This window comes from Sphaerodactylus townsendi, linkage group LG04 (genome assembly GCF_021028975.2).
Source record: "Sphaerodactylus townsendi isolate TG3544 linkage group LG04, MPM_Stown_v2.3, whole genome shotgun sequence".
NCBI lineage: Eukaryota > Metazoa > Chordata > Lepidosauria > Squamata > Sphaerodactylidae > Sphaerodactylus > Sphaerodactylus townsendi.
This window is the reverse complement of record NC_059428.1, coordinates 40,519,351-40,591,439: the sequence shown is the minus strand read 5'-3', so window position 1 is coordinate 40,591,439 and position 72,089 is coordinate 40,519,351. Positions and strand designations below refer to the sequence as shown.

The window sequence follows — 72,089 nt, the reverse complement described above, 5'->3', positions numbered from 1 at the left end:
AGTCAGGGCTGAAGAGCCTAAATTCATGATTGCAGAGATTCAATGGAAGCAATTATTTGTTAAACTGCAAATTTAACTTCGTATATAAAGTCCACAAGCCAACAGAAAAGTGGGTTTTAAAGACGGCACTTTAGCACCAAGCGTAGAGCTCGTTAGAATTTCAAAGTAATATTTCTGCTGCACAATAGCAATTCATTTGACTCACCAATGCTGGTGGATAAATAGTGGGTTTGCTGAAGTATTTTGACTGAATACTTTGTTTTCTGTTTCCTTTGTTGGAAAGAAATCGTAGGGCCTGCTGTATTAAACTTCAAAGTTATTAGCTTTCGTAAACAGAATTTCATAAATCATTTAATACTGCAGAGTCTTATACAGGTAATTAAAATCCTCATAAAAGTGGGCAGAACTACCTGGTCTTCTCAGGAAATATTTCAGGTCAAGTCCTAAGTATGGGAGGGTGACACTCTAAACCACAGTACCATACCTCTGCTGGGGTTTTGGAGTATTGGTTTTGCCCCAGGGCTGCTGAGAACCACCACAGGTGGGCCCCTGGACAAAGATTCCACACCCCAATACAATCCTGTTCTAAACCAAATAGCATAACAAAACAAATCAAATGGCTGGTTGCTATCAAAAATCTACAGCAGGGGTCTTTAAACTATGGCCCTCCAGATGTTCATGGACTACAATTCCCATCAGCCCTGCCACGTGGCCATGCTGGCAGGGGCTGATGGGATTTGTAGTCCATGAACATCTGGAGGGCCATAGTTTGAAGACCCCTGATCTACAGTAATAAGAGGATCTGCCTGTATGTCTAACTGTCATTGGAAATTATTTATTTATCTATATTTATTTATGTTGTTTTACAGGCTGCCCTTCCCCACATGGGCTCATGTGTAGTTTGGCCCCTCATCAACATCATAAATACCTTCCCTAACTCCACAGGGTCAGTGGAGCCAGCCAGCAGGATGGGAGGCTTTGAGTATTGCCTTAAATGGGTCTCATCACAGTGGTGACGTAAGATGGGGATTCTTTGTTTACAAACTATTCCTGTTGGCTGAAGCCTCATAAAGATGCAGACCTATTTAGAAATGCAAAAAGCAAACAGGAGGCACAAGAAGCTTGGCATCCGTGTTATTAGACTGCATAGGCATCAGAGAGGCTGGTATTGATTTACTGGCTCAAAATACACTGGCTGACAGTCAGCTTTGAAGAGCAGTTGCCGTGAATTTCTAATGCTGTTTTTTTATGTTAGCACTGCCTAAACATGCTAAAAATAGGCATCTGGCACAAATTTATATGGAGCTTCCTCAGCACAAGTATCTGACTATTTAGAGTAAAATAAATTCAAGATTTCAACCCACTGTAAACCCTATTAAGTGTGTCACACCTTAAAACACACTAAGCAAACTATCTCATCTCTGCTCTGAAAGAGGCTTTTTTATATGAGTGCTGAAATTCCTCTTTTGGGAAATACTTTGGCTAGTTTTGAAAGTAGTTGAGTGCTGTATAGTGTTAGACAAGGACCTGGGAGACAGGTCTGAATCCAATTTCAGAAGACATAAAAATTCTCTATAAAAATCACTGGAAGGATATCATAGCTCATCCAGCATATTGTCTGTTCCAATGCATAGCAGGTCCCTTCTTCATCTGTTGCTATAGCAGTGTTATGCTGTAGCCAAATATCCAAAGGTCCCCAGAATGTTTTTTCTTTTTCCCTTAATTGTCTTCTCTAGCTGCAGTGAGTTTCCACTCAGGCAGGTAGGCCTGGAAGAAAATGTCCTTCCCTTTAACAGAGGATTATGGGATGTCATTTATTATGGCCATGCCATGCCATGCCATGCTAAGCATCAATTATTTTAGGGTGCAGATACTTGGGGAAATGGCATTATATGTCAGCTTGATGTTGTGCTAGCTGTGATGTCATTGCCACCCTATGTTTTGTTCCATCTGTTCCACTGAGTAAGAGAAAGGGCAAGAGCCGTATGTGTGTTTTGTACCATGCAGACATACAGGAAGGGTGAGGGCAAAATTCTTAGATAAGTACAGAAGCCACACATAAGTTATTTGTTAAAATGGGAAAGAAATTAATCTGTAAAATTTTAAACCACTGAATCCTTCCTTTTCTCTCCAGTACATCTGTCCATTAATTCTTATTTTAATGCACCTTGGTTGTTTTCCTCATGTTCATTTTCTCCTCACAACAACCTTATGAGATAAGTTAGGCTGAGAATGTGTGGTCTGGTCTTACTCAAGGTCACCCAGCAAATATCCTTGGTAGAGTAGGGATTTCAGTCTGGAACTCCCAGATTCTGGTCTGACACTTGAATTTCTAAGCCGCACTGATTCTTCTTGATTTTGTGATTTGTGTTCACATTTCATGAACATACAGACTTGCTGTATGTTAAAAATATTTCCACTGAATTGACTGTGTTTTTCATATGTCTCTTGTGGTGACTAGTTAATGGCTTCCAAATTGTGGCTTTTGAATGTCAAATCAGTAATGGTTCTTCAAAGGGGAAATGATAACACCTTCTGCAGGCTCAGCTGCACAACAGTTGAGTATAATATGCATTGCACTGTTGGTTTCCTGGTCTTGTACCCATGCACGTATGACACCAACTCATAAGCAACTAGTGTGGGTTATTTTGTTCCATTATGACTCTTGCAACAGAGTATATAATTCTTATCTTTTCACTCAATTGACAAGGGACTTAATTCTATGTCAGATTCATAAACATTTATTTCATTTAAAAAGAACATCTCCTGGAGAAATACCCAGTAGTGATTTCCTATAAACAGCAGCTCAACAAAGCACAATCTTTTTACCATTACAGTCAAGACTGTGACTAAGAGAATTGTTTGATTCATACATGTGTGGTATACTTTTGTAGGGTGGATGGTTTTGTGTTTATACTGTTCTAGATTATTAAGGCACCTTAATTACTTTTTCACCTCAATAAGTAAATGGTTTTTTTCAACACAGGTGTTGTTGTATGGGTATCGATTGTAGTAGCAGTAGGATTGGTGGTATTTATTTTCAAGGTCTCAGAATGGCAATCAGAAATCTCAAATGTGGGGACTCACTCTCAGGGTAGTGGTTGAAATCTCAGGACCATGAGCTAGCCCACACACTTCATGGCTTCTTCAAAAACCGCTTTGAATGACTACTTCTGTTTATGATTGCAGTCATAAATTGGAGATTGAAGGCAATAATCTGGCATTAAACTACATTTAGCACACAGTTAATTTTCAAGATGCGTTGTGTATGAAGTTAATAATACATACTGTGGCCACATACATTACAAGTACCATGTGGTATAGTACCCTGAGATTTTTTTGGAAATTGTGCTGCATAGATTACTAATCAATGTGACATCACCAGGTCATTCAGTTTATTGCAACTATTGACCAATATTAAAAATATGCAATCAGGAAATTTCAGGAGATTCATCAAAAGACAAGTTAAAGACAATTTCCATTGATAAAACATAGAGTATAGAAAAATTAAAATTAGATTTTTAAACCACATTTTCACCACATTTGGCATTTAAACCCTCTGTGTGCTTTATATACAAAGGCACTAAACTTTGCCTTGAAATTACAGGATTATCACCTGGAAGTAATTTCTCAAGGCATACTTTATCTGAATGACCTTGGAAATTAACCAATAATGGATAAATAATCTTCAGTCATAATCACTGTAAAAAAGGACAACAGAAAAAAGCATACACCAGAGATTCCATTTCTTCTAAGCCACATGGGCAAATTCTCTCTGGGTATGGTGTTCTATTGTGTCTCCCTTCAAGCCCTTCTGACAGCAAGGCATTACATTGGGCTAGACTCTAGAGTGAAATCTCTTTTAAGCTTATTGACTTACAGTGTGGAAAGGTAAGGGGCCAGGGTCAGTACACTCCTAATCTTTGAGGCAACATCTTCATGCCATTATTCAACCCTACCAATGACATAATTAGATCCTACACAATGAATCTCAGAGTTTGGAATGATGATGACCTGGCACCCCCCCCCCTCCTCAGTGTACTCCCTCACCATAATTTCTTTCCACCATGGGCCCAGTTTTATTTATTTGATGATAATGTGAGAAAGCCTTGGGAAATCCTTCTCTGTGTTGGTATACTCCCATGCATCAGTTATCATGCTCAGAAAGCCTTTTTCGGGTGGTACAATCATCTAGGATTACCCATTTGGCAACATATAGATCATAGACTTTTCCTGTGGTAGGTCCATCCTTTTAGAATGATCTACCAGACTGACTTCAGAGGGAGACTTCACTCGCTGCATTCAGGAACATGTATAACATGGTTTTATTGTAGAGGGCATGTGGTGGAGGTTAAATTTTTTGGTAAATTTGGCTCCATTTTTAACTGTGTAGGTTGGTTTTTAGCTGTGCACTCATTTTAATGTATTGCTTTTAACCTTTTGTATGCTTATTTTTTTGTCCCCTTTGCTGCTTTCTTGGTCACTTTGAGTCAAAAGACATAAATCAGGGTATAAATATCTTTAAAATATATATAAATAAACACATTCTTCATTGGGGTGTTGCATTTTTCAGAGGATCCTCTGAAGATGCCAGCCACAGATGCAGGCGAAACGTCTGTAGAAAATGCTACTAGAACACGGCCATACAGCCCAGAAACCATACAACACTCCAGTGATTCTGATCGTGAAAGCCTTTGACAATACATTCTTCATTATTTGATACTTTAGGGCTGAGCCTAAATAAAGGAAGCAGTAAGAAAAGAAATTACTAAATGGAATTATGTTATAGAGATGTAGGTTAATAAATAGATAAGCACTGGTTGCTCTTGGAATAACTGGGTGATCTTACCTAAAAATATTGCAGAGGGATAGTTGTGATAGTCTATTGTAGTCAAAACAACAGAGTTTTCACATATAAAGCCATTTGTATTTGTTAATCTTTAAAGCATTATAAGAGTTGTTCTTGCTCTATCTACAGCAAATTCTCTCATTTTGAGACTGCAAGCAAAATCTTAAAGAATAACACCACTACTTCAGATCTGCAGTCTTAATATAGGCCACAATCACATGGTGTTCCTGAAGGGACACCTGGTTAAGACTATGGGTGCTGGTGATCATGTGATTTGGTACATCAAAGGATACTTGCTCAACCAGCAGATAACAGACTTGTTACAACAATGAAAGAAAATATTCTCTACCCAAAGTGATTAAGAAAACTGTACCAAGGAGATTCACAAACAAGCAACAGTGGCATAGTGGCTAAGAGCAGTGGCTAAGAGCAGGTGCACTCTGATCTGGAGGGTTTGATTCCCAGCTCTGCCACTGGAGTTGTGGAGGCTTATCTGGGGAATTCAGATTAGCCTGTACACTCCCACACATGCCAGCTGGGTGACCTTGGGCTAGTCACAGCTTTTCGGAGTTCTATCAGCCCCACCTACCTCACAGGGTGTTTGTTGTGAGGGGGGAAGGGCAAGGAGATTGTAAGCCCTTTTGAGTCTCCTTCAGGAGAGAAAGGGGGAGATATAAATCCAAACTCCTCCTCCTCCTCCTCCTCTCCTTCTCCTTCTCCTTCTCCTTCTCCTCCTCCTCCTCCTCCTCCTCCTCCTCCTCCTCCTCCTCCTCCTCCTCTCCCTCTGCAGGAAAACAAGCTGATGGTTTAGTTAGATTGCTTATGGGAGAAGAAAGATACTGATTGTCAGTGTTTTGGAGCATACATCAGGTGAACGAACTCTGTAATTCAAAACATACTCAACGACATAAGTTTGTATTTAAGAGGGATGCTGATATTTAAAATGCCTACAATTTTGCTAATCAAGCACGAAGCACATTTCTGTAGCTACATGCAAGTATTTTTCTGTCAGAAAAAAAGAACCATTTAGACAGTACTATGGGATGCAAAATGAACAGAATGGTGTAGAATAAGGGGGCATGACTCAACTCAAAGATTAATTTCCTGCAGACAGAAATGAGCGGAGCAGTGATAACAGTGCGTATGATGTGCTCATAACCGAAACATTATTATGTGGCTACAGAGAGATGACAGAAAGGCTGTCCAGCATTCTGCTAAGAACATTTTCCATCTTGTGATGACATTTCTTAGTAACCCAACATGAACAAAGGAAAACGAAGGAACACACAGCAAACAGTTGAGTTGGGGTGGAGGAGCAACCTGGGTTTGAATCCTAGTCAGCCACAAAACACTCTGGGTGATGTTGAGAGAGTTGATGTTGGCATGGATATACTGCTGGGAGGGGCTTGGGAGGCATTGTTTTTCTCTAATGACTTTTGGGATTAGGTTTTGTCTGAATTTTGATTTGGATTTTAATGGCTTTTCGCAATAAACTTACCTTCCTCCCTTTATGTTTTTTTTTGGTCTGTAAAAACTTAATTTTGTTTTCACTGATTCGTGGCCTTTTGTTGATAGTTGATTATTGCCTTCCTTTTCTTTTTGGCAGTACTGTTTTCCTAGACTTCCTAGTGTGCATCAAATGTATTCATCTTCTCTGATGGCCGTGACACTATTGATTTCTCTGCCTCCATCACTGAGTGATGGAGTGTCTCTTTTATAACGTGTATAATGTGTAATAAATTTTACTAAATTTTTCAAGGTGAAAGCTGCTACATAGAAAGTATAACATTCTATAGTAAAATACTAGAAATAGGCCCTTTAAACTCTTTTCCTTGACACTGCAGGACTGTATGCTATAGACAAACCGTATTGTCCAGCTTCATTTTAAAATTCCAGAGCCATTGCATTTCTATCCTCTTCCCCTGACAATGCCCTTCTGAAAATTCCTTCTTCTTAATTTTGCATTTCTAACCCTGTGCTCCATAGTGGGCAATTATTCCTTGTTCTTGGCTTTTATCAGTCTGTTCATGAGACCTTATTTCATATTTTAAAAGTTTAGTTCTGTTTATTTGTAAGTGTGTAAACAAACACAGCATTACATTGGCCCATGAGGTAAATGTTTATAACTAAAATACATTTCTGTTAGCTGTTAAAATAATAGTACTAACTTTTAAAACCTACAAAACCTCCTCCACTCCCTTTATGTTTGGCTCTCATTATACACTTTATATCAATACTTGGAAAGTCAGTCTTTATCAATGCATATCTGTTCAGTTCAAGGGTTAACTGTCCCTTTTCAGTTCTTCCAGCTCTGAATTGAATCATGGAGCCAGATTATCTCAGAAGAAAGGAAGAAGGTGCTGGAGAGTAACCCCATTCCTTGTTTTCCAGGGAACCTGGAATTCCTGGTAAGCCTTCAACAGAGGCACCAGCTGGATTCTCAGCAACCCCCAAAGTATACTGGAATTTGAGCTGATCTATCAGCCTCCCAAGGCGAATCAATTTGCAATTTCTTTTAATCCATGAATATCTAAGATATGGAGCTGAGACAATGAGATGAGAGAATCTGAAAATGAGCAGCAGTGGCGCAGTGATTAAGAGTAGCTGCATTCTAATCTGGAGGAACCAGGTTTGATTCCTTGCTCTGCCACTTGAGCTGCGGAGGCTTATCTGGGGAATTCAGATTAGCCTGTGCACTCCCACACACGCCAGCTGGGTGACCTTGGGCTAGTCACAGCTTTTCGGAGCTAGCCCCTCCCATCTCACAGGGTGTTTGTTGTGAGGGGGGAAAGGAAAGGAGATTGCAAGCCCCTTTGAGTCTCCTATAGGAGAGAAAGGGGGAATACAAATCCAAACTCCTCTTCCTCTTCCTCTTCCTCTTCCTCCTCCTCTTCCTCCTCCTCTTCCTCCTCCTCCTCCTCCTCCTCTTCCTCTTCTTCTTCTTCTTCTTCTTCTTGAACTATTGGCAATACAGTCCTAAGCAGTTACATCATTCTGCTTCCATTAACTTAATGGACTAAGAATGGTCAAACCTAGTTTTAGGACGGTACTGTAGCTGATATGATTTATTTTTCCTTTGAGGGATATTTACAGTGGTTTTATTTATTTATTTATTTATTTATTTATTTATTTATTTCATAGGCTACCTTTCCCTACATGGGCTCAGGGCAGCATACAACATTGTTGACAATAAATCCTCAACTGTATCTCAATGCTATAAACTCCACTAAAGAATGATAGTGAAATTAAAACAATACCCCTTAAAACCACAATTCACACCAGCACCCAAATTGAACACGTTAAGTGCTGTAAATACCTTGGCCTCTCATTCTCCTTTAACCTTTTATGGGCAACCCAGAGAAAGGCCGCTTTCCTAGCTACACCTAACAGTATGTCAGCATTACTACGTTTCTTTTACAGCAGTGGCCACTCCTTCATCCCTCCTGCCCTCAAATTTTTCAATGCCAAAGTCGCCTCGAGATTGTTTTACGGAGTCCAAATTTGGATTCAAGCTATTAACCACTCCTTTAATTCTCTTCAATCCAAATTTTTTCATAAGATAACTGGACTCCCAAATTGCGTGCCCTATGCAGCCCTTTGTCTGGAGTTAGGTCAAAACTCCTTGGAATCAGCCGCTTGGCTGAGGGCTTTTAGATTCTGGCTGTGAATTCATTTTCTCTCGGACTGTAATTCCCTGGTCCACCATCTGCTCTCTGACACCCATTCCAACCTCTGGTTTTCCATAATTAAAGAAAAAATGGCCTCTATTGGACTGTCAGTGGATTCACTTTGCCCTTTGTCCTATTCAGAAGCTTATAGAAAATTAAAAGGTCAACTATTGGATAGAGAGTTCTCTACCCTAATCACCGCAGCCAAGAAAATGTGCTCCCCCCTGTATTTTTCTCTCCCATTTGAACGAGGCCACTTGGCACACTACCTGTATTGCTTAATAAACCCTGCTCAAAGGAGAGCCATAATGCTTGCCAGGTTTAATGTTATGCCTTCTGCCTTGTTACATGGCAGATTCAATAAGCAAGAAAAGGCTAAAAGATTGTGCCCATGTAATGATGGCTCAGATGAATCTCTGGCCCACCAATTGCTACACTGTCTCAGATTTAAGGAAATCAGATCCAAGTATGTGAATCTTACTCCTTTACATTTACCCGATCTCCCCGATTTAATTAAATTACACTACTTGTTGGACAATCCTGATCCTTCTCTCTGTATGGTAGTGGCAGTCTTTTTCCTGGAAATTACTAAACGCCTATAGATTTCCTTCGACCTAACATTTATAGATTTCCTTCGACCTAACATTTATTTCCTGTATTGTATATGCTTTTTAATCCATTTTTTATTATTGTTGTACTGTTGTCTATGCCAATAAAGGCTTGCTATAGATTAATTCACACCAGTATCAAATCAAAAAAGAAAGGAAGGAAGGAAAGGAGATGAAGGGGAGGCCACTAAATGGAATACTGTTATTATTCTCAATCATACGTCTAGAGGAACAGCCTTGTTTTACAGGCCCTGCGAAATTTATTAGACTTTTTTTTTATCTTTAAAGGAGCTCAAGGTAACATGCATTGTTTTTCCCATTTCCATTTTATTCTTCCAATCATCCTGTGTAGTAGGTTACAGTGAGAGAAACTAGTTCAAGGTGAGCTTCAGTGGCAGAGTGGGGATTTAAACCTGGCTGTCTTGATCCTATTCTGGCACATCAACCATTACACCATTCTGGCTCTCCTAAATGTGAAGGTTATTTTTTTCTCCAGCTGGTGAGGGAAGTGAAGTGATGAGTGTTTATTGTGCCAAGCCTCGTGATTCAGATATATTGTCCTGGTAATATCACATTTATCAAGATCCTTCAGGCTATTGTTTGGTGTTAGTTGAACGTGCCTGAAGTTCATAATTGCCATCTCTGTTGTCGTAGCTGGCTGTAGCTGAAGCTTCTAGACAGGCTGAAATCAGAGGAAGAGATGGCCCTTCTGATATTCTTCTAGGAATTATGATATTTCCACTGAAAATTTCAATAGACACATTGGGTTTCCCCAGTGGTGGGATTAAAATAATTTAACAACCGGTTCTGGTGGTGGGATTAAAATAATTTAACAACTGGTTGTTTACAAGCACCATTTTAACAACCGGTTCTATCAAAGTGGTGCAAACCTGCTGAATCCTACCACTGGGTATCTCCCTCCCTTCCTGGAGCAAGCAGCAGTGGAAGGCAAAAAAACAGAATAAGAACCTCATCACCACTGTGTACAAATGAACTGAGGAACATAAGCTGCATATGCCATAAAAATGCAGAAGTACCAGGGGAGTCGTGATTGTAAGATTCGCATTCAGGCTCTGCTGTTAGCAATTGCATCTATGTAATTCCTTTCAGTCAGAAAGATCCCAAAGCTCTTTACAGTCCATATGAACCATTCATTTGGCTCTCTAGGAAAAAAAAACCAAGAAAGAAACCCCAGCCAGTCCTAGGATGGAGGCATAGTTGCTAGTTAACCGTACAGAGAAACTGCCACTTTATCATTTCTACAGCAATGTTCACATTCTGTTTTAATATATAGTCCTGTTTTGGTATACAGTCCCTGGTATACAGGAGATGTCCTCAACCCATCTCAGGAAAAAAGATCACTTGTTTAATGATTTTGAAAATCCAAGTTGAGAGAAATAAAATGTCCTGAAGAGAGCCGTGTGAACTTCTTCCCCATAATGTTTTTTATAATTTCCTTAAGATGTTATATTTCTGCTGTGTGGAAAATACCAGAGTCCAACCTGCAAAACACCAGTTTTTTCCCCCAGGAAACTGATTTATGCAGTCTGGAGATGAGTTGTAATTCTGGGAGATTCTGAGGTTCTACCTGAAGGCTAGCATCTGTAGTAGTTCCAGAGAAAGACTCGAATAAAATTCATACAGGTCTGTATGAGGGGGGCATGAAAAATAAACACTAGTTTCAGATTTGGTTCTTCTAATGTTTAAAAAACCTGATCATAAACGTATGAGGAAATCAATCCAATAATTAAAGTCTTTCATGGTCAGAATCAACTGGGCTATGAGGCCGTCTGGTAGTTTTTGCTCTTAACATTTTGCCCACATCTATGGCTGGCGTCTTCAGAGGCCTGTCACAGTTTCTCTTCATTACCCAACTATCTTCCATGACACTCAGGGATTTGAACCTGTATCTCCTGCTCTAACTATTACATCAAACTGACCAGAAAATTATAGGCATCCCAGAAGCGAGGCAGGCATCTAAGAACAGGAAAAGGCAGAGGGAGCTTGTGACATGGAGCTGCAGGGGAAGAAAAGGTAGGAAAGATTGGCCCCCTTGGTGGGAACTATTAACCAACCAACAGTTTTCTAGAGCCCATTGTATTTGTTTGTACAATGGGCTTTACTACTTCTAAACAAAATAAATTGTGTAGTCTTTATACTATTACTGCGGTTCTGTTTTATTTAGTTACAATAAATTAAAATGGCTACCCTCTGTAATTATTATTAAGAGTGGTTAAGTAACCATCATTTAAACAGGATGAAAATGGGGAGGGAAGATCTGTGTAGTTGTATTTTGCAAATTCATCCCTTACAGGTATTGTTTATGAGAAGCCAAAGAAGGAATGGTCACTTTGGGAAGCAGACTTACATGACTTAGCTGTTCTTATCCATAATATTTCTTGGTAAATCTACTTCAGATTTTACCTAGGGATATTCTGTACAGTGCATTAAGTATAACATTAATTATAAGGGGAGATTTGGTCCAAGTCAAAAAAATTATCTATTGATCTATTGATTCAAACTGACTTGCTTATAAGGGTCACAAGGTTGTTATTAAGGAAAAATCCAAAACAGTAATTTTTGGAGGGAGCCTTATATAGTAGTTAAGAAATTGAGCAGCATACTCTTGGTGATAAAGGCTGCTCTTACCCCTATGCAGTACATAAAGACCTTGTACAACAATTAACTTGAAGAAAAGAAAGTGATCTGAAGAGAAGGATGAGCAACTCACTGATGAGGGTACAGTAGGGGAAGACATGACCCATATGTCACTACAAGTCTTTGTACCTTCTAAGGAGCATCCAGTATACATACCCATAGCAATTACTGTGAACCCAGCACAATGCCCTAAACACCAAGCCTTAGTTTTCAATGACACAGGCTTGGCTTAAGAATTTAAAACTTGAGTAGAAAGACACAACCAGAAACTTTTTTGCTTTACAGATTATGTGCCTTCCTCAAAATCACATTACTGGTTTTACAGAAGATCGGGAGTTGTAATGATTACATAACCATCCTTACCAGTGGGTGGTGCTGTTGCACATTTTAGTGTATCAGTTGGTTCTGTATTGGTTCTAGTTCTATGTCTGGATGAAGTTTACTGCTCAACAGCAGTAACTGTTTTTAAGGTCTGTGCTGGAGATTAGAAACCTTTTATTAAAGTTTGTCAATTAACAAGTGTGTCATAATATGAGTAGCTTGAACAGGGAGCTAGGGTTGCATAAACAAAAACTTTGTCCTTTCAAGTTTGCATGTTTTCTGATATGACATACCACAAAGCTTCTAGACATATTAGTGCAATTATTTTTATCTATTTCTGTTATCAGTGGCTCAACCAACGTGACTTCCTGAAGGTAACACCTGTGTGTTGCTCAGAATTCAGTTAAGAATAGCCTTGTCTCTTATCTGTTTCCAAGAAATTCTTCTTATAGAATTCTTTTTATAGCACTTAAGACACTGGAGCACGAAAAAAGAAACTTTGAAAAAAATCCATTTGCAACTTGCTACATTAAAAACTTTGCAGCAATAAAAATTAAACGCCTTGGAGTGCTTTTGATTTTTCTGATTAATTTCAAAAGGGGGTGAGTATTTGCCTAAAAACACATTTGAACTGTAATGAAGGGAGGGGAAACTGTGCCCAGGACATGAGCTGCCCACGAGCCCCCTCCCTGCTCCCAACACACCCCTGGCCCTGCCTCCAACACGTGACTGCAATGGTGGTGCCCAGGGCGAGCCACCCCAGATGTCCCCATTGCAGCTCTGCCTCTGCATTTGAACTTAATATTGATATGTGTATCTGACTTGTTGATAGGGTTGCAAGCTCCTGGTTGGAAAATACTTGTTTGCTTAGCCAAACCTGAAGCCTTCCTACAGCCCTCTATGACTTCCTCCAGTAGGAGAGACTCTTCTAAGCCCCCTCCATTGGAGGAGGGTTCCTCTGGGTTGCCAACTTTCAAGTGCAGCGGGCAGAACTGGGGATGTGATGTGAAATGGAATTGAGCAAGACTGAGTGGAAAGGCTGAGTGGAAAGGACACTCATTCACTGACTTTAGCTGAGTGCTTGCGCACTATTTCTCTCTATATCAAGATATTTATATCTTACCTCCATACAAGCTATGTTTGAAATGACGAGAAAGCAGTAAAATCATAATATGATAAAACAACACATATGTGAGAGCTTACATACCTAAATGCATCAAAACGCTGGAACAACATTGGGAGTCAGAATTCCTATTTAAAATGGCATCAGCAGATAAATCCATAACGTTACCTTGAACAAATAAAAACCAGCACCATAAAAGTTGAGTGCATCATAAAACCAATAGGGAAAGAGTCAGACAATATCAAATAAAAATTCACAAAATTTCCATTAAAACGTGACTGGGGGAGATTACAAGAAGGTCTGGGAAATAAGTCTTTATGGGTGCCAAAAAGATTGCAGGTTTGATGCCAGATGAGTCTATGGAAAGTCTGTCTTGCTACTTTGGTTCCACAACAGAAAAAGTTCTGCTTTGTCTCCTACTAATTTTTCCACTGATAAAAGAGAGGGTCTTTTTTTTTTTACTTTTGACACTATGTTGGGGACCCAAATGAACAAAAGCCATGCAGAACTAGGACTGCAATGTGAAATGGAATTGGGCAAGACTGAGTGGAAAGGCTAATAGGATACAACCTCCTCTCTCTGGAGCTCATCCACTTTGCTTCTGATAGCAAGAACGCATAGAGCAAAACTACCAGCAGCATCATTCAATGGCAAAACCAATCCATCCATGTTCCACATAACAGCCACCTGACTTCCTTTGCCAATGTTAAGTATGGCTGAAGTCAGTCCACACTTTCTGAAAACAATGGTCCTAGTTCGTGGTGTGATTATGAGTACCGCCTAATGAACTTTTCATGGTCTACAGTGCTATTCCTGTTGCTCTGAATCTTTCCCAAGATTATCATATTTGGAAATCAGACAGATTGTTGCTGTGATTTCACCCCTCATAAAAAGTGTAGCCAATCTTCCCAAATAGAAGGAAAGAGGCATACAGGAAGGTTCAAGTGCGAGGAGTATGTCTACCTTGGCCTCTTCAAACCCTCCCAACTTCAATCCTGAAAAACAAAGCTACCCCCTGCTAAACATTGTGATATTGACATTTTTGCTTCTCAGAGGATGCTGTCCAAACAGCAGAGGGAGCTCATGTAAATTTACTTGCCAGATTGACATTGAAAAGCAAGGAAGTAGACTAAACATAGATGTGTTGTTAACAAGCAGTTACCAAAATGCCTTGATGTGACACTTTTGAGGGGTCAAACTGGAGGTAATACAAAGCGGAGCCATGTTAATTAATTAGACACCTGCTCTATTTACATATAATACAGTGGTGGGGCATACTCCAAAAGGAGTGAATGGGCAACAAAAAGTGAATCATTTCCCTTGTTCAGCCTTAACCTTTGATAGTATCTCACTTCAGACACTTCCATTTGTAGTTGGATTTGCTTTTGATACCAGAGTTAGGCTGGGAGAAAAGAACCAAAACAATCGAATGAGGAGAGATGAAGCCAGTCTGGTTCGATAATGAAGTGACTTAAGGTTTCTTGCTTGCTTTCTACCACCCAACTTCTGTGCCAGTAACACAGGAGATAAATCTGCCTCAGGTGACTCACCCTGCCTCATGCAGAAGATCCCAGGTTCAAGCCCTGGCTTTTCCAATAGAAAGGATTAGGTAGCAGATGATGCAAAAAACCTCCATCTGAGATCTTGCAGAGTTGCTTCCAGCCTAAGTAGATCTTGTCAAATATAGGATAGGGTGACTCCATGTGTGATCATATATATTTTCAGATATTTCCCTTCTCATTTACAGGCCTGCCATGTATCTCATAAAAATGTCTGCAGTGAATTTTAGCCTTAGTTCACAAAAATGTATGAGTGTCATCCTAAAAAAAACTATACTCTTCTAAGCCTTTAGTTTCAGCCTTCTAAAAATGGCTATAATCCCATAACTGCACCATAAATTACTTATACCAGCAAGTATGATCTTGGCTTCATCCAATTTTAACTTTCAGCTGACACTCAATCCCCTCACTGTTGAAATGTGAGCATCCACCTGAAGTAACGGCTCTCCACAAATTCTGTGTGCTGAAACACTTTTGCTGTTTGTTTCCTTTAAAAAAAACCCTAATAAAAATGCTGAGAGAATAAATTGTATTTTCATATCACTACCACCTTTTGACACTGAAAGGATGGATTCTCTTCAGAAATTAGGCTGTTGTATACAGCAGCAAAAACCCTAGCTTGATAGCTTGATAGTTACTCTGTCAGAGGAGCAAAAGAAGGCACTCTGTGTTGCCAGTCACTTTTCACAGAGGAGCTAGTTAATTGTAAAGCCTGGCCGAGTGCAGGATGTGCTGAAGGATGCTGAGAATGTGACTGCCTGTCGAATTTGCTGTGATTGAAATTCTCATTTACACATGGGCCAAGCTACGTCACTGGATCATCTTGATGTCATTACTTGGAATTTAACTCAAGTGCTGAGGCAGACAGCTTTGCACTTGTTCAATATTTATTGAGGAAAATTTTTTGCTGCCTCTCTAGAGAACCTTTCTGAGGCAGCTTACAAAATCAAATAATAATAAAAACAAAACATTAAAAAGATTTAATGAAGCCCCAACTTAAAAACTCAGCCACGATATAAAAATGTGAGTGTAGAGTGCAATAAAGTCACAGTGAACTTATGGCAACCTAGCAGGGTTTTCAAGGTAAAAGACTAGCAGAGATAGTTTGCCATTGCTTTCCTCTGCATAGTGACCGTGGTATTCATTGGTGGTCTCCCATCCAAGTACTAGCCAGGACTGACCCACTTAACTTCTGAGATCTGATGAGATCAGGCTAGCCTGGGCTATCCAGATCAGGACATAAAAATATAGACCATCAAAACAGACCACTGAGTTGTTTAAAATAAGTTTCCTGACTAAAATCACAGTAAAGCTTTAATGCACTTATTTATTCATTTACCCCACCTGTCTTCCCAACGGGGATTCAAAGTTCCCTTCTCCATTTCATCCTCATACCACCCCTATGAGGTAGGTTTGGCTTGAAGTGGGAGACTGGTCCAAGGTCACCCAATAAAGTTCCACAGCAGAGTCAGGAATTGACCTTTGACCTAGATCCTGGTATGAAAATTTAACCACTGCACCACACAGGTGCTACAGGATCATCTGTTTTGCGCCTTATTAAATACGCTTATGTTTGTAACTTATTGTGGTATCTTTTACACTTACACAATTGGCATACAGAACCTTCTTGCTCAGAGGTGAAGAAGACACATAACCTGTTAAGATCATGGTTGGGTCACAAAATCATTTGCGGTTCTACCCGTTTTTACATTTTCCACTGGCTGTTATAATTCTGCTGTTATGTTATGTTGTTAGAGTTGTCAACTTCCTAGAGGGAAAAAAAGTTCCATCCCTTTAAAATAAACTCCATAGGATATTATTTATTAGGAGATGTTATTCTCCTCTGTACCATGAAAAGCTTCACCAGCCTATTCTGCACATTAAAGAGACATGACCCTTTAGGACAGTGGTTCCCAAACTTATTTGGCCTACCGCCCCCTTTCCAGAAAAAAAATATTACTTAGCGCCCCCTGGAAATTAATTTTTTAAAATTTTAATAGCAATTAAACAGAAAGATATATGTATTAATTTTTCTACCTGGGGCCATCACCGCCCCCCTGGATCGCTGCAGCACCCACCGGGGGCGATGGCGTCCACTTTGGGAATCACTGCTTTAGGACAACTCCAATGTATGAAGAAAAATGTGCCTACCTCCTATCAAAGACTCAAACAATTGATGAAAGCTATTGGTACATTATGTTTGGCTTATGAAACATTCACCCTCATGATCATTATATGAGAGCTGTAACAACACACAGTAGGAGAATATGAGGCATCATTTATTGGGCCACTAAATACCAGAAGGAACAAGTTTGTTTTATCTTAAAGTTTTAGTATTGGTGCAGCAATTATGTAGGTCATGTGGTCATTAACAATTAACTGATGACTGATAGTAGAGGTCAACTGGATGATAGTTTGCAATGGGACATTCACCTGAATATATTCTAGTCCCATGGTAACAATCCTTTACATGCAATCAGCAGAACAGTTGAGATTTGAGTGAGCCTCTAAGCAGACACCCTATCTTAGTGGCATTTGCTCTGGCTGACTGAACAGAACTCATTACCAGGCCTAAAAATACCCAGAAGACCATTATACTCAATGTGAAATAAAAGGCATTTGCCAGTAGCTGGCCTCTCAGTCAATTCGCAGTTGACCAGGAGTGGTAGATAGATTCTGCTTATTTGGTTAAGTGCTGAGATGGTTTAGAAAAGCTGTAATCCCACTGGTATTAACCACAAGTTACCCCACCCTTATAATATCTGTTCATTGATCCAGACTGAGCACAAGATATATAATTGATTGGGATTAAAATTTGCATTTAATATACAAGACTACTGTCAGAAACACGAGAAAGGGAAGAAAGAGTTGTATTGCTTAACCAATTCTTATTCTGCCTGTAACAGGGTTTTAAAAAACGTTTTGTCAATATTAAGCAATTTCAGGACTATACAAATATAAATGACCTTGGAAAGGGCTTGGCAGTGTTATAATTGTGTACGCTGTGTTGCCAGACCAACTTATGGTGGACCCAGGGGACCCAGTTTGGAAGACAGTGGCATCTCTACCCACTCAGTCAACTCTTGGGGTGCCTAGCAGTGCAGTGCCAAAATGGGGAGCCCATTCCTTGCATTGGCTTAGCGCATCCAAGAAGAACTATGTCTAGACTTGTCTCCCTCCAAAGCAACTTGCACAATGCTTCTCTCACACCCTCCTTGACAGGAGTAAGTCAAAACAAAGACCTTGCCCTGGCGAGAGATTCCATCTCCAATCCAAGACCATACATCCCAGTGAAGACAATGGATGTGCTAATATGCTTACCTGCCCATTTGATAGCGGAGCCAGGAGAGAATCCCGCTCCTGGACTATGTCTGAACTAAAAACGATTGGAAAATTTATTTCTGTCTTGTATTTGTTTAGGTAGGAACTGATTTGTATTAGGTAGAAATAGGATTTGTAAGTTTCCCTGTATTTGTGCTTGTATGGAACCTCTGGCCCAGGGCAGAGAGAGCCATCTCTCGCCCCACCGACTTATCCCATTCACGCAAAGTCCCCTGATGCACACGCGGACAAAGGGAAACCTCCAGCCGGGCTTGCCCTGCCTAACTTCGCCAGCAGGCAGATAAGTGGACCTACGCCACGCTTCTTGCTTCCCGCCCCGACACCTGGAGAAAACCTTTTGTGTGTCCCCCCAGTGTGGACACGCCATCGCCGCCTCTGCTCTGGGCGCCGAACTTGAGAAGAGGGATGCATATCGGATTAATTGATTGGTTCCTGCATGTTGCAAACAACGATTGGTTGTTTTGAATGGTGGTGGCTGTCTTTGGTTCTCCGGCTCCCACGGGAGAAAGTGTACTTAAGGGATTGTAGCTAGGCAGCGAAAGTGTTTTTATGAAGGGAGGTGCTGACACTAGGTCAGCATCTCAATAAATCTCTTTATATATATCCGAGCCTTGTCGGTCTTGCTTTGGGTTCCTGGCGCTGCCGAGCGGATACTCTAGGAGCAAGCGTTACTCCTGAGCAGCGAGTAACAGCTGGGGCTCGGCCCGGATTTCGAACTCTACGGAGAACCCGTATTGCTGAGGAACCGGACCGACTGGCGAGCGTGCAGTTCCGAGAACGGGCGCTGGTTGCAGCGTTCGGAGGTCGGCTGACCTGTTTATTGAGAGCCAGGACGCCTCTGCAGGACAGGTGAGACGGACCTGCAAAGGGAAAAGGGACGGAGATCCCAGAGAGAGAGAGAGAGAGAGAGAGAGAGACCTCGATAGCTACAAAGAAGGAACGGGGCCCCGGCGGCGGGGCTAGGGTCCGAAGGACAAGAAAGAACCCAGGCCAGGTTTAAAACCCAACGCGGTCCTAGGGCTCAGGAATTTGGCTTAACGGGTGTCTGGTCCGGGAAGGACGGGAAATGAAGCCCAAGTCAGAGATCAGCAGGCAGAGTTGGAGTTAGAAGATGGAGCCTGTGGGTCTAAGGATGGTAGCCCCAAGTCTCTCCCAGAATCCACCCCGCTGGCTTGCGTCCTGTACACCGGGATAAGCTCAGTCTAGCCCCCCGTGTCTAAGAAAAAGTTGGAATCGTGGTGCAGGGGCTTAATGGACCAATTACAGTTTGTCCGCCGCTCTTGGGCGACGGGTCTGCTAGCTGGCCAGTCCTCCAGAATTTGTATCAAGTTCTGAGGAGTACCAAGAAGAAGCAGGCGGCTATTTACTGGAGAGGACCTTATGGAGGTCTAGAAATCCCAAGAGTTATGCTCATGCTCAGGAACCAAAATCATGCTAGTGGTGGAGCCAGGCCCACCGGAGTCAGAAGTTTTAGGGCAGCCCCCATGGAGACCCCTGCCCTCCCCCCCCCCCCAGATGATCGCATTAGATTTCCCAGTAGCTAGCGCATGGCCTCAGCCCCCACCGAGTGTGCTAGAAACGGAAATCCTCCAGCATTTGGACAGCAGGCTGTCGCTTCAAGATGCGCTGATAGCGCCTCGAGGGTGGTGCCCTCCGCCTCAGATGGGGATGGCCCCTCCTTCATTCCACAGCTCACGCCGACTCAACCTTCAGAGGGGGGTCTGGCCCCTCATCCCCAAGTCGGAATTGTGCCCGGGACTTCCTCCCGACGGGACCCCCCCAGCACACCGCATTTGGCTCAGATGCTGGACGACGGGCCTCCTGTCATAGTATGCAGTCTGCCCTCAGGAGTTCCCCCCCGGGTTTGGCCCAACCTGGTCTTCCCCACGTCGGGTGCCCTCTCCACCGAGATGGTGTTGAGACCCTGTCTTTCCCGGCCCACGCCTACGAAGCCTCAGAGAATGGCAGCCGCCATCCGCTCGACGACGCCCCAATCGCTTCCAAGGTTGGAGCCAGCAGGCGGCGCCGGGCGGCATGTTTCCCATCCCATCAGATGGGAATGACTCCGACCGGCGAAATGCCTGCTTTTGCGTCCATGTTCCCTTTACTGCCTCGACCTGCATAATTGAGCGAGAGGTCGCTTCCGCATAACGCCAGATCCCTTTGGCCGGACCAACTGGTAGAATCCATTTTCGCTAATCTAATTTGCCCACTTTCGATATCCAGCAGCTGTTACTACCTCTTTGACCGGGAGTGGTGTTTTGGTCATGCAGGCTGCTAGAATCGGCTTTCACCCACGCGTAGACGCATCATCAGGAAGGAGCACTGGCCACATTGGCTGGAGGCCCTCGAGTTAGACCAGGGTGGGATGTGAACAAGGAGGCTGACCGGGATAAATTGGGAATTATCGGCGCTTTATGATTTCGGTTCCTAAATGGCGCCCACGCCGGGCCATGATCTGTCCAAACTTCACCAGCTAGCTCAGAACAAGGATGAGTCACTCCGGCCACTTTTTTATGGAACGCATTCGCTCGCAGCGTCGAATGACACGGGTGGATCCCACCGACCCAGTCTACCTCTAATCAATAGCGCTGCAGTTCATCGGTGGAGTGCCCTCGATATTAGGAAGAAGTTGGAATCGGATCCCGATAACACCCTGCTGATCCGCTGGATCTCCTAAAACGCCAATACTGTATATTTTGAGCGAGGAGATGGCACAGGATGCGAAGGAGAAGGCGAAGGAGAACCGCCACCCCGCCAGCTGCAGGGAGCCTTTACAAGCAGCTGTGAGCACTGGCCGGTGACCCTGGTTTCGAAGCCCTCCTATGGAATGTTCCCAGGACTTCTACATGCCCCAACAACCCCGCCTTAGAGCAGATTCAGAATTCATTGCAGGAGGTAGTGGGAGCCTACGGCCGCCGCTGGTGGGAACCGGGATTTTGTGGGAGCTCACCAGGGTCCTCCCGCAGGCCCACCACCGCTCCACGCGAATGCCCCTTTGGATAGAGATCAGTGCAGTTATTGCCGCCAACATGGCCACTGGCGCCGTAGAGTGTGCTGCCAAGCTGGCATCGAGGGTCGGGCCAACCCCAGCCACGTGGCAACAGTTACCGGCAACCTCAGCTCCGCTTTCAGGCCCCAGTTCCTCCTGCATTTCAACCTCGATGCAAGCTCCCAAACTCCTCCGCGGACAGCCCGGGTCCCTTTTTTTTCAGGCACGGAACCCCTATTTGGAGGGTGCCTGACCTGGAGACCCGGAGCAACAGGCAGGCTCTGGATCTTTGGGCTCAACGAACCGCCGCCTCTCCCCTTCGCTGACAGCGCCCCGCGACGCCTCGAGCCGCTCTCTACGAAAGATCAGCAGCGGCTGCCTGCTGAGTCTTGCCGCCACGCAAATCTTTCCGCCTACGCTGGGGTGATCGCCAGCCCGGCCCCTGAAGTCTCCTGTTCGCTCCTGAGCCACTGAGGTGGTCGTTGGGATCATTCAGCTCCTCACCAACCTCGAGGCCTTCCGCCTAACGCACCTCTCTCCCACCGGGTAAGCTTACCGGCCCATGGAATTAGCTCCCGCGTGTTTGGCCCAGCTGCCTGGCCCTCCCCCAATGCCTCTGAACATGTGCAAGATGTTCTTTCCGAGCCTGTTTCTCCCCTTGTCCCCGCGGAGGATTCATCCGGCCGGGTAGACCTGGCCGCAGACTCCATGCCTGTATCGAGTTGATGCTAGACTTCGCCCTTCTCTCGCCGAGGGCTACTGCCTTGTGGCTCTGATGGCCTCCTGCCTCCCCATCCCCCTCTGACCGATTTTCCCCTGTTTTGGTGGGGGCCCTCTATTCCCATGTTGGTTGACATCAGCCCTCCTGCTCTGTTCTCTGAATTCTGTCAAGTTCCGCTCCCACGCATCGGGAGGAGGTGCGGTCATGGGTGCTAGTGGCGAAGCTGCAGCTTGTTCCCGCCAAGCCCGACTCGCCTCACGGGTTCGTGGCGGTCGAAAGCATTCCTTCCTCAACATGAGGATTGCCCGGGTATCCCTCTTTGGGTCGCTGACCTACTCTAAATTGAACGCTCTCCCTCTCATTTTCCCACTCTGGCTGCTCGCTGACTTTGGGACCTGAATTGAGTGGGAAATTCGCCCCTCGGCCGCCCCCGCCTGATGGCCCCTATCACGAATCAGTCCGGGCTGCAGACCCGCTCCCAGCCCCGAGCAGTTCTGCTCGCTGTCCAAGTGCCTACTTAGCTGCACGGATCATGCCTCCCAACGGTAAGCGCTGGAGTTTGGCGTGCCCGACCCTCGCCACGCTCTTTGGGTTCGAATGATGTTGTATTCCTCCTTCTTGCTCATTCACTGCAAGGGGCTTATAGCTGCCCGCTGTGTGCTTTACAGCATGTAGAACGGTATGCTGTGTGCGCAGGGATTCACCCGCTTTGGACCACCAACTCTGTCCCTCTCGCCTTTTGGCCAGTTCCTGTCCCCGCTGTTACTGCTGGTCCCCTTTGACTCCACACCTGGGGCCGCCATGTCTCTGCTCTGCCCGGTGCCCTTCCGGCCCCATTCTTTCGTGGTGAGCTGGGCGGCAGCTGGCGGGGAATTTTAGAGCTGACACGGGCCCCTGTTGCCCCGCCCCCGCCAGTTCTCATTCTGACATGCACTCGAAGCCTCTGCCCCCCCCTGCCGCCCGGGCGGCAGTTTTCCTTTTCGCCTCATGGTTTGGGCCGATTTGCCTCCTCGGTTCATGGCAGGTGGCCTGGTTTTTCGCTTTGTGCCTCCTTCGTGCCCCCCTTCGGCCCCTAATTTTGTTGGGTCCCCTGGCTTTTGGGATTTTGCACGCCTTTGGTTCGTGGGTCTGGGTTTTGTGTTGTTTCTGAGACATTGCCTCCAAAGGGGGTGAGAGAATCCAGACCACGCTTAAAATGGATGCAATGTCTCAGATCCAACCAGCCGCTTTCAACCAGCCAGCTTTTTTCTCTTTCGCCTTTTAGAAAACGCTGCAGTCTCAGAGCACACGCAGAATTTCAGTCCTGAGGTCTCCAGCTTCAATTCTGTAGACAAGGGATTAGTGGCTAGGAGTCTTCCGCTGGGAAACAGATCGAACGGAGCTTTGCATGTCCACAAAGCGCCAGGAATAGTGCCACAACCGCCGCCAAAGTCGATAAGGGGAAGGCGGGCTGGTTTCAGGGTATCACCAGGATGAAAGGGGAGGGAGTTTCGTTTATGCTGTTTCTTTGCTTGGGTGCATTTTCCTGTTCGCAAGGGTTAGGAAACGTACCAGCACTGGACGATTTTGCCACATGGGCCCAGTTTTCTCCACTCTGTTTCTGGCTACCTGTTTTGGCCCAGTTCTACAAGCTCTTCAGATTGGCCCTTTTCCACCATGACGGCACCATCCACAAGAAGGAAGGACCACTGGCGGGTTGCTGGACCGCTGTGGTTCAGACCACTCGCCATGGGATTTTCCTCTGGGTTTCGGGCTTTTCATTTCACCAAAGGGCGGAGGACCTTTAGCTGGGTCACTCCCTAAAACTATGTACAGTTGGCCTATTTACATATCAACATATTTACAGTTAAAACCAGTCCTACTGTGCAATGTGCTGCAAGGGCAGCACGTGACAATGACGGTTCCCAAGAAGACTGCATATGTTCAGCTTGGGAACTCCGAAGCCTTTGCCCTCCCCTGGGCGAAAGCATATTCACAGACACGTGGACACCCATTAAAACCACAATTGGAAACCGTTACTTACATCGCCACTGGACACCCTCACGCTCCATGCCACCTCCGGGCGGAAACGGCCTGGGGATCCGGGAAACCCTGTTGTGAATTCATCTTTTCGCCTGTAATATTATGCATACCCATGATTCCTATAGCCCAGCCCTTGGTTGCAGGCGGATCCAGACACCATGGAGCCTGCTTTACACTACGCCATTGACGCTTGCTCGCTTCACAGCTAGGGGCTTGCTCTTGCTCCTAAGGGTTTCGAACAGCTCGCTCTGATACCCTCCTTTCTCGGCCATTTGCCGCTTACCCCTATACCGTGATGTTTCACCGTAATGTTTAAGTGTTTTTCCTATGCAACGGTTGTTTAGCAAGTTACATGGGAGGTCTCCAGGCACTTTTCATAAAATTATGGACTTTATGCCCGCCGCATTGGGACCCGTCTAGGCAATAGATCTGGATGCCGAAGTTCGCTGTCATGCCCCGCGCGCTGGATGTCCTCTCGGAAGAAGACGCGACTCTGGGATCGATGCCGCCGCCTTCTGGTGACGAGGGAGCCTGGCGGAAGATGCCATTGACCTACTTGCCGCTAAGATGTGAAGAGCGTGCCATGCCAGCTGACAGCCACCACGGCGCCAGAAGTACCAAAGGGGGGTGATCCTCGCACTTGCTGCCTCCCGGAGATGCCAAGGATTCTGCAGAGCGCAGTCGGATTCCCTGGACTGGAGCGCGTGTGTAGCGCTAGTTTCAATGCCAACTGTGATCACTAACTGTCTTTGCGCCGGCATCCGCTGTGTTCAAACGACCCTTGTTACTGGTCCTCACATCAAGACGCCCATCACAGGCCCAACGCTGCCTTCCGTGGTTGTCTCCAACTCGCCCTTTTGTCTCTCCTACTCGAATAACTCCAATGCCTCCGCTTCGCTAATTCGAACGCTTCAAAAGTGCCTGGACTACCCTTTGTTCCTTTCCCAGTTAGTTTATGTGTGGTTCCCCGATTTACTGGCTTGCTTTTGATGCTCTGTTTTGTATGTGTATGATGTGTTTTAAAGGTCCCAATGCTCTCGCTGTCTGCAGTAAAGAGCCTAACGCGGCTCCTCGCATCACTGATCACCCGCATCCAGGGCTCCTTTCCCGTACTCACAGGTTGCGAATAAATCTGGCATTCACGCCATGGATTGCCAATGGCGGAAAGCCCATGTTGGGAATGATAGCGAGCCAGGAGAGAATCTCACCCCGGGACTATTATGTCTCGAACTAAAACGACATTGAAAATTTATTTCTGTCTTGTATTTGTTTAGGTAGGAACTGATTTGTATTAGGTAGAAATAGGATTTGTAAGTTTCCCTGTATTTGTGCTTGTATGGAACCTCTTGGCCCAGGGCAGAGCCATCTCTGCCCCACTCCGACTTATCCCATTCACGCAGTAAAGTCCCCTGATGCACACGCGAAACCTCAGCCGGTTGCCTTGCCCCGCTCCACCTCGGCCAGCAGGCAGATAAGGGACTCACGCCATCGCTTTGCTTCCATGCCCAGACACCTGAGAAACCTTTTGTGTGTCCCCCGCCAGTGGATAATATCACACGCCGCCTGCTCTGGCCAAACTTGAGAAGAGGATACATCGACACTGATTGGTTCCTGCATGTTGCAAATGAATGATTGGTTGTTTTGAATGGTGGTTGTCTTTAATTCTCCGGTTCTAGACGGAGAAAGTGTACTTATGATTGTAGGCTGCTAGGCAGCGCAGTGTTTTTATGAAGGAGGTGCTGACACTTAGGTCAGCATCTCAATAAATCTTCTTTTTTATATATATCCAGCTCTGTCGTGGTCTTGCTTTGGGTTCCTAAGGCTGCCGAGAGCGGGATACTCTAGAGCAAGGAAAGTGTTACCCTGAGCAGCGCGGTAACACATTGATGTACTAAATAATTTTTCTTCCTCGAGTTAAATCGAGTTAGGACCAGGAGGAAACACATTTCTTTCGCAGGAACCTGGGACTTCTGTATTTACATTGTAAGTGTCCCGCATTCTGATTGGCTGTTGTTTTTGAGTGGCAGCTGCAAGCTGAAAACTGCAAGCCAAAAGCCTCTCATGCCTGGTGTACCGCGTCCTGATTGGCTGTTGTCTTTGAGTGGCAGCTTCAAGTGTATCTCACAAGATCATAAGCACATTGTAACCTCCTCTTGTATGTGAAACTGCAGCATTTTGTAGCCAAGTGATCAGTTAAGACCAATATTCAGGGGATTTGAGGAATCAGTGTTAATACTAACTGAAATACTGTATCAGCCACATTTTGTAAACATGCAGAAAGTACAGTAATGAGCATTCTCGGTGTCATACATTCTGATTGCCTTTTGTTTTTGAGTGGCAGCTGCAAGCATCTATTGTCATGCTCAGTGTTGCACATTCTGATTGGCTGTTGCTTTTGAGTGGCAGTTGCAAGCACCTACCTGAATGCTCAGTGTCCCACATTCTGACTGGCTGTTTTTTTTTTTGAGTGGCTGCTTGAATGAACATCAGGCGGGGATGTCAGGTGGCTGGACAGGAAAAATAAACTGGATCTGCTCCTGATTGGCTTTTGCAAAGTAGCAGGCTCTAGCAGGCTCACCTCAGAATTTTGAAGAAGAACCTCCAATTTGGCGATTTTTGAAAATCCCAGGATAAGGGAAACATCGTGGAGCAGCCCCAGAGCAGACCTGATTTAGGACCGGGAAACATGTGAAAATCTTGCACAAACTGGGATATTTCACTTGCCCTTCCCGGAATATTTGCACCACATGGAAAATGCCAGTGGGAATTTAGCAACAATGTTTTGAGGCTATTTGTTTTTCAGGAAGAACTCTCCCTATTATAAACATTGTTTTGCACTTCACACTTTCTGGTGTAGGAGAACATTGGAGATGCATAGTATGCCGTGTGTTATTCTGTTTAATAATGAGGCATACAAGTAAACAAGTATTAAGAATGTCTGGAAGCAAGGGTTCACCAAATAGTGTGGGATTCACTGCACCAACTCCACAGCTTCTGATAGCCAACTTCTTTGGCCTCTTTGCAAAGCTGGTGCTCACACATTTTGTGCGGTGAACGTTTGTGATAACTTTCTGAATATATTTTTTTCTCTGAGATCACAGGCAAAAGGGCTACAGGTGAAGTGAGTCTTTTAAATTTTTTCCACTTCAATGGTTTATGCACCCCAAATTTTAACCTCTTACATTGCTTTCATCCTTGCATGGGAAAACTGTATTAACACTTGTAATCTGTAACTGGTTAAACAAACAAACCCTTACATAACATGCAGTTCTGCTCCAAGACTGGGAAAACCAGTTTCATGCCCTCTTCCTACTCAATAGGTAGGTTGACACTGAGCATAGAAATGAATGATGTACTTCCTCGACTGACCATTGATAACATTCATCATTAGTTGGCCAGCCTTGCCAAAACTAACAAAACAGTCTCGTTTTAACAGTATGGAGATTTCCCACCACATCTCAAATATTTCCATGTATGATATGCTGTTTTGACTATATTCCCCTTTTCTTCCCAGAAAAAAACTGCAAACGGGGGGCGGAGTTCAGACATGTAATGGGGGGTTGAACCCAAGAAACCCCCCCTTACCTACGTCCTTTTGTATAGTCATTGTATGTAGCAGGGTCACAGTTTATGTTCATCTTTTTGGTTGAAACATTTGTGTAACCTTATTTTCACTTTCTGATTAAGTCTCCTATAACAAACATTTTGTGCTATCAAAAACAGATCACCAAGAAATGTATAATGGATAGCAGAACATATTGTTTACAGCTAAGTATTTACCTGAATTAAGTTAAATTGATTGACAAATGTTTTCCAAATGCTAACTAGTCTGCTCTTCTGTGACAATCCAGATAATGACTGCATTGTAAGAAACAGTTGCCTCTAACAATAATCAAAACATACTGGATGAGAATGCTTTTCTATTTTTAAAAAATAAATATGTAGAATTAACCATAATTTTTAGTAGGCCATAAACTGAGCAGAGAAATGTCTGACATCCTCCCATGCTTTTCTTGACTTAGTAGGTGGAATGGGAGATTGCACTATAGCTGGCACTTCCCTCTGTTTTCCATTTCCTTGCTTTCTTAGCCTTTCAGTTATTCTTTACCCTCACCTGGCTCAGGCTAGATCTCAGAAGCCAAGTAGGGACTCAGCCCTGATTAGTATTTGGATGTGAGACCACTAAGGAATTCCAGAGTTGCTATGCAGAGGAAGCCACTGGCAAACCAAATCTGTTAGTCTCCTATCTTAAAAACCCTATGAGCTCACCATGAATCCTCATTTTACACACACACAAGCTGTTCTGACTCTTGAAAATTCATGCACTGTGGTATCGACTTCCTTTCCCTGCTAGTACCAAAGGAAAGCAAGCAAGCAAACCTCCAGACTGACATTCAACATCATGTGAACAAAGTTCCAGCCACTGTTGCACTATGCAGGAAGTCAGGGGGTGGAGTATTAGCTGAAGGAAAGTACAGCGTGGTTTTAAATGGTGCTATTCGTGCTCATCCTCCTAAAGCCCAGAAATGACCCATAACTGTCCCAAGGCTTAAATTGGCACCACTCTCTTTTCTCTTACTCAGAGGGGAGGGTATCAGAATTGGGTATTCACTGCTGCCACTAGCAAAGCTGAGAGTGGCGTTTTCCGAATGGACATAATATCCCAGGGGAAAACCAGGATCATACATACCGGGATGTTTCTATCTCGGTTTTTCCCTCCACATGGCAGCCAGTCAGCGCGTTCAGACTGGGTGGAAGAACTCCAGGTGATTACACATGGCCCCCTGGTTTAGTTTCATTTTTCTTGCCGACGTTGTCATGTATAGGCGGACTGTCCCATTTTTCCGCCGTTCTGATTGGCTGCAGCCAGCAAGGCGGGAAAAATGAACCGGTCTGTTTCCCGTGGTGTTTGCATGGGAGCAGGATCGGCAGGGTTTTTTTAAAAAAAGAACCCCCAATTTCATCATTTTTTGAAAGGGGCAGGATAAGGGAAATCTTGTGGGGTGGGCCCAAGTTAGACCCAGAAGCCATGCAGAAATCACGGCCGAATCGGGATGATTCACCTTCTTATCCAAGGATATATTGGCCATGGGGAAAACGCCACTATCTCCTGCAGGACGGATTTGCACATCCAACATTCTGTAGCTGCATTGCAATTTAAAGGCTGTGCTGCCTAGTTGCCATGTCTCCCATGCTGCTGCTACAAGCTAGTCCAAGAAATGCAAAAATGATCAATTGAACTTTCAGACTTCTGAGCTATTGTTGTCAAAGGATGGCAAGTTTACCAGCTGCCTCTTCCGTTTATTGCTCTTCAAATAGCAAGACTAAATAGGCGTAATAGAGGAGCATAATATATTTGTTCATTGATCAGGCTCTCTCCCAGTATCTCGTTCTTGTTTGACCTCCTGGGCAAGATATCATAACCAATGAAAGACTGCCCAAAGTTAAAGAAATACACCCAAACCTTCATTACATCTTGCACACTATCCTTCACAATGTACTCTGTTTTGGTAAGTTAGCAGCAAGGGTCAAGGATCACAGGGAAACAGGTAGATAAGAAAACAGCAGGATCCAAGGCAATTGTTCAATGTGAATGTTAATGCTAATTTGGTTTATCAATTGTGTTTCTAATTGCTGTAGATTAATGAATATAAAAGGGGCACAAAACTTGTGAAATGTTTCAGTTAAATACTTTTAGGTTTCATTTTGTCATTGATGAGTTATTAGTTAACGTAGCCCCTTTCACTGTTAATGAAGGACAGTAATACATGTGTTTTTAACTGCTCATTTTCCAGACAGTCTTAATACTTCCTTAATATTTCCTTAATGTCTCCCATTGTTACTGATCTTTCCTCTTGTTTCCACACAACTTTGTTAGCTATTGCATGCTTTCTCGGTTCTTCCATGTTTCCCCTCAGATCTTTCTGAAATCTGTTTTCCACAGATATCAGAAAGAACAGGGAAACAACAATGAAAAACCAGGACAGCAAGAAACTGCTAATGAAGGTGTGTGGAAATAAAAGGGGTAGGGAACGGTAATTAAACCAGAACATTAAGAAAACACCCACATTTTAAAAGGAAGTTTCTTAATCTTACTCTGTTAATCATTCAGTCTTTTAAACTCTGTGAAATTAACAACTTGTTTTCACACGCCACAATGAAATGTAATATAATTGCCCACTTTATACTTTATAACTCTGTTATGAACATCTGAGTATCAACTGGGAAGGGTGCACTTGCATTTGAATTTTCTGGGCAAAATACCTACAGGGAAAGAATCTAGGATGCTCCCACAGCATTTACTGGTCACGAACAAGGAGCTGATTTTTCCAATAATCTGTCTGATTGTTCAGTGTATTCCTTCCTAATTGTGCAGTACAGAGCAACTGGCTTTATGCACACACACATTCCCACTAGAGATGCCAGCCTCCTAGTGGGACCTAGGGACCCTTAGGATTACAGTTCTTCTCCAGACTGCAGAGATCAGTTCCCCAGGAGAAAAAGGATGCTTTGGAGGGTGGACTCTAGGGCATTGTACCCCACTGAGGTCCCTGTCCTCCTCTGGCTCCATCCCCAAATCTCCAGGAGTTTCTCAACCTGGATCTGGCAACCCTACCCCCATATCCCCTGCTGGTGGCTAGGGGTCTAGGGGGACCTGTTTCCCACACAACCCAATTCAGTTCTTCTACCCACCTTTTTTTGCTGTGGAACTGCTATGCTCAATGGGTAATTTTTTAAATAGACAATTACATCAATCACAAATCAGTCACAAATCATACAAATAAATAAAAACCTGTACTTCAGTATTCATCTAAGTCAGCGGTTCTCAACCTTCCTAATGCCGCGACCCTTTAATACAGTTCCTCATGTTGTGGAGACCCCCAACCATAAAATTGGTATATATAAAATATAAAAAGACTGTTTTCCGATGGTCTTAGGCGACCCCTGTGAAAGGGTCATTCGACCCCCAAAGGGGTCGCGACCCACAGGTTGAGAACTGCTGATCTAAGTAATCCCTAGTGACACAAATGCCTGCCAGCCAGTCTGAATTGAGAACAGCTTTATATGTGCACAATTTTGCAAAAGTCCAGTGTGAACCTATTTTGCAGGCCTTCTTGCCTGTTTGGCAGCATCCCTAGAAAAAAGTGGGATCTTGCTTGCCTGTATTTTGTCATTTAAACAAACTTTTCCCATTACCATTTGGAACAAGGGCCTGAATTGCACAGTCAACTACCTATACCAAAATAAAAATGGTAAAGTATCCCTAAAGCAGGCTTGTCTAAACTTTTTGAGTCTGTAAGCATCTTTGGTGGGAGCAGCCACAAAATTGCTGCCACAAAATGGCTGTTCAGGAGGTAGAGTCAGCCATAAAATGGTTGCCACCAGTTACCTTCAGTCACACAGTGAAGATTCTTGTACTGTGGTGGCAGCTGCTGTCAAAGCAACGTTTTTTATTTAAAAAAATCTGCACAGCCAAGCAAATGTCCAATGGCTAGTCAGAAGCCTTGCTGGGCAAAACCCCCTCCTGCTTCTGCCCATATTGCAAAAACAGGAACCAAGTAAGGTGTTAGCAGACATAAGAACATAAGAACATAAGAACTAGCCTGCTGGATCAGACCAGAGTCCATCTAGTCCAGCATTCTGCTACTCGCAGTGGCCCACCAGGTGCCTTTGGGAGCTCACATGCAGGATGTGAAAGCAATGGCCTTCTGCTGCTGCTGCTGCTGCTGCTCCTGAGCACCTGGTCTGCTAAGGCATTTGCTATCTCAGATCAAGGAGGATCAAGATTGGTAGCCATAGATTGACTTCTCCTCCATAAATCTGTCCAAGCCCTTTTTAAAGCTATCCAGGTTAGTGGCCATCACCACCTCCTGTGGCAGCATATTCCAAACACCAATCACATCGCTAAGTGAAGAAATGTTTCCTTTTATTAGTCCTAATTCTTCCCCCCCAGCATTTTCAATGCATGCCCCTGGTTCTAGTAGTATTATTGTGGAGAAAAGAGAGAACAATTTCTCTCTGTCAACATTTTCTACCCCATGCATAATTTTATAGACTTCAATCATATCCCCCCTCAGACGTCTCCTCTCCAAACTAAAGAGTCCCAAACGCTGCAGCCTCTCTTCATAAGGAAGGTGCTCCAATCCTTCAATCATCCTCGTTGCCCTTCTCTGCACTTTTTCTAGACATAATGGCATCCAAACAGCCCCCCAAATCAGAATCCCCTGGCCTATGGATGTTTTGGATGTTTTGAAATATTTGGTATATGGTTATCTATATTACTGTCATCATGTGAATAAAAAAGAGAGGTTTGAAACTTGTGGAAAATTACAGACATGGGGACCAGCAAGCTAAAATGGTGCATCAAAAATATTGACTCAGTAATTGTGACAGTTGACTCTTGCACATATAAAGGAAAATAGATGTTTATCTTACAAGGTTGTTGCAGAGATAAGTTGATTTATGGTAAGGTATGGTAAAAATAGTATATTATATCCCTGGCATTAGTTAACTTTATGCAGGATTTTGTTTTGCCTGCAGCAGTGTCCCTTTCATCCATATTAAGCTCAGAGTGAGAATTTTCTCCTTAGCAATTTCTTACCTGATTTTAAGCAAATATTAATGCTGTTGTGGACTCTCCTGTGTCCTAGGGAGCTTTCAGCTACTGACCTTTTGCACCTTTCAATAATATCAGTGTGTGATGTATTATATTCTATACCAAATCCTTTGCAGAAAATAATATTTGAACTGATTGTCATTTGAAGACTGTACTTCTGGAACTATACCACTTTGATAGGTGTTATATTGTTCCCCTTGGTCACAAACTCCTGGCATAACAGGGTAAATTACATGAGCATGTAATATTTAAAGCCACTCCAACAAATACACATGAAGAGTTCCAGATGTATGTTTGTTTATGTCTTTCATATTCCACTGTTTGTTTGTTTTTTGGAACATAAGGCATCACACGTTGAAGTGCTTTCTTCCTCTAGGCACTTGATCATCTCCAGGCTAGCTAAGTTTCCAGCAAGGTTGCTATCTTCATAATGTCCTATAGTGCCTTGTGTTTATGTTTGTAATAAACATCTGTTCCATCTGCCTCTCTGCTCAAAATAAATTGCAGCCTCCTTGGACATTTTCGAGCTTGCTTCATATACTTGCATATAATGTGAAGCTTGTCCCAGTATAAATCTTGCTACTACACACTGGCCATTTATTAGTGACATCCTCTTTGTCCAAATATAATGTAAAGCTTGTCCCAGTAGCACATCAGAGACAGAAGACTAGGACAGAATTCTTCTCCTAGTATTATTATCAGTAGTAGTACTATCCATGTTCCTGCTGGCTGCTGCAAAGTGCTTATAATCAGTTTAAGATAAGGAAGACAACAAAGGGAGGTAAATGGGTAAGTTGAGATAAACAGGGAATTATTGCTCATTGTACATCAGTTGTATATTGTACACCTAGTTGTACATTATTAAGCTTACCTCAATAGAATAGGGGAGCAAAGGGCAGGAAAAAGCCCAAGAAGTGGGGCTGCACAGACTACAACCACAGCAGCACCCCCAGCAACCATTCTGTCGCATCTCATGCAGATCACAAAGTGTTATGGTAGGGCTGTAAAGAACATCACAGACAGAACCAGTGAAGGGCTGGCAGGGTTGGAGACCCAGCCCTGTTCTCATTGTAGTTGAAGGATGGAAATGTTAGGAGAAATGGACCATGGTGCTTTGTCCATGGCAACCCCCCCAAAGAAACAGAGCCCTGCCTAACAATAAGAGGACATCTGACAGAGTTGGCAAGACCCCCAGCAACCCCCCACTGGTGACTGTGGTGATGCGTGCCTTTAAAGTGTCTGAATTGATGGGTAGAGTTAACAGACCCGGAAAAAGCAATTGTAACTGAGACTTGGGAGAGTCAAGATGGAGTCCTTCTGTTAGTTGTTCATTGTACAATTAGCTCTTACTGGTCAATTCCCCACTGGCAATTAATCGCATGGTACTCACGTGAAATAACCAGGTTTCAGGAATATCTCCCCGCTGCGTGAACGGCGAAGAGGGATTAATCCTGTTTCTGGTGCTCGTTCCCCCCCTTATCCCGCATCCTGGCAGAACCTGCTTGAAAGTACAACTTTTCCTCTTAGCACGTTTTCTATCCAGTTTCGAGGGGAGGAACAGGGGTCTAATCTTTCTTTAAAATTTCCACCATGGAGCGTGACGCAAATGCCAATAACCAATCAGCGATTGGCGGGTGCTGAGGATGCACCCGCAATCTCACCTGGGTTTCAATTTTGCCATTGGTCTTGTTGAGTGCGCGCGCGAGGTGATGTGAACTGTTCAACCGTTGCCATAGAAGATCGAGAAACCGCTTAAACGATTAATCTTTTTAAAACTTTTAAAACTTTTTATAACTAGCCGCTAATGAAAACATGAGAATACAAGAACATGAGAAAACGAGCAGTCTCACGAGAACATGAAAACATGTGAACACAAGAAAATGATAACCAACCAAAAAGCGGGGGTAGACGTGTTACCATTCTAACGTCATGACGTCATCGCGTCATGATGTGATCACGTTTTTTTGTGGCAAAAAAGGTCCCACCCCAACACGGCACGCCAGCCAATCGGGAGACACACACAAAGGAGATCGCTTGGTAGTGGGGATTGCTGCATTTCTGGAACCCGAGATAGGCCTACATGTCTTCGCTGAATACATGCTGATGAAAAGGTGTAGTTTATTTCGAAACCTGGTTGTATCTAGTTTTGATTTCTCAGTGGGGATTCGACCACTGATAGCTATAAATAAACCTATGTTAAAACCACAAGGACCATCCTATCATCCTTCCCAACATTGACGACTCCAAACAGTGGGAGGAAATGGGACAGGGAAGGCTACAGAGCTCCTGTCATGTAGTCAGAACCAATCAGACGGAGGCACAATTGTGGCACACCCCAGATTTCACTGAACCCCAAACCATGCAAGGGTCTGATGACTCAAGTTGCCAGCAGAGGCTTTTCTCAGAATATCCCTAGATTGGGCCACATTAGATATAATGACGATCTAAAAGAGTTGAATCACACATGGTAGCTTTTGTTAGGCTGTTAATTTCTCCTGAAGGAGAATATTCATTTATAGAACTCCTCCCTCTGCTCAATTTCATTTATTTCATTTTTATTTTACAAAATTTATATCCCATCTTTCTGCCCTCACAAAAGCTACACAAGAGGCTAAAAATAAAACATAAAACTTTAAAAACATTAACCACCTTTTCTACAACATTAAAATGATTAAAAACCAAGCTAAACTACATACAAAGTCATAAAAACAATTAAATCCATTAGTGTTACAATGTCAGGAAGGCTCAATGCAGCATACTTTAAAGTTTCATTTGTGGAGAATGACAAAATTCAGTAATGTTCATTGGAACATCTAGGGACAGGGGTGTGTGCTAACTCCAGTGGTTAGATAATTTGTGTTCAGCTAAAGTAATGTTTTCCTTGATGAGGGGACTCCCCCATACTTCATGTGCTTTTACAGGGTAAATGTCTTAGGAAAAGGAAAAAGCCCACTGAAAGGAAAGCATTTCATCCTCCTCTCAATACTATTCTTAAGTTAAGTTACACGCAAAAGAGAAACAGTCACTTGGTTTAGGGTTAACATGTACATAATTGGACAAAGAGGATGTGGCTAATAAATGGCCAGTGCGTAGTAGCAAGTGTTGGGACAGGCAAAGTGCATCATCAGTGGTGTGGTGAGAATATGTGGTAGCTTGCTTTGTAGACAGAGGCTGGCTGCAAAGTACAGATTAATGTTTAAACATTGGGTTGATTATTCACATTTTCCCATGCTGTCAAGATTTATATTGGCTTCACACAAATAATTCCCTGTCTCTAGATGATGTGGGCTTGACTTGATTTTGCAGCAGTGGCGTAGGAGGTTAAGAGCTCATGTATCTAATCTGGAGGAACCGGGTTTGATTCCCCGCTCTGCTGCCTGAGCTGTGGAGGCTTATCTGGGGAATTCAGATTAGCCTGTGCACTCCCACACACGCCAGCTGGGTGACCTTGGGCTAGTCACAGCTTCTCGGAGCTCTCTCAGCCCCACCCACCTCACTACACAGGGTGCTCTTGTTGGTGAGGGGAAGGGCAAGGAGATTGTAAGCCCCTTTGAGTCTCCTGCAGGAGAGAAAGGGGGGATATAAATCCAAACTCTTCTTCTTCTTCTTCTATTATTGGCCAGCTAGTAAACATTTACTACACCTGGGAATAAAGCTATAGAATTTTGCTCAATGAAAGCAAAATGGGATGCACTTAAGAGTTCAGATAGTTGGATGTTACTAAAAGGAACAAAAGACAGATACACTGATGTGGAAACAGAGTGCCAAGCTAAGTGGTTATATCCTTTGAAACTAATCAATTTCAGTGGGCTTTAAAGGGTGTAACACTGCTTATGAAGTCATTGAAAGAATGCTAAAAGTACTGCAATAATGTTTATATTAAAATTGAAAGAATACCTAACCAGTTTCAAATCAGCAGTGCTTTTCACAAGAGAATGGCAAATGAAACACTCCATAGTTAAAACATTGGCTGTGACTCAAAGAGCTACTTGGGTACCTTTTCCCTTTGAACACCTTAGTGACATATCACAGTGATATTTCAAATATGGCCTGGATCGAGCATTGAGGGAGAGATAGTGACTGTTCAAAAAGCATAAGCACCAAGACTCCTTTGGCAAATGGAAACTAGTTCTGCAGCTCCATGTGTCTTGGACAACTCTATCCCCTAATACAAGCCTGATTTCTAGCATTTTTCATTTCTTAAAAACTCTCAGTATTCATTTGTAACATATTGCTTAATTGTAGTCAAGAATGAAATCCATCACTCCATCACTCCATCACTCCATCAAATCTATCTATCTATCTATCTATCTATCTATCTATCTATCTATCTATCTATCTATCTATCTATCTATCTATCTATCTATCTATCTATCTATCTATCTATCTATCTATCTATCTATCTATCTATCTATCTATCTATCTATCTATCTATCTATCTATCTATCTATCTATCTATCTATCTATCTATCTATCTATCTATCGTCCGTCCGTCCGTCCGTCCGTCCGTCCGTCCGTCCGTCCGTCCGTCCGTCCGTCCGTCCGTCTGTCTTTGCAATACAATCCTGCCAGGATTTACAATCAGGTTTCCAAGGCCATTATGAATTTCATGCAGATATGTGCCTATGATGAGTGTAGAAATAATAGCCACGTTATAAGCAGGATAGTGGAGCTGCTAAGCTAGTTCAGGGAAGCCATGAATAAAAAATGGTGGCGGTGGTGGGGAATCACAGCATTGATATGGCAATTGAAGGTGATGAAAATAAAGGTGTTGTGTAGGCACTGAATTTCTGAACCTGTATTGGTCAAAATCTTCCTTAAAGCTGTTTTTTTAATAACAGTATATTTATAATATTCCTCACCTGCATGGCATAGGATTGCCCAATCTCATCAGATACTGGAAATTCAGCAATGTTGGTGCCAGTTTTTACTTTGATAAGAGCCCACCAATGTAGTCCAGCATTGCTACATGGAGGCAAACAGAGGTCTGCATGGCTATTGCCTAAAAAACTCTACGTTGTTACTGTAAATTGGCTGTAACTTGCGGGTTCTTTTCATCACCATGAAGCAATGCCATACCTCCTTCACTAGTTCCAAAGATGGTAGACAATAGTCTTGAAAGAAAGCTATAATCTGGTTGGGTTTTCTGGGCTGTGTGGCCGTGGTCTGGTAGATCTTGCTCCTAACGTTTTGCCTGCATCTGTGGCTGGCATCTTCAGAGGTGAAGATACCTCTGAAGATGCCTGCCACAGATGCAGGTGAAATGTTAGGAACAAGATCTACCAGAACACGACCACATAGCCCAGAAAACCCATCACAACCAGTTGAATCAGGCTATGAAAGCCTTCGACAATAAAAAGCTATAATCCTTTATCATGGAAGCCATAGATGTCCCAATTCACACTACTGGAGACTTCAGTAGGAAGGAAAGCTGGCTAGGGGCCATTATGCATGCTGTGTTTACCCCAAGGCCATTTGCTCCACCATGGGTTCTCCTCATGTTTATCTGCTTATATGCAAGGAGGTGCCCCACTTGTTACTTTGATCCTAGCTGCCACTTTGCCCATTCCTGCTTCTGGGTTGTTCCAGATTGCCCTCTTTTATTTATTTATTTATTTATTTATTTATTTATTTATTTAATTATTGGCTTTTTAAATAAAATTTTGGTGTGATTTTTTTTTAAAAAAGGAGACCCATTGGTCCCCCAATGTTTGTCTATCTAGTTTGTCTAGATAGTTTATGAAGCCTTCATGGAACTTCCTATGGCAAAATTGGCTGGATGTTATCAAAGCTAATATAAGTAAATGTTGGGTAGAACGGTGTAATAATTATGTTGTGGACTAGGAACTGGACAACCCTGGTTCAAGTCCCACTCATGCTACAGAAGCTTGCCAGGTGAATTTTAGTCAGTCACAGACTGTCAGCCCTGACGCTGACTATTATTTGGATGGGAGACCACCAAGAAATCCCAGGGTCATGATGCAGGGGCAGGCAATAGCAAATCACCACTGAACTGCTCTTGCTTTGAAAACCTTACAGGGTCACCATAAGTTGGATGTGACTTGATGGCAAAAAAGAAGGTATTGGTTGAAGGGTCATAATGAATTATATTTGAGGTCCTGACAGGTCTTAGGACCGATAAGTTTCAGATTTTTTGTGACTCCATAGACATATAGTTTAGCAATGAAACCATAGAACCACTACTGGTTTCCACTGTGGAGAAAGAACTTTCTTTTGCAGCCTAAAATAAAACCAACATGCAGAGTGCTAAAAAAGTAACCACACTGTGGCAGGAAAAAGCAGATGATGAGGGGCAGCCAGAGCAGAGGAGGATTTCCCCCCCTTCACTTAAAATCAATGAACTGATAGGTTCTCAGTTTTCCCCCACGTATCCTCACCATTACATGTCTTCTAGAGGAAGTGTCCAGTGAGATATATAAGTAGAGAAGGGGCTTGACTGATCTTATATTCATCCAGTACTCAAGGGAAAAAAAACAGCAATGAAGCTCAATATGGCAGCCATTCTGGCCATATCATTTCTTGGCATCTTCAATGAAGGCATTATCAGAGGTATGTTTTCAATTAAAATGAATTGCTATTTTTAGGTTCAAATAAAACGCATGACTTGTAGCTTTCTATTCCACTGAGGTGCCTTCCTCTGATGGAAGAGACCCTTCCCTTGTATCACAGGAAAACTCTTTGAATCAGAACAAGATTTCAAACTTGAACAAAGGAGCCAGAGGATAAACCCATAGTTTAATTTTGTTTTTGCCCATTCTGCTGTGTCAGGAGCTAGAAAAAGAAGAGTTTGGCTTACAAACTCCTTTCTCTTCCTCCCCCCACAACAGACACCTTGTGAGGCAGGTGGGACTGAGAGAGTTCTGAACAAACTGTGACTAGCCCAAGGTCACTCAGCAGGAATGTAGGAGTGGAGCATCAAATCTGATTCACCAGATCATGTGGAGGAGTGGAGGAGTGGAGAATCAAACCCCACTCTCCAGATTAGAGTCCACCTGACCTTAACCACTACACATGCTGGCACATGTTATGCATTATAGGTGTTCCCAATGTAAAGTGATTTCCCAAACAACTATAATTTCTCTTTAGGAGACTGAGGGAGCAGATGTGTAAAATCCATCAAGTTTAGTGTGACCCTCTATGCACATTCCTATGACTGAAATCCTCCTTGGCTCTGGGAAATTCAGATTGGGTAATCATAGTCAAGCAAGGCAGAGGATAAAACAAAACTTTTCTTAATTGTGTTTTGCTCTTGGTGTCTGCGTTTCTTCTAGCAACATAGGAGTGCAAGTACAAAATGAGACACGAGAGACCCAGGATCAAAAATCTCCAGTCAGCGAACTCACTGGGTGACTTTGTGCCAGTCAATTTTACTTTGCCTAACCTCTCTCACGGAGTTTTCATGATGATGAAATAGCTCTTTAAAGGAAAACTCTGATAAAAATAAAATAAGTGATAAAATTATGGGCAGAGTTTAGGGATAGGGGGTAATTCAGTAGTGGGATTCAGCTGGTTTGCACCAATTCAGAAGAGCCGGTACCTAACTTTTTGTTGAGTTCAGCGAACCGGTTGTTAAAAGCAGCCGGCTGCTCTAAGGTGCTAAAAGTTCCCTCGTTCCCTCTGCCAGGGGGAGTGAGGGGGCTTTCAGAGCAACAGCAGCAGCAGCAATGACCCATTCCCCCACCTCCACCCCCACAAGAAATTCCTCTGCAGCAGATAAGTAGGCGGCAGGGAGGGGGCATGGGGGGCATGCAGGGGGGTGCAAGACCAAAACAGCTATGGTGAGGATCATGGGACCTGCAGTGACAAAAGCGGAGGATCGCTGGAGGTAATAAGGAGATTAACTGACCAAGACTCAGTGAAAAAGTTGGCTGGTTCCAACACATATAATTCGGGGTAAAATAGGGGTGCATGTCAAATCTGCAACGAGCTTCAATGATTGTACATTGTTTTGAGTTCGTAACTGGTAAATACACAGATAATAATTGCTAGAATTCATTTTTAGAAACTAAGCAAAACAAATATGAATGGTCTTCATGGCTGGCACCAATATCTGAGAAGGCTAGGCAGCATCCTGAATCTTTAACTGACTGAAGAGCCTACTGGGATTCTTTTCCAGTGTGTGCACTAAATTGTTGAGGTGCTTCTCAGATATTGCTCCCTGCTGTATGGGTGCTATTTTTCTACGATGAATTTTCATGGTGGAGTGAGCCAGGTACACCTGCACAGCACTACTGGTGGAAAGTGACAGCAATCAAAGATTATTAACGTTGATCCTGTAGGATTTTCAAAGTAAGAGAAAATAGATATGGTTGGCCCTTGCCTCTGTCTACATAACAACCTGAAATTTCCTTGGGTGTCTCCTGTCCCAGTAGTGACCAGGACAGACCCAGTTTAGCTTCTGAGATCTGATGAACTTGGGCTAGCTTAGGCTGTCCAGGTCAGTGCTGGCAACTGGATAAGGGCATGAACTGATCATATTATGCCAGTTTACATACCGGTATGTGCAAGTAGTTCTTCGTCTAATTACAGATAGTTGTACAGAAGTCTATTTCGGTGCAGCTGCCTCCCTTATCTGGATTGAGGCAACTGTGAATGCTGGGAAACAGAGTAGTCTTGCAGAGGAAGTGCAACCTTGAGGGAAACCGGAAAGCAATGAACTGTGGGCCTTTCCCCACTCGCTTCCATCCCCCCTATGCCGCGCGCTGCTCTCATCGCGCGGCATCCCAGGTGCACGCCCAGGCGTCCCCACGACCCTGCGCTCTGTGCGGGGTCGTCAAAAGGCGCCGTTCAGAAGAGCGTCTGGGATGCCGCGCGCTGAGGGGCACGACAGCAGCAGCTTCGGGGCGGCTGCGCTGTCGCCGCCCCTCTCAGTGGGGAGTGCCGAGGGACCCCGCGCTACTCTCCTCGAGTAGTGCGGGGCTTAAGGGAAGTGGGGAAAGGGCCTGTGATTTATAAGGTTATTTTTATTGTACTATAAGAAAGCAAGAAAGTTGTTGGAGGAATGCAGCTTGTAGGCAGGGTTGTCAGAGCTGGTTTCAAAAATTCCTGGAGATGTGGAGGTGTTGCCTGGGGAGCCAAGAAGAGGGAAGGGATCTCAGTGGAGATGCAATGACACTGTAGGACTACTTAGTTGTGAGGATATACCATAGAGTCTGCCCTGTGCAGCTGCCATTTTCTTCCAGGGAACTGATCTCTCAAGTCTGGAGATTAGTTGTTATTTTGGGAGAGCTCCACACCCCACCTGAAGGATGATAACCCTGCTTGTAGAGCTGTAACATATTCTTAACAGCAACAACAAACCTTCTACTGATAATATTTGGTATCACCCAATCACTGTGTGTAATTTTTGTTTTCAGGAAGCTTTGGTTCTCAGATGATGCCACGAGGCTCCTGTGTAGACTTGCCCACCACAGAAATAGACTTCAGAAGAATTTCTGGTTTTGAAGAACAAGAGACACCAATTAAAGTTGTGACGTAAGTATCTAGCATCCTCTTGATCTGTACACCGTCTTACTGATTTGGCAATTAGAACAGCTAGATCTGTAATGGTTGTATTTATACTCTTTGTGTCCTGAATAGGAGCAAGGTATGGTTTTGGCCACAGCTTCCATGAAAGAAAGGATGGTCAAGGAACATCATCTAGCCTTGTGCACTCTGATAAATGCTGGAGAGTGGGGTGGTTACTAGAGCTGAATTTTAGCAGTTTCTGCCAGGCTTTTGCTTGAAATTCTCACTCACTCCCACCTCTTGGTGTGGCAGTATGGAATTAGCTGATCACTTTCAGAGGCTGAGTATTTTTTGGGTTCCAACTTCTGTTTCACCATACTGCCAAGCTTGTGGTAAGGTTTTTGTTAGGTTTTTGTTTGTTTTTGTTATATAGGTCTAGTGGTATGACGTGTAAGGCATTACTAGGTTGGCAGGGATTGTGCAAGTTACTATGATATAGGTAGGGAAATGTGACAAGAAGCCCAAGGCATCTAACCATAAACAGAGTTCCTCCTAGCCAGTGTCTTATTGGCTGTTTAAAGAGGGGGCTCCCCTGTTGCTGGGCAGCATCAACTGAAATCTAGCTGAAGTAAAGCTTGGAGAAGAAGAATTGGTTTTTATACCTCTTTTCTCAACCTTTAAGACAGTGGTTCTCCACCTGGGGGTCGGGACCCCTTTGGGGGTCGAACGATCCTTTTACAGGGGTCACCTAAGACTCTGCATCAGTGTCCTCCATCTGCAAAATGGATAAAAGTTAGGGTTGGGGGTCACCACAACATGAGGAACTGTATCAAAGGGTTGCGGCATTAGGAAGGTTGAGAACCACTGCTTTAAGAAGTCTCAAGAACACCTTACAATTGTCTTTCCCTACCCTTCTCACAACAAATATGTTGTAAGGTAGTTGGAGCAGACAGAATTCAGAGACAACCATGACTAGCTGAAGGTCTCACAGCAGGCAGGCTTCATGTGGAGGAACTGCGAATTAAACCTGACTCATCAGATAAGAGTCTGTTACTCATGTGGATGAGTAAGGAATCAAGTGTGGTTCTCCAGATTAGAGTCTACCGCTGGTGATGAACTCCCCCTTAAACACAAGCCAGAACTGTAGTGCCAATGCCACAAAATAAGATTCCCAGAATTGGAAGTGACAGTGAAAACACAGAACATAATTAAGAGTGGAAATGTTTTTTTGTCCACTTCACTTGGATGACCAACTAAGCAATTACATTGAGGACATAATAACAACGGGACCATCACACACTAGATAAGGATCTTCCAAATTATCTGAGCCACAGTCTTCAGTTCCTTAGTAAAATTCCTCTGAAGTAGTAAATTCAGCTCTGAGAATTCTGGGCCGAACTAGATGTTCAGTGAAGTTTGCAATGAAAAATAGGGAAGGGTTAAATACCCCTTTCCTGCCCATTACTACTCTGCTGTACATCAAGCCAGAGCCCCCCCTGCAGAACATCTAGGGTCATACACACTAATGCTTTCCTATGCATCAATTCATATAGAGAGGGTGGCTTGTCATACACCATTTCAGCCAGTCACTCTCCCGTTAATTAGAGATTCCATCCTATCAAATGCCTGCATGACTTTAAAAAAGGTTCAGGCTCAGAATTGTTCTTATTTTGTGCAGAACTTTTAAAATCTAAACAAAGGACAAACAGTGTCTTGCCTTTTCTCCTCTTGTAGATTTATAATCAACAAGGTAAAGCGAATCTGTGTGCCTCATGATCTCCCCTGGGTGCAGACTACCATCAAGAGGTTGAAACAAAAACCAAAGCCTGGACTACTCAAAAGAAAGAATTCCTCGTCCAGACTCAGGGCTAGCTCTACATCTAGACCGAAGGCCAGGTCTAGCTGATCAGATGCAATAGATGGCGTTCTATCAAGAGCTACTGTGTTATTCTTGATAACAGTTGACTGAAAATAAAGTTTCTGAACTCAAGTAGCTTCAATGGAATCCATTCATCCATCAAGGCAGAGCTGACTGAATTATGACTATTTAATGCTTCCTTTATTCATATTTACTTGAGTGTTTCTTTATTAATATTTAATTTGAAAAATCAACTTCTTTGCTGTCCAAGGGTGGATCTCTTTTGTGCGAGTCCCCTTTTAACAATAATACACAGTACTCAATTGCTGGGTAATAAATTGGCCATAGCCATTTTATTGAGCAGAAGCGTGAGGCTAAGCATGGGTCTGGGTCTGGTCAAACGGGTGACGTGCGACAGCTCAGCAGGGCGGATGCCTCGTTCCAAGCTTCGTTCCATTGCGGGGCTCTGCCGGGCGGACGCTCCTGGCCAGAGATGTTCCCCTTCGGCCCGGTTCGACAGGGGCGGTCGCCTCTTGCCGCTGTTGCCGTTCCCAAGGGGAAGGCGTAGCTCCCTTCCCCTTCCCTTCCAGAGCCATACCCATGCGCCAAACCGCCAATCATCAGGGCTATGACAAAATAAGCATGCATTAACATAAAAAATTTAGGGAGAGGTGGGTGGGCAAATCATAAGCCGACGAGCACATGGCCCGGGACAAAGGAGGGGAAGCCGCTTTAAAGTCTCGCTCGCCCCTCCTTTCTTCTGGTGACACTCACCCTTCTCTAGCATGGGTCCTTCTCCCTTCCGCCCCTCCTTTAATAGGGGGGGTCGTCACTGGCCTCGCTCTTCCCCATCCCCGGCAGCAACTGCGACTTGTGGTGATTCACAAGTGTCTTTTGCTGGGGTAAAATTAAGCACTAGTAAAAAAAAGCAACCAAAGTAGTATTTTCTGTTTTCAGCTTCAAACTGTTCCCTGCCCAAGAAAGAGAGTACCAACAAGAAATGTGTTGTTTTCACTGCTGCTCTTCAATATATACAATTGTTGCCATGTTCTCGTGGGAGCATTAGTTTCTACTTACAGTTTATTTCTGGCTGTCAGTGTCTTTCAGCAGTTTAATCTAGTGTGTCCTTGTTATCTGAAGGAATTCTGTGATTACAGTAGAAATCATGGGTATGTCATCATACATGTTGTTCTTTGAATGGAAGGAATCTTAGACCTCACAATAATTTGGGATTCAAGTCACAGAACAGTGAGACAGGACTCTAGGATATTTATGATTTCACAAAGGAAATCAACAGACTGAATTCTGGTAATAATATGTGGGGATAATTTTACATGTCAGTTTTTTGCCCATTGAGAAAGAAAAAAAAGTTGTACAGCTATACTGGCCCACACAAAATCACAAAACAAGATTGAAATCCATATAATGTTTTTATTAGGACCAACCAAACGAACACAAAATATTTTGTATGAATTTTGTTCTTATATGCAGAATGAATCACCCGGTACTTCAGAGCCATAGTCTGGTTCTCTAGTCTTTGTCTGGCCCAAGATCACTTGTCTCTTATTGCAGTGCATTGTTCTTCTACAGCGTATCCTTTCCCCTTTATTGTTTCTGCATTGTATAAGCTAAGACTCTACTCAGAGGCTACTCAGTGATGAGGAGTGTGTGCCTCAAATTGATCCCGTCATTCTTAGATGGGATGAGCGAGGTATTACAATGCAATTTTCGATGCCTTGGTTAAAAGGAAGAGATGTACCAATACCAAGTATAATTGGGAGAAATGTATGAGAATCTGTGCATGTTTCTGCTTTCTGTTTAGTTCTTGGTTTTACACAGAACTTGCTTTCTCAATGAATTAAATAAATAAATATAATTTTACACCAATTTTGGTCTGTACTTCTATATCCTGTGCACAGTTTTTTTGTTTTTTAAGTGCCATACTCATAATATAAAGTTGCACTGATTGCCATCAATTTGCTCTTCAGGACTTGGGAGAGTTCCCCTACCCCTTGCCACCAGGTGCTGGTACACAATACTGGTGAACACCACCACCACCACCACACACACACACAAAAGGCCTGCTGGTGCAGAATCTACAGAATTCCATTTGAAATGGATGGGAACATCACACTGACACAGTAGTTCTTGAGTTTGTGACCAGTTGATAGGTGAGGTGATAGGTAAGGAAAAAGATGAGCAGCAGAACAAAGATACTTTATACAAAATTAGATCACTGATTCATTAATAACATTATTGACTACTCAGGTTGGCAACAGCTGTCCAAGATCTTAAGTAGAAGTCTTTCACATCACCTTCATCATAATCCTTTAAACTGGAGGTGCTACAGATAGAACGTGGAACCTTCATGACAAGCAGACACTCTGCCACTGAGCTACGGCCTCTCCTCAATTCCAATCCTTTCCTCATTACCCACTCACCAACTGTACTGCCCCACAGTGTTACATTCATCCGCAGGAGAAGAAGGACCAGACCATAACCCATCTCTGGCTTCCCTTGACTTAGGAGTGAATGGAAGGGCAAAGAACATCAGTTTTTGATGACTCAGGTTCAACCACCCTCCTTATTTGGAGTATTCAGGCTATTACTAGGGTGGAGCAGAACACCGGAGTGGACCTGCTTTTTCAAATCTAGCTCCAACTCCTCTTATCTCCAACTGACTAAAATGTATGTGTCTTCTCTGTGTGTGTGCATGTGTGTCCCAATATGTGTGTGTGTGTGTTTTCTAGCATTTTAGAGAGGTGTTAGGAACAAGCACGCATTTATTTTTTGTGTTTTGCGTTGTATTTTATCATTGCACTATTTTTTTCTTGGTAACTTTGCCCTTCAGTTATTGTCATCGTGTCAAGTACATAAATCTGCCCAAGATCAGTCTATTTACAGCAAAAGATTTTTTTCTCCTCTCTGACTTTGTGCTTCCAAATGTTGGGGAAATTGTATTTTATCACATTTATCACATTTTATCACCTCTGAGGTGCTCAATGTTTATTTATCCAAATAGATATTGCAATTTGACCTCACACTAACAGTGTGCAGTGTTTCTTACTTTTACACCTTCTAAGTTTTGCCTGGCTCTTGTACATATGTTTCTTTTGTTAAATATTTTTTCAGAGAAGGACAAAAGCATGAATTTTACCAAGGACCTCAGTGTAGCATGTAAGCTCACTTCCCCATTTAAATCCTCATAAAAACATTTTGGAGTAGTATATGTCAGGAAAATGTGACTGGGTTGCGGTCACCCTCTGTCAGGAAGAGCCTTTCTGGCATCAAAGGGAGCTCTGTCATGTTAATGGATCTTTACTTTCACTTCCTTCCCTTCCCTTGATCTATACAATATAGCAGTGGTGGGATCCAAAAATTTTAGTAACAGGTTCCCATGGTGGTGGGATTCAAACTGTGGCGTAGCGCCAATGGGGCATGGCGGGGGATGACGGGTTTGTGTCCGGGCATTCCAGGGGCGGGGCATTCCTGGGCGGGGCTGTGTCAAGGATGCAGCCGCTGCGCCGGTCCTTGGGCAGGAAACGAACGCACGCAGGCGCAGGCTGCCACGCCTGCCGGTGCACCTCTTGCTAGACTGCTTCAAGTTCTGTGCGCTACTGCTGAGAGGAGGGGCATAACTAAGGCAAAAATCACGTGGCAAAATCACCCATTAGTAACCCCCTCTCGGCACACACAAATAATTAGTAACCTACTCTTGGGAACCTGCGAGAACCTGCTGGATCCCACCTCTGCAATACAGTGAAGTAGAGGTGCCCGAGAGTTGGCCACTGGCCTTATCTTTCACACTGGCCTTGAGGAAAGAAATGGTTGTAACATTCCTGTTCTGTTTCACACTGTATTTGATCTGGGAGTGAGAAAGAGGGATGGGGGAGGAGAGGAGGCCTTGGGGAGGATAAAAGGTTTTACCCTGAGAATGTTTGCCAGAACTGGCTTTCTCTAATCATGCCATCCGATGTCTGTCAATAAAGGCTTCTGATTAACAAATCCAGAGTCTGGTGATTGTCTACAGATTTGGGGCTTGGCATTAAGCCAGTTCTCCCTAAAATCCCACATCATCACCCACACCCATGTCTGAGAATGGAGCCACAGGCGGGACCAACGGAGATGGTGGGGACAAGAAGACCACTGCTCCCAAAGCAGGTGACAATGGCAACTGTGCAAGAGGTGCTGAGCCACATGACCTTAACAAGCAGGGACATGGGGATGACCAGGGTGACTGCAGAGGCTAAAACAAGGTAACCGATTGGTGGCGTATTCTGGGGCCAAGTTCTACCAACTAGTAAGCTGCCAGCAAAACTGACCTGAACATATCTTGGTGCATATGTTCAAGGGAGGGCTTAATCCAGAAATATTGCAATGGAACATGATGGCCAGCCAAGGGCCCTGACATCTTGATGGGGTGAATCTGTCTGGTGGTGACTCGGAGGTTCACCTACACACTGTGCAGCAATCTAAAAGAAAGGCAAGCCGATGAGAGCAATCCCCCACCTGCTTGGAAAACTCAAACCAAGGGGACCCCCGGTAACTACCCAAAACATGGCCTTGAGGAGAGTAATGGTTGTAACATTTCTGTTCTGTTTCACACTGTATTTGATATGGGAGTGAGAAAGAGGGAGGGGGAGGAGAGGGGGCCTTGGGGGTGGAATAAAAGGTTTTACACTGAGAAAGTTCACCAGAACTGGCTTTTTCTAGTCATGCCATCCAAGGTCTGTCAATAAAGGCTTCCAGAGTCTGGTGATTGTCTACAGATCTGGGGCTTGACACCGTCTCAGCTCCTTATAAGAATGGGAACTTGAACCTACATCTTCCCCCTGATCCTGCATTTCCTCCCTCTTTTGCATCTTCCCTCCATTTTCCCAAACAGCCCTGCAGACATTATTTGCCCTGTGTGTATAGCTGGCAGGTTGCATGTGCAAGCATTCAGTGCATGTGACACAATCCCTCAGTGAGCCAAATAATGTCCCTAGGACTGTTTCAGATCAACAGAATGGTCTGTGGGGATGTGTTAGGGTTGCCAACCTTCAAACTCCAGATGCTGAAGAAAATGGCCACTTTGGAAAGTAGCATTTTACCCCACTGAGAAGGTTTTGTAACTAGGCTTGTCAACTGGAGGGGGGGGGGATTCCACCCTATTAAAATAGGTTCCATAGGATATTATTTATTCACCTCTGTACATGAAAAGCTTCACCAGCCTATTCTATACATTGTCTCTGTTAAAGAGACAGGACCCTTTTTAGGACAACTCCAATGTATAAAGAAAAATATGCCTATTCCCTGTGAAAGACTCAAACCATTGGTGAAATCTATTGGTATAGTATGTTTGGTTTATGAAACATACACCCAATGACCACCTTCATGACCATCATATGAGAGCTGTAACAACACCCATTAGGGGAATATGAGGCATCACTTATTGGGCCACTAAGTACCAGAAGGAACAAGTTTACTTTATTGTAAAGTTTTCGTATTGGTGCAGCAATTATGTGAGTCATGTGGTCATTAACAATTAGCTGATGACTGATAGTAGAGGTCAACTGGATGATAGTTTGCAATGGGACATTCACCTGAATAGCTATTCTAGTCCCATGGTAACAATCCTTTACATGCAATCAGCAGAACAGTTGAGACTTGAGTGAGCCTCTAAGCAGACACCCTATCTTAGTGGCATTTGCTCTGGCTGACTGAACAGAACTCATTACCAGGCCTAAAAATACCCAGAAGACCATTATACTCAATGTGAAATAAAAGGCATTTGCCAGTAGCTGGCCTCTCAGTCAATTCACAGTTGACCAAGAGTGATAGATTTTGCTTATTTGATTAAGTGCTGAGATGGTTTAGAAAAGTTGTAATCCCACTGGTATTAACCACAAGTTATCCCACCCTTATAATATCTGTTAATTGATCCAGACTAATCACAAGATATATAATTGGGATTAAAATTTGCATTTTATACAAGACTACTCTCAGAAACGTGAGGGAGGGAAGAAAGAGTTTATTGCTTTACCAATTCTTTTTCTGCCTGTAACAAATAAGAACAGGAAATATTTAGTCAATATTAAGTAATTTTAGGATGATACATATATTAATGACCTTGGATGGGGCATGGAAGAGTTATAATTGTGTACACTGTATTGCCAGACCAATTTATGGTGGACCAAGGGGACCCAATTTGGAAGAGTGTGGCATCTCTACCCACCTCTGCCAACCATTGGGGTGCCAGCAGGGCAGTGCCAAAATGGGGAGCCCATTCCTTGCATTGACTTAGTGCCCCCAATAAGGAAGAACTAAGTCCGGACTTGTCTCCCTCCAAAGCAACTTGCACAATGCTTCTCTCACACATTTCTTGACAGGAGCAAGTCAACACAAAGACCTTGCAAGAGAGAGATTCCATCTCCAGCCCTGGACCATACATCCTGGTGAAGACAATAGATATGCTAATGTGCTTACCAGCCCATTGTTTTACTAAATAATATCCTTTGTACATCCATAGGATCTTCCAGAATTTGTGCTGATTGTCAATGTGGAGGACAGCGGGTCTGAGACACCACAAAGCACAAATGTATTTGATGTACCTCAATATCTATCTATCTATCTATCTATCTATCTATCTATCTATCTATCTATCTATCTATCTATCTATCTATCTATCTATCTATCCATCTATCCATCCATCCATCCATCCATCATCTCTCTCTCTCTCTCTCTCTCTCTCTCTCTATCTATCTATCTATCTATCATCACACATACACACATCCATCCATCCATCCATCCATCCATCCATCCATCCATCCATCCATCCATCCATCCATCCATCCATCCATCCATCCATCCATCCATCCATCCATCCATCCACCGACCGACCGACCGACCGACCGACCGACCGACCGACCGACCGACCGACCGACCGACCGACCGACCGACCGACCGACCGACCGACCGACCGACCGACCGAAAATTCATGACTCTTCCAATGCCAGGCTACAACATCTCTGCAGCTTCTGTCACCCGACTTCTTTGGCCTCTTTGCAAAGCTGGTACTCATGTCCCTTACAGTAAAACTACATTTTATGAGTTGAACATTCATGATTACTTTCTGTCAGGGTCCCCCTCCAGAGTACCGCGGGGGAGCCCTGATGCCTTCCCTCCAAACCCTACCCGGGGTTCTTGTTCCCGGCCTCACCCCTGTTCTAGGGAGGGGTGGTCAAACAGTGGGGCCTAAACCCCCTCAGGGCCAGCTGGCCTCTCTCCACACTTAGTTCCTCCTGGGAGAGCTCTGTTCCTCCTGCACAGGACTCCCCTTTAGGCCTTTCCCCGAGGGAGCTTGTTTGCTCCACAAGTCTCCCCTGTCCCCAGAACTGGGGGGGGCCTGTTGTTCTCTCCACAGCGACTCTCTCCCCCCACTCCCTCTCCTGTCCCTCAGCTCGGCTCCTTCCCAACCTCTCCTTCTCCTTCCGCCTCTCCCAGCCCCTCTCTGCACACTCCTTCCCTTCTGCCTCCTGTCCCACAACTCCCAGCTGCTGCTGTTCTTCCCCTTTTATCCTCGCCGGCCTCCCCACACTCCTTAAAGGGCTCTCTCTCCTTGCCGGCTCTGCCTTTCCTTCCAGACCTCCGGGCCTCTCGCCTCTGTCATGCCCGGGCCGATTTGTGCCCGGGAGGGCTTCGTGACATCGCCCGGCGCCCGTCCCGGGTGGGGCTCGAGCTGCGAAAGTCTCCGCTGGAGGCTCCCTCCTGGGAAGCGGCCGGCCAGCAAGTCCCTCGGGCGGTAGCGCCGAAGCGCTGCGGGGCGTCTGCTCCCTCGTCGCCCGCAGCCCGGTGATCCGGCCGTCCCCGGTCGCTGCCTCCCTCCGAGCCAGGACTGGTCGCGATGGAGGCTTAGTACGGCGGGCGGGCCGGAGCCCGCCGGAGCGTCCAGCGCCAGCGCCGGGCCCGGAGGGGCTCTCCCCGCCTCTGACGGTCTGCCGTCACCGCCTCGAAGCCTCCTCGGCCGCCCAATCCAGCCGGCTGGGATTGGCGGCTGAGGCGTGGCCCGTGCGAGGGCGGCCATCGAGTCCGTGGCCAGCGGCGGCGGTAAGTCCGGGAGGGGGGGGCTCGCCGCTCCCGGACACTTTCTAAATATGTTTTTTTCCCTGAGATCACAGGCAAAAGGGCTACAGGTGAAATGAGGCTTTTAAACTTTTCCCCGCTTCAATGGTTTATTCACCCCAAATTTTTACCTCTTACATTGCTTTCATCCTTGCATGGGAAACTGTATTAACACTTGTAATCTGTAACTGGTTAAACAAACAAACTCTTACATAACATGCAGTTCTGCTCCAAGACTGGGAAAACCAGTTTCATATCCTCTTCCTACTCAATAGGTAGGTTGGCACTGAGCATAGAAATGAATGATGTACTTCCTCGACTGACCATTGATAACATTCATCATTACCTGGGCAGCCTTGCCAAAACTAACAGAACAGTCTCATTTTAACAGTATGTAAATTTCCCACCACTTCTCAAATACTTCCACATGTGATTTGCTTTTTGACTATATTCCCCTTTTGTTCCCAGAACTTTTCAGCCATTCTCTGCCTAGAACATTTAGCCTCAGGGATCACCTAGAGGGTTTTTTTTTTAAAAAAAACCTCATTTCTTCACACAGCTGTTGTCACTTTAATGGCCATCTGATTATTTTCTCCTGACCTCATGACAGTAAAAACTGAAATGTGACTTGCCCTTCTCCTGCCACCATGGCTTGCAAGATTATAGTGGATTTTCAGGATCAGTGCTTTTGTACTGTGGAAGCATGAGGTGTGACATGTGGATACATCTTCAGGAATTTGGGCCAAGATTGATCAGTACTTAAGGCCTGATAGTTAAGGTTGAGACTGAGTCCCAATTTAAATGTGATGGTGATGGGGGAAAGAGATCTCTCAGGTGGCTTTGCGTGCTGAGCCCCTGCAGACTTGCTCAGGAAAACTCAGCATGGGACTTGGGTATTATAGTCACTGGTAAATTGTTCTTCTAAAGTCTGGATGTCTCATGTTTCAAAAGAAGGGCAGCCCAATCCAAGGGGGGGTTGTGGTAGGGGGAAACGGGGTAGCGCCACAGCAGTTTACCCAAGTGGCACAAGAAGGAGGAAAACAGAAAAATCTCAAGGCACCTGAAAAATCCCCTGAGGTAGACAGAATTACACCACACTTTTGGGTGGAATAAGTTGACTGCTGGCACAGGGGGCATTCCTGTGCTGAACGTCCTTTGGGAACTGACTAAAGTTTTCTCTGCCCCCAGCAATGCCCCTGGAATTCCCCCTGGAATGCTGGTGCAGCCTCCTAAGGCACAGGAGTGATGACATAGAAGACCATTTCCTGGTTCCTGCACCATGGCACCCAGTCATAGGGATAATTTTCTCTGCACCAGCATCTGTGCCACTATGCACAGTGCTGATGGCACAGATGCTGGTACAACCCTTCTACTGCTGGCACAACCCAATGTAACATCAGCTACCCCTCCTTGGATTGCACAGTTATTTATTATTGGGAGACAAAAATTAGGAAAGGGAATTCTTTAAAAATTTCAAAATATCAGCATTGCCAATTTGTATGTAAAATTTGCTCACTTCTATAATTAAAGCATTCTTAAGAAGACCAGAAGCATTTGTTTATTAAATCTATTTTATCTTGCTTTACTTCCCAGTGGGGATCTAGAATAGCTACATCCCCTCAAAAACATTGCAACAAATTTCAATAAAATGCAGTATAAAAACAAATTTTTAAACATGTACTGACATCCTGGACTGCCCACTGTGCCTGTCCATCAATGCCAAACCTACAGGTTGCAAGCCAAGGGCTAAGAATCAAGGGAAAAGAACTCTTAGCTATTGTCTTTCAGCTCACACCCCAGCCATGCCCAGACTTCAAATACCTGTGCAGGAAAGGGAGGAACACTTAGCCTAGATCAGCGGTGGCGAACCTATGGCACGGGTGCCCGAGGTGGCACTCAGAGCCTTTTTTGTGGGCACACGTGCAGAGTTTGTCATGTAAGGGGAGCGGAAAATCACACACACACACACCCCATACACACACATATCTAGGCTGGCCTGGGCACAATCCTTTACCTGGGAGTAAGCTCGGTTGCTGACAATGGGGCTTGCTTCTGAGTAAACCCTCCTAGGGTAGTGATTCACCCATTTGAAGTGTTGCACGGTTGCTTCATCCAGCTTATTCCCGAGTAACGCGTGCCTTGGAGCCAAACTGTTTTTTTCTAAATTATTATCAGTATTCAGGTTAAATTGCCATATTGGCACTGCGATAAATAAGTGGGGTTTTGGTTGCAATTTGGGCACTCGGTCTCGAAAAGGTTCGCCATCACTGGCCTAGATGTTGCAAACTAGCAGCCATCTTCCCATAATTCCCCATTCTGCTGAGGCAAACAATTCTCTCCTTCATCCCATCCTGAAGCAAGCAGCTGCAACTTTTTTAAAGTGATGTAAACAAATATTTGGAGTAATTGAGCTGAGTCCCAGACTTCCATGGAAGTCTGAAGATGTTATGTTAGCATTAAATCAGACAGTTATTTTATTTGAAACTTCCCCGAGAAGTATTTTAGATTCTGCCAATTTTGTTATGGAAAAAAAGACTGCTGGACATTTTTGATCTCTTAATCTTAAGTGTGGAATTCCCTGATATAGATCCTGTGTTCAGTTATGACAAGACACTTAAACAGATCTTTGAATAATCATTGGATAGTTTAGTGTAGTAGCTGTACACACCAAAGCAAATCTAAGGGAAAGAGCCATCATCCTATATAAATGCATGTAAATTATAGAGCATTATATGGAATGCAAGTTGAGTTGCTTACTCTGTGACACAGTCCAGAAGAACAATATTCCAACTACACTGACTGGATCCATGCACATTTTTCCTGTGTTTGATTTGTGGCTTTCCATAGGTAACAATGGGAACGTTGTACTATTTGGATTAACAACTGCTTTCAAAAGACAATGATGGAACTGCTTCTTTGAAAGTGTTTGGATCAAGCTCCCCATGGTGATCTTCACTTCCCCACACATTTGAGCTATTAAAATGGGAAAATCAATGCTGCTCAGTTGTAACCCTGGTAGAACTGTCGGACTGCAATCCAAGAAACCAACGTTTATTTTTCAGTGTACCAAACAAAGCAGCTGCTCCAGACATCCCCACCTCCAGTCCTTTTCATCCGCTCCATTTGCCATACAGCAAATAAGAAGGCCAGCTTGGGTCAGTAGTGCAGGTGGTGGAGGGAGGCATATGAAAAGAGCAAGGGAAAGGAAGAAGAAGCTACTACATTATGGCAGTAGATTACTATCAAAAACAAGAGAATGATTCTCTATTGCATCTGGAAATGCTTGATGTTCTCTCAATTTTATGCCTAATAAAGGTTTTGGAATTGGAACTGGACAATCAAAAACTCAAATTAAATCAAATCGAGTTAAAATTAAATCAAAATAATTTTCAACTAAACAATAGGTAGAACTTTCTCCTCGGCAGGTTTGGGGCTCTCCATTTTTGGCCTTTCCTGCATGCACAGCTTACCACATATTTTTCCAGTGGTCAAACCTTGTGTCTTAGAAACGCTCTCTGTGAAATCATTCTGCATACTCCTTTCCCCTCGTCATTTTTTGTTTTTTTCACCTTTTGTCAGTTTAGTTCAATTTCTTCCACATATTACTGCTGAAAACATAGTATTCTTGATGATGGTGAGATATCATTCATGATGAAGAAGACAACCTCCCCCCCCCTTTTTTTTGTGTGCAGGTGCTGTAGCATTACTGCATGGTTACATTTTGAAGTAGCAATTCAAAAATGTCTCAGCCTCCATTTTTACTACTGAGAACTACCAACCCGAAGTGAGTGCCAGAACAACTCCTGGAGCAGGTGACATTACCTGAAGGAGCAGAAACATGTAGCCTCCCCACACACAAAGAACCACATTTTTCTGCCAAATTAGAAATGCAGTAATGATCCTAACAATTGTCTTTTGTCAATTTCCTCCTGCAAAAGCAACTTCCCTTGTCAAGACACAGTGGGGCTTTCCCCACTCACCTTCTGCTGCGTGCTGCTCTCGCGCCCCCTCAGCACGTGTCATTCCTGGCGTGCTCTCGGGGTTCCCCACGACCCCGCGCTCTGCTCTGCACGGGGGCATCAAAAGGTGCCATTTCTTCAGCGCCAGGAATGACGCGCGCTGAGGGGGCGCGAGAGCGGCAGCGTCGGGGCGGCTGCGTGGTTGCCGCCCTTGCAAGTGGGGAGTGCCGCTGGACCCCACGCTACTTTCCCCGAGTAGCGCACAGCAGAAGGTAAGTGGGGAAAGCCCCCAAGTATTTTCACCTTAGTGTTACACTGCTAATTCAAGATGAAAGTGACAAGGCTGATATGGACCTGGCTTGTGTCTGCACACTAACGTTACATTGTAGCCCCCCAAATCAATCCTGCCAGTTTGTATCTCTGCCTGAAGTTCCTTTGCAAATTCTATATAAAATTGACAAAGCTGATTCAATAATCCATGCGTGTATGTGTCTCTGCCTGAACATCACATAGCTAGTTTGATAGGACAAAGAGGGAAAAAAACCTAAAATTCCATTTCCTTTAGAAAACAGAGGAGGGGGAGGAGAAAATGGATGAAGGGGAGGTTGGGCGACTAGACAGGGGCATGAATAAGGGACAGGTGTTTGGTGAGGTGGACCAATAAAGTCTGATTCAAAATTATTGCAAGTTCAAGGGAAGCTGACTTGAAAATGGATAGGAGAAAAAACTGCAAAAAAAGTGCTCCAGAAAACTATGAAGGAAAAATGAAGAAAAAACATTTGCAGAAAAACATGGAGGGAAAAATGTGCAGAATTAAAAATTTAAAAATAGCATTTGACAGCAAGATATGCAGCAAATGAATCTTATGGAACAAGCCTTTGTGTTGGAATAGACAACATTAACCAGGCTATGCACCTTGGCTGTGTTAATTACTCTACCAACACTTTGGTGATTTTTTAGTAGAGGTTAAGATATTTGTGTAACCTTATTTTCACTTTCTGGGCTAGTCTCCTATAATGAACATTTCGTGCTATCAAAAGCAGATCACCAAGAAATGTGTAAAGGATAGCAGAACATATTGTTCATAGCTAAGTATTTACCTGGATTAAGTAAAACAGATTGACAAATGTTTTCCAAATGCCAATTTGTCTGGTCTTCTGTGACAATCCAGATAACGACTGGATTATGGGAAGCAGTAGCCTCCAACAATCATCAAAACATGATGGAAGAGAAAGCTTTTCCATTTTGCAATTTTAAAAAACGCAGAATTAACTGTAATTTTTAGTCAGCTATAAACGCAGCAGATAAATGTCTGACATCCTCCCATGCTGTTTTTGGCTTAGTAGCTGGAGTGAGAGATTGCACAATAGCTGGCACTTCCCTCTGTTTTCCATTTCCTTGCTTTCCTAGCCTTTAAGGTATTCTTTGCCCTCACCTGGCTCAGGCTAGCTTTCAGAAGCCAAGCAGGGACTCAGCCCTGATTAGTATTTGGATGTGAGACCACCAAGGAATTCCAGAGTTGCTATGCAGAGGAAGGCACTGGGAAACCTCTGTTGGTCTCCTGCCTTGAAAACCCTATGAGGTTGTCATGAGTTTACACACGCAAGCTTTTCTGACTTTTGAAAATTCATGCACTGTGGTATCGACTTCCTTTCCCTGCTAGTACCAAAGGAAAGCAAGCAAGCAAACCCCCAGACTGACATTCAACATCATGTGAACAAAGTTCCAGCCACTGTTGCACTATGCAGGAAGTCAGGGGGAGGAGTGTTAGCTGAAGGAAAGTACAGCGTGGTTTTAAACGGTGCTATTCGTGCTCGTCCTCCTAAAGCATGTGGAATAGCAGTGATTCAATAGAGTAACTGAATGGTTACTAACTTGAAAGAGATGTTTTTAGGGATCCTGACACTGGCAGAACACTTTGACTGGGATCCAAACATGGAACCTTTCTCTGGTGCGAGGAACTTTCTGCCTGTACAAAGGCAGAGAGGACGTTCCACTGTTGGATGGCTCATTGCATCACTGGAAACTCCATGTGCTTTCACACATATTGAATAATGCACTTTAAATGTGCTTCAGCAATCATTTGCAAGTAAGTTTTCTTCTTTCGCACAAATTGCAAAGTTGCTAAAGTTTATTGAAAGTGCATTAGCCACACTGTGCGAAAGCAGCCATTATTCCCATTTATTAGCAAGTATGTCTATATGGCTCATAGGCTTTTAGACAGAACAAAATGCTATATACACAATAAAAAATTTGAAATGAATGAAACCAACATCTTTGAGGTAAACAATTTAAAATGAATACAGTCACTGGCAAAATCACATAATTACAACGAGCTCAAGTAGGTTAGAATAAAATAAAATAAACAGGGAAAAAAATTTCAAAATAGAAATCAAGTGGTATTTAAAGAAGTATTTCAAAATCTCAGAGTTGTAGAAATGTATTTGACAACTGTCAATGTAATATGTCATTGCAAGAGTAAACTTTGCAATCCAAAGGAGCGGGGATTGGGGCCATATTGGAAGTGGAAGTGGTTTTTATTTTTTTAATGTTTAAAAACAACATTTCAATAAAAACAATTAAAAACATTATTAATAAATTAAAACTGATGGCATTGAATTAACCCTTCCACCCCCACCCCCCCAGGCCAAAAGATATGATCTATAACATTCAATCTGGCTGGCTAGATGGAAAGGCCTGGTGGAACAGCCACGTCTTGCAGGCCCTGCGGAATTGCCACAACTCCTGCAGATCCCTAATATCGCTTGGGACCTTGTTCCACCAGGCCGGAACCAGGGCCGTAGAAGCTCTCGTCAAAGTCAGCTGGATATCTCTCAGGCCAGGGATCATCAGGAGGTTCCCCTTTGACAAACAGAGGGGTCTTGTAGGGCAATATGGGGAGATGCGATCCTGTAGATATGCAGGTCCAATACCACTAATGGCCTTAAAGGTTAACACCAATACTTTGAAAATGACCCGGAACTCAATTGGCAGCCAGTGTAGTTCTCTAAGAACTGGTTTTATGTGACCTTGACTGGCTGCCCCAGTAAGCAGTCTTGCGGCCACATTCTAAACAAGCTTTAATTTCTGGATCAAAGACAAAGACAGTGTAGAGTGAATTACAGCAGTCAGTTCTTGAAGTGACCATTTCATGGATTACTGAGGCAAGGTTGAGTTTAGAGTGATATGGCAGCAGCTGCCACATCTGTTTAAGATGGAAGAAAGCAGTCTGGATGGTCCGATTGATCTGGTTCTCCAGCGATAAGCTGGAGTCCAGGGCCATGCACAGACTGATGCAGCTAGTTGAACAGCTGCACCACCCAGGGTTGGCAGCCGGAAATCTACAGGTCTCTCCCCCCGATTGAGCTAGAGAACCTCTGTGTTTGCTGGATTTAACTTCAGTCTAATTGCTCTCAACTAGCCAGCCATGGCCTCCAAGCAGTGCTGGAGAGCCTCAGGGGCAGAGGCCGGTCGGCCCTCCATCATAAGAATGAGCTGGATGTCATCAGCATATTGATGGCACCCAAGCCCAAAGCTCTGTACCAGCAGAGCAAGGGGAGGCATGTAGATATTAAACAATGTGGGGGAGAGGATGGCCCCCTGCGGCTCTCCATATTCAATGTCATGCCGACTGGAGACCCCCAACCCCGACACTACCTGTGACCCCCGATCATGGAGAAAGAGGATCAGCCAGGAAAGCACTGATTCCCGTATCCCCGTGTCAGTGAGGCAATGGATCAAAAGGTACAATGTCAAACACTGCGGTCAGATCCAGCAAGACCAACAGCATCGACCTCTATCCTGCTGGACATGAAGCTCATCTACAATAGTGACCAACATGGTCTCCATCCCATGACCAGCACGGAAGCCAGACTAGAAGAGATTCAACACCTTTGCATCATCCAGAAAGATCTGAAGCTGCTCTGTAACCACTCTCTCAATTGCCTTACCCAGGAACGAAAGAGTTGAAACTGGGTGGTAATTGGCTAGATCCAATGAATCCTAACATGTTTTTTTCAAGAACGGGCAGGATGCACTGGTTATGCTGTGCTAAGTGGCATGGATAGAGGTGCCGAGTGACTTACCTTGGTAGCCAGCTGCTGCAGCATCCAAACACAAAAGCTGGCCCCTGCAGCTGCTGACCACAGCCAAAAATGCCCATGCTGACATGAAGGGAGGCATACCAGGCCTGTTCCCAGAATTCCTTTCCGACTATTATTATTATTATTATTATTATTATTATTATTATTATTATTATTATTATTATTATTATTATTGTTGTTGTTGTTGTTGTTGTTGTTGTTGTTGTTGTTGTTGTTGTTGTTGTTGTTGTTGTTGTAGTAGTAGTAGTAGTAGTAGTAGTAGTAGTAGTAGTAGTAGTAGTAGTAGTAGTAGTAGTAGATTTCACAGCTGCCAGATCTTTAACTGGTTGTTGGCCTTCATTACAATTCGAGCCTCACCCAGAGGCCTAGGAAGTTGTAATGTATCAGCATAGTATTCGTGCAGATCCCAGCAGGGCTGCCTTCTGAATTTGACAGATGTTAATTCTTGCCAATTCGAAGATGTTCTGCAAGTGCTGCCCTAGTGTTTTTGGGATGGTTTCAGCATGCCGCATTAACACTGGGACTACTCTCAGCTGGTTTTCTGTGCCAGACACTGAAGCCCCTCGATTTTCAAATCGCGGTATTCTAGTGACCTTCTCTCGTGTTCTTTTCAATGACCCTTGCTGTCACCGGGGACTACTGGTGGTCGAGCGATAGTCACTTTCTTGTCCTCGATCACGGGTGTGATGTCTTCGTTGTGGGATTGTGTTTCAACACTTTGTCCGGCTTTGGATTCGAAAGTCCCACAGGTGATCTTTGACCTTCTATATTTTCCATTACTTTCTCTGGATAATGTTCCTCACCCAGTTCTTTAGCTCGTTCTTATGTTGTAATTTTGCATAAAATTCCAGTGGGACTTCATCTTTGGCCACTGAGTTGTGGTTCTCTGTTTCTGTACTCAGTCTGGGCAATCTTTTTGCAGCAGCTGAGGACATGATCTATGCCAGTTTCATCAATAATAGCTTCCTTTGGCACAAGCTGCATTTTGCATCATCTGGAGGATTTTTTCGGGATTTTGGCCTTTGATCGAATTTTGTTCTGGATGGCTTGCCTCTACGCTAAAATCAGGGATCTCAGTTTCCTTTTTCAGAGATCCAGTTGTTAACCACAAGCCAGGTCTTTTCTTTCGCTTATCCACCTTTGTCCTTTTGATTTTTTCTCCAGAAATTCACCGTGCGGCAGTGCTTTGTTGTGCCAGCTTTCAGTCCCTCATTTTAATCACATTTTTTTCTGTATTCTTGTTTCTTGGTTTTCTGGCTTTGCAGCAAATGTCTGTTCTTCACTTCCTCAATCAATGCCTGTTCTTGACTTTCCTTCACATAATCGGCCAGTGCATGCTTCTCCTCTTCCACTGTTTGCTGTACTTGCAGTAAGCCCCTGCCTCCAGATCTCCGGGGAAGGTATAATCTATCAGTATCACTGTGTGGGTGTATTGTCATAAGCTTCCGAGTTTTTCAATCCAATGCTTCCAACTCAGCCTGTGTCCAGTTGATGATTCCCGCAGTGTACCTGATGACGGGTATGGCCCAGGTGTTGATGGCCTTGATGGTATTCCCGCTGTTTAATTTAGATTTTAAAATTTTCCTGACCCTCTGGGTGTACTCTCTGCTGACAACAGTCTTCACTTGCCCATGCTTGATGTTATCCAGCTGCAAAATGCCCAGGTATTTATAAGCGGCCTCCTGGTTGCACTTGATGAGTTGGCCATCAGGCATTTCAATCCCATCACTCTCGGTGATCTTGTCCCTCTTTATTGCCACAGTAGCACACTTTTCCAGGCCAAACTCCATTATTATTATTGTTATTGTTATTGTTATTGTTATTGTTATTGTTATTGTTATTGTTATTGTTATTGTTATTGTTATTGTTATTGTTATTGTTATTGTTATTGTTATTGTTTTTATTATTATTATTGTTGTTGTTGTTGTTGCTGCTGCTGCTGCTGCTTGCTTGCTTGCTTGCTTGCTTGCTTGCTTGCTTGTTTGTTTGACATAATACATTGCTCTCCCCCAAAGGGCTCAGAGCAGTGTACAAATACAAAATACAAAATCATTGAATAATATCATTAAAATAAATAAAATAAATAAAATCAGTAGCAGCAATACAAACCACCCACAATTTAATGGATGATCAATATGATTCAGATTTTTTGTGACTCCATAGACATATAGTTTAGCAATGCAACCATAGAACACTGTTGGTTTCCACTGTGGAGAAAGAACTTTCTTTTGCAGCCTAAAATAAAACTAACATGCAGAGTGCTAAAAAAGCAACCACACTGTGGCAGGAAAAAGCAGATGATGAGGGGCAGTCAGAGCAGAGGGGGATTTTCCCCCCTTCACTTAGAATCAATGAAGTGTTAGCTTCTCAGATTTTCCCCCACGTATCCTCACCATTACATGTCTTCTAGAGGAAGTGTCCAGTGAGATAAATAAGTAGAGAAGGGACTTGACTGATCTTATATTCATCCAGTACTCAAGGAAATAGATCAGCAATGAAGCTCAATATGGCAGCAATTCTGGCCATATCATTTCTTGGCATCTTCAATGAAGGCATTATCAGAGGTATGTTTTCAATTCAGATGAATTGCTATTTTTAGGTTTTAACAAACCCCGTGCCATGTATCTTTCTATTCCACTCAGATACATTTGGTGCCTTTCTCAGATGGAAGAGGCCCTTCTGATCCATAGAAAGCTCTTTGGACCAGAACAAGATTTCAAACTTGAACAAAGGAGCCAGAGGATAAACCCATAGTTTAATTTTGTTTTTGCCCAATCTGATGTGTCAGGAGCTAGAAAAAGAAGAAAAAGAAGTGTTTGGTTTTATAGCCCACCTATCTCTCCTGTGAGGAGACTCAAGGTGGCTTACAAACTCCTTTTTCTTCCTCCCCCTGCAACAGACACCTTGTGAGGCAGGTGGGACTGAGAGAGTTCTGAACAAACTGTGACTAGCCCAAGGTCACCCAGCAGGAATGTAGGAGTGGGGCAACAAATCTGATTCACCAGATAAGAGTCCACTGCTCATGTGGAGGAGTGGGGAATCAAACCCTGCTCTCCAGATTAGAGTTCACCTGCTCTTAACCATACATGCAATATCCAAATGCTGGCACATGCTATGTGTTATAGGTGTGTACCACTGGTTGTCAGGTGTCAGCCATGAATTTTCCACCAGGAACTTCTCAAGTGTGTGGGCCCCCAGGCCCCAACAGAGATTGGAACCACAGTATACTACTGTGTTTCCTGCCACACTACTTTCCTTGACCAGAAATTAACGAGAAATTACCCGGGGGACACTGTTTGTTCTATTGGTAGCTGCTGGGCTACATGTGCAAGTGCCAACAGGGCAAATAGCACCCCTGGGGCTATTTTAAGATGGGGAAATGAGGGGGAAGCTGAAGCCCCTTCTCCCCACTGCATGTCCCACTCCACACACCTGAGAACAGTTTCCTATATCAAACTTGCAAATGACTTCTGACTAAAAGTCCCCACAGTAGACATGTGCCTAGTTTTCCTTTGCATTCTGCTTGCAGGAAGATTCCTTTGCAGAATGCAGGAAGATTCCTTTGCAGAATGCAAAGGAATACTAGAAAGGATGGCAAGTTGGCATCATAGAAAGGATTCAAACATAGAAAGGATGGCAACAGATGTCTTCTTGATTTCCATGTATGCTGGGAACATTTGGATGTTGCATGTATGGAAGAGCTTCCTGAAAACTGTGGTCTGTGACTGGATCTTCCCAGGGTATTTAAAAGAACAGTTGCAGTTATGGTGGGCGCAAGTCAGTTTGAATATATATGAGGAGGTGGTGCCAAATCTGCAAAGAGTTTCATTGATTGTACATCATTTTGATTTCGTAACTGGTAAAAACACAGCTAATAATTGGTAGAATTCATTTTTAGAAACTAAGCAAAAGAAATATGATTGGCCTTCATGGCTGGCACCAGTATCTGGCAAGGCTAGGCAGCATCCTGGAACCTATAGCTGATTGAAGGGACTACTGAGATTCTTTTCCAATGTATGCACTAGATTGTTGAGGTGCTTCTCAGATATTGCTCCCTGCTGTATGGGTGCTATTTTTCTATGAGGCATTTTCTTGGTGGAGAGAGAAGGGTATACCGGAGACAGGTACACATGCATCACTACTGGTGGAAAGTGACAGCACTCAAAGACGATTGATGTTGACCCCGTAGGATTTTCAAAGTAAGAGAGAACAGATGTGGTTGGTCCTTGCCTCTGTCTGCATAAGAACCTGAGACTTCCTTGGGTGTTTCCCATCCCAGGACTGACCAGGACTGAACTGCTTAGATTCTAAGATCTGATGAATTTGGGCAAGCTTAGGCCATCCAGGTCAGTACTGGCCACTGGATAAGGGCATGAAGTGATCATAATGTGCCTGTTAACATCTGTGCAAGTAGTTCTTCATCAAATTACAGATAGTTGTACTCTTTTTCTATGCAGCTGCCTCCCTTATCTGATTGAGGCAATTGTGAATGCTGGGAAACGAATAGCCTTACAGAGGAAGGGCAGCCTTAATGTCTAGAATCCTGCAAGCAATGAACTGTGATTTACAGGATTATATTTATTGTACTATAAAAAAGCAGGAAAGGTGTTGGAGGAATATAGCTTGTAAGGCTGTCAGAGCTGGCTTCAAAAATTCTTGGAGGTGTTGCCTGGGGAGTCTAGAGTCTGAAGAGGGAAGGGATCTCAGTGGAGATGCAATGTCATTGGTTAGTTGTTAGGGTATACCATAAAGTCTGCCCTGTGTAGCTGCCATTTTCTTCCAGGGAACTGATCTCTCAGGTCTGGAGAATAGTTGTAATTCTGGGAGAGCTCTACACCCCACCTGAAGGATGATAACCCTGCTTGTATAGTTGTAACAACTGCACATGTTCTATCAACAACAAAAAACTTTCCACTGTTAATGTTTGGTATCACCCAATCACAGTGTGTACTTTTTGTTTTTAGGAAGTGTTGGTTCTCAGATGATGCCACGAGGCTCCTGTGTAGACTTGCAAACCAGAGAAATAAAGTTCAAAAGAATTTCTGATTTTGATGAGCAAGATACACCAATTAAAGCTGTGATGTAAGTATCTAGCATAGTCTTGAACTGTACACTATCCTTCAGATTTGGCAAATAACAGCTAGATCTGTAATGGTTGTATTGGCATATATACTCTTTGTCCTGAATAGGAGCAAGGTATGGTTTTGGCCACAGCTTCCATGAAAGGAAGGATGGTCAAGGAACATCATCTAGCCTTTGAGTACCTCATGCATTCTGGACAATATTGAAGAGATGGGTGGTTACTAGAGCTGAATTTTAGCAGTTTCTGCTATGGTACCTAGGCTTTTGCTTGGAATTCTCACTCACTCCCACCTCTGGGTGTGGCAATATGGAATTAGCTGATCACTTTCAGAGGCTGAGCATTTTGGGGGTTCCAACTTCTATTTCACCATACTGTCAAGCTTGTGGTAAGGTTTTTGTTAATTAAATAGGCCTACCGTATATACTTGTGTATAAGTTGAGGCACCTAATTTTACCACAAAAAACTGGGAAAACTTATTGACTCGCGTATAAGTCGAGGGTGGGAAATGCAGCAGCTACTGGTAAATTTCAAAAATAAAAATAGATACCAATAAAATTACATTAATTGAGGCATCAGTAAGTTAAATGTTTTTGAATTTTTATTTCAAAGAAAAACAGTAAACTTGCTCCGTAAGTGGGAAAGAGGGTCAACAAGAACAATATGGTATCAACAATAACTTTAAAAGTACAAAAACTTTAGCTTTTTTGTAAGGAAGGGTTTTAAACAATGGATCTTACAATAAAAACTGGAATGAACATGCCTGTCCGCTGTGACTCAAAACTACCCTGCTTTTTAAAAGAATAGTTCATTATTTTTAGTGTACATATTTTTAAGATTGCACATGGCAGTTGTCATTTTAGAAGGGACATTCACACAACCTGTCATAGGAGGAATGTTTATGTTAGCAGTACCAACATTTCAGAGTATCTTTAGGAGGCCCTCCTGGTGATACCACCCAGGTTTGGTGAAGTTTGGTTCAGGGGGTTCAAGTTATGGACCCTCAAAAAGGTAGCCCCATCTACTATTAGCTTCCATTGGAAACAATGGGGGATGGGAGCACCCAATTTGGGGATCCATAACTTTGGACCCCCTGAACCAAACATCACCAAACCTGGCTGGTATCAGCAAGAAATTATCCTGATGATGCCACCCAGGTTTAGTGAAGTTTGGTTCAGGGGGTCCAAAGTTATGGACCCTCAAAATGTAGCCCCATCTACTATTAGCTCTCATTGGAAACAATGGGGGCACCCCCTTTGGGGGTCCATAACTTTGGACCCCCTGAACCAAACTTTAGCAAACTTGGCTGGTATCATCAGGAGAGTCTCTTGAAAAATCCCTGAAATTTTGGTGCCACTAGCCTAAAAACTGCGCCCCCTGGCGGCCAACAAAGTAAAAACCCTAAAATATTTTTTTAAATACAGCTGACTCATGTATAATTCGAGGGGGGCTTTTTCAGCACAAAAAATGTGCTGAAAATTTGACTAATATGCGAGTATATATGGTAACAGTGGAAATGTTGTTTTGTCCACTTCATTTGGCTGAGCAACTGAGCAATTACATTGAGAACATAATAACAACGGGACCATCACACACTAGATAAGGATCTTCCAAATTATCTGAGCCACAGTCTTTAGTTCCTTAGTGAAATTCCTCTGAAGCAGTTAATTCCCACTTCAAGAGTTTTTGACTGAACTAGTTGTTCAGTGGATGACTCAGGTCTGGAAATCTGGGTCGCTACTGAATATCTGCAAAGTAGTGAGGAGAAAGTGTGCAGAAGAGGTGTTCACAGTGCTCACCATTTACCCCACATTTCCCTTGCCACAATAACTTTTTCTTGAAGCTGCAAAGATTTATCAGGAATCCCAGCGGAGAGATAAAGTTTGTAATGAAAAACAGGGAAGGGCTAAATACCCCTTTCCTGCCCATTACTTCTCTGCTGTACATCAAGCCAGAGGCCCCCCCCCCCCTGCAGAACATCTAGGGTCAGTAAATACACACTAATGCTTTCCTATGCCTCAATTCATATAGAAAGGGGGGCTTGTCATACAACACTTCAGCATGACTTTAAAAAAGGTTCAGGCTACAAGGGTCAGTGCTAACAGTCACAGACCAGGAAAGGGATTTGGGCGTCTTAGCTGATAGTTCCATGGGAATGTCAACTCAATGCATGGCAGCTGTGAAAAAGGCAAACTCTATGCTGGGGATAATTAGGAAAGGAGTTGATAATAAAACTGCAAGGATTGTCATGCCCTTATATAAAGCCGTGGTGTGACCGCACTTGGAGTACTGTGTCCAGTTCTGGTCGCCACATCTCAAAAAGGATATCAAAGGGATAGAAAAAGTGCAGAGAAGGGAAACAAGGATGATTGAAGGATTGGAGCACCTTCCTTATGAGGAGAGGCTGCAGCATTTGGGACTCTTTAGTTGGGAGAGGAGACGTCTGAGGGGGGATATGATTGAAGTCTATAAAATTATGCATGGGGTAGAAAATGTTGACAGAGAGAAATTTTCCCCTCTTTCTCACAATACTAGAACCAGGGGGCATTCATTGAAAATGCTGGGGAGAAGAATTAGGACTAATAAAAGGAAACACTTCTTCATGCAACGTGTGATTGGTGTTTGGAATATGCTGCCACAGGAGGTGGTGATGGCCACTAACCTGGATAGCTTTAAAAAGGGCTTGGACAGATTTATGGAGGAGAATTCGATCTCTGGCTACCAATCTTGATCCTCCTTGATCTCAGATTGCAAATGCCTTAGCAGACCAGGTGCTCAGCAGCAGCAGCAGCAGAAGACCATTGCTTTCACCTCCTGCATGTGAGCTCCCAAAGGCACCTGGTGGGCCACTGCGAGTAGCAGAGTACTGGACTAGATGGACTCTGGTCTGATCCAGCAGGCTAGTTCTTATGTTCTTATGTTCTTATGTTCTTAGAATTGTTCTTATTTTGTGCAGAACTTTTAAAAACTAAACAAAGGACAAACAGTGTCTTGCCTTTTCTCCTCTTGTAGATTTATAACCAAGAAGGGAATGCGAATCTGTGTGCCTCATGATCTCCCCTGGGTACAGACTACCATCAAGAGGTTGAAACAAAAACCAAAGCCTGGACTACCCAAAAGAAAGAATTCCTCGTCCAGACACAGAGCCAGCTCTACATTTAGACCTAAGGCCAGGTCTAGCTGATCAGATGCAATAGATGACGTTCTATCAAGAGCTACTGTGTTATTCTTGATAACAGTTGACTGAAAATAAAGTTTCTGAACTTAAGTAGCTTCAATGGAATCCATTCATCCACCAAGGCAGAGCTGACTGAATTATGACTAGTTAATGCTTCCTTTATTCATATTTACTTGAGTGTTTATTAATATTTAATTTAAAAAATCAGCTCCTTTGCTGGGGTAAAACTAAATACTAGTTAAAAAAAGCAGCCAAAGTGGTACTTTCTATCTTCTGCTTCAAACCTTCTCCTGCCCAAGAAAGGGAGTACCAACAAGAAATTAGTGGTTTTCACCTCTGTTCTTCAATATATACAATTGTCACCATTCTCTCTTAGGAGTATTAGTTTCTACTTACACTTTATTTCTGGCTGCCAGTGGCTTTCAGCAATTTAATCTAGTGTGTCTTACTAGATTTACTGAAGGAATTCTGTGATTACAGTAGAAATCATGGATATGTCATCATAAATGTTGTTTGAATGGAAGGAATCTTAGACTCCACAATAATTTGGGATTCCAGTCACGGAACAGTGGACAGGACTCTAGAGTATTTGTGATTTCATAATTGCCGAAGGAATCAATAGACTGTCAATTGATGTCTGTAATTCCTTTCTACTTTCTGTCAATGGAAGAGGTTCTGCCATTACTGCAAGACTCCTTGCATAGATGGAAATCTTTGCCATTAGAAGAATGGGGTCAACAGGTCCAAGCCTGTTGAACTTAAACATTTGATTGAACTGTAGTGTGTGTGTAAGCAGTTACACAAACACATTCTTAAAGAAGAATCTGTAAAGAAAGCAAGGGATCACTGTTTGGTGTGCTGGAATCCTGAACTCTGGTAATAATATGTGGTGATAATTTTACATGTCAATTGTTCGGCCATTGAGAATGAAAAAAAAGTTGTACAGCCATACTGGCCCACACAAATTCCCAAAACAAGATTGAAACCCTTATAATATCTTTTATTAGGACCAATCAAACGGACACAAAATGTTTTGCATGAGTTTTGTTCTTGTATGCAGAATGAGCCACCGATACTTCAGAGCCACAGTCTGGTCCTCCAGTCTGGCACAAGATCACTGGTCTCTTATTGCAGTGCATTGTTCTTCTGCAGTGTATCCTTTCCCCTTTATGGTTTCTGCATTGTATAAGCTAGGACTCTCATCTGTTTGAGAAACTTAAAAAAAACAAAACCAGTTTACTGACTTCCTAACAGTCCCATTACCTGGTTACAGCATACAACTGTAATTCCATACCGAACAGGAAGGAATTAAAGCGAAGGCTGCAACTACCTTTTTATTAATTAAAGGTGTTTTTTTTAACAAAATGGTTTCCTGTGCTCTTCCACTTTGCTCAGCTGGTGGTCTGTTTCTTCAGGGTAATGTGCATCCTGTTAGCCCAAGAGGCTACTCAGTGATGAGGAGTGTGTGCCTCAGATTGATCCCATCATTCTTAGATGGGATGAGCAAAGTATTACAATGCAATTTTCAATGCCTTGGTTGAAAGGAAGAGATGTACCAATACCAAGTATAGTTGGAAGAAATGTATGAGAATCTGTGCATATTTCTGCTTTCTGTTTAGTTCTTGGTTTTACAACAGAACTACCTAGGAGCTGCCTGTCAGTACCGAGCTTTATTTCCAAATCCAAATCCAAAACCTTTATTAGGCATAAAACCAGTGCCAAAAATTTCAAATACAATAAAAAGATCATTATTGCTCAACTTGCAGTACACAGAGTAAAAATATAGCAACAGCTTCTGAGATTTCAACATTAGAATTATTTAGAAGCTTGGCCATTTTTATTTTATCAGAAAGGAGCATAAATCCTGTTGGTAACACAGTTCTCAAATCGGTTCTGATGTTGTTGTATTTTGAACAATGAAGCAGAATATGAGAAAGTGTATCAGTTGTATCAGGACAAAATCGACAGCAACGCTCATTTTGTGGAATACCAGAGAAGCGACCTTGAAGATGTACTGACGGAAAAGAGTTACACCTTGCTCTAGTCATGACCCATCTGCAATTGTGATTAATAAGTTGTTGCAGGTATATAGCAGGGCTAGATTTCTGAGGGATAATCCCAAAGAATATTGGAGAGCAAGAGCTTTGCGCTTTGCTCAGGAGGAATTGGTACTCTTGATCAAATAATCTAATCTTTAAGCGATGGTAAATCTCCGGAGCGGTGAGCATTTGTAGGGCCTCCCAAGAGAAGCCCAAGGAAAAGATCTTTTTTTCAATATGTAGCCACCATTTTGAAAGCTGAAGCTCTCTCATTTCTAACTGGGACAAACTGTTAGGGTCAGTGCAGAAACAGAGACGCAGCCAAAACTTAAAAGTTACAACCCATGCCCTTGTTTCTAATAAATGTTGCCCTGATTCCAAACAAAGAACACCATAGGGGGAGCTTTATTTACTAAGAGTGCTTTTGAGGGAGTCTATACCTATGCACAGTCATAAACAAGCATCAGTTCTAGCCAGGCCACACTGGCCAAATTCTTCTTAATTTGGAAGAAAATCTTACCACGAGCTGCACAGAAACATCTACATGTGACACACATTGTCAGAGTTTGAAAAAGAGAATATAAGTTATTCCAAATTCTACTCGGAGAATCTGCTACTATCCTCAGTTCACACATAAATAAGGCAGGATTCAGCCCAAGCTATACATGCCCAACCAATCATAATTCTCTTTTAGAACAGAATAAAACCTAAATGAAATATATGCTGTTTTGTGGCTCTTTTACATTACAAAATCTACCACAGACTTGTGACAGTATGAGTAGTTATCAAAGCAAGGGTCAGACTTAAGTTTGAGAGACTCTGGTTCAGATCCCTATTTTGCCAGTCATATTTTCTCACCCTAACCTTCCTGATAAAATGATTGTTGTGGGGATAAAATGGAGGTGGGGAGAATGATGTAAGCCACTTCCTGAGTCATGCAGACCAAAGGGGATCTTCCTCTCTCAGGCAATAGTCACAAGAAGAAGACCCCCGAGGCAGTGGTGGGATTCAAATAATTTAACAACCGGTTCTGGTGGTGGTATTCAGATAATTTAACAACTGGTTGTTTACAAGCACCATTTTAACAACCAGTTCTGCCGAAGTGGTACGAACCTGCTGAATCCCACCACTGCCCTGAGGGTGAGCCATTTGAGTTGATCCATTCCACCTTGACACATTTTATCCAACTTTCTGGTAAATCATCCTAAACACAGGCAAGGTTTTTTTTCTGGTATTCGTTGAAATAAGTTGTGAAAAGAGACCCTTTAAATGTGGATTTCACTTTCAGATCAGCAGATGCAATCAATAGACGGAGTTCAAACAAGTAATATTTTATTGAAGGACTTGTTCAGGCCAGAGCTTTTCTTTCAAAGTTAATGCTAGCTAGCTTAAAACAAGTTAATGTGTGTATTATACACACACACACACACACACACACAGAGAGAGAGAGAGAGAGAGAGAGAGAGAATGAATAAATGAACAAACAAACAAACAAATAAGTAAATAAACAGAGCTCAATTTGACCAAAGTACCCTATTTAGATGGGACACCACTAAACAAGTCCAAGGTCACTAGCCACAAACAGACAATGGCAAACCTCCCCTGAATGTCTTGTGCCTTGAAAACCTACAGGATTGCCAAGTCGGCTGCTACTTGATGATAAAACAAACAGACAAAACAAAAGTTTAGGGTTCAGTCCTGGTGGTTAGTTTCAGCATATCTGTCAACATGTTGCAGAAGGAAATGGAACAGTCTGTTTTGTACCCCCACCAATTCTCACCCCAGCACTACTTTCCATATTGCTGAAGTCTCGTGTCTGCC

The 72,089-nt window shown here is 43.5% G+C and overlaps 1 protein-coding gene across 1 annotated transcript; it reads left to right on the top strand.

Moving 5' to 3' along the window:
• The first annotated feature begins 38,974 nt into the window (after positions 1–38,974).
• Positions 38,975–68,235, top strand: LOC125431283 (lymphotactin-like). Its single transcript, XM_048494048.1, has 3 exons — positions 38,975–39,050; positions 41,858–41,975; positions 68,064–68,235. The coding sequence occupies exons 1-3, from the start codon at positions 38,981–38,983 to the stop codon at positions 68,233–68,235; spliced, it is 360 nt and encodes a 119-aa protein (XP_048350005.1). The 5' UTR covers positions 38,975–38,980.
• The last annotated feature ends 3,854 nt before the right edge of the window (positions 68,236–72,089 follow it).

Excerpts from the sequence above, each read along its gene's own strand:
- LOC125431283 (XM_048494048.1), top strand. The coding sequence starts at position 38,981 with ATGAAGCTCAATATGGCAGCCATTCTGGCCATATCATTTCTTGGCATC. Across the intron at positions 39,051-41,857 it reads CAATGAAGGCATTATCAGAG|GAAGCTTTGGTTCTCAGATG; the intron begins GTATGTTTTCAA and ends TTTTGTTTTCAG. Across the intron at positions 41,976-68,063 it reads ACACCAATTAAAGTTGTGAC|ATTTATAACCAAGAAGGGAA; the intron begins GTAAGTATCTAG and ends CTCCTCTTGTAG.